We start from the raw sequence: 72,089 nt of genomic DNA on the forward strand, positions 1-72,089 counted from the left end.
GGTGCTATTATAGATAGCTAGATAATGACCAAGCATGATTTTTGAAAACATAATCATTTTTCACTTATCTACAAAACAGAAATAGTCACAGATGTAGAAGACAAACTTATGGTTACTACAGGGTAAGTTGCGGAAGGGATAAATTGGGAGGTTGGGAATGATAAACATATTCTACTATATGTAAAACAGATAACTAATAAAGACCTACTGTATAGCACAGGGAACTCTATTCAATACTCTGCAAAGACCTATATAGGGGAAAAAAACCTTTTAAAAAAGTTGATATGTGTAAATGGTAACACGTATACTTAATTCACCGCTGTACAACAGAAATTAATAGAACATTGCAAATCAACTATATGCCAATAATTATTTTAAAAAAGAAAAACAAGAAAAGTTAATCATTTTTCATGTGTGAAGTCCATAAACACAAGGCTTGGCTTCTTGGCTCTCTGTTCTATTTCACAGGCCTATTTGCTTCCCTCTGTATCAAAACCATGTGCTTTTAATTACTCTAAGTTTATAATTTGTCTTTTTATCTGTAGAGAAAATCTACTCTTGTTCAAACATGACATTGCCATTCTTAGCTTTTTGCTATACCATGTAAATTATGGAATCAATTTGCTAAATTCATAAAAAAAACTATTGGGATTTTTATCAGTTGAATTCAGTTCATTTCAGTCACTCAGTCGTGTCCGACTCTTTGTGACCCCATGGAAGGCAGCATGCAGGGCTCCCTCTCCATTACCAACTACTGCAGCCTACTCAAACTCATGTTCATTGAGTTGGTGATGTGATCCAACCATCTCATCCTCTGTTGTCCCCTCCTCTTCCTGCCTTCAATCTTTCCCAGCATCAGGGTCTGTTCAAATGAGTCAGCTCTTCACATTAGGTTGCCAAAGTATTGGAGTTTCAGCTTTAACCTCACTCCTTTCAATAAACATTCTGGACTGATTTCCTTTAGGATGGATTGGTTGGATCTCCTTGCAGTCCCAGGGACTCTCAAGAGTCTTCTCTCACACCACAATTCAAAAGCATCAATTCTTTGGCACTCAGCTTTCTTCATAGTCCAACTCTCACATCCATACATGACTACTGGAAAAACCATACCATTGACCAGATGGACCTTTGTTGGCAAAGTAATGTCTCTGCTTTTTAATATGCTATCTAGGCTGGTCATAACTTTTCTTCCAAGGAATAAGCGTCTTTTAATTATATGGCTGCAGTCACCATCTGCAGTGATTTTGCAGCCCCCCAAAATTAAGTCTGCCTCTGTTTCCACTGTTTCTCCATCTATTTGCCATGAAGTGATGGGGCCGGGTGCCATTATCTTTGTTTTCTGAATGTTAAGCTTTAAGCCAACTTTTCCACTCTCCTCTTTCACTTTCATCAAGAGGCTCTTTAGTACTTCTTCACTTTATCTGCCATAAGGGTGGTGTTCTCTGCATATCTGAGGTTATTGATATTTCTCTTGGCAATCTTGATTCCAGCTTTTTTTTTTTTTCTGTATACAGAGATTTTATTCAATTTTAGAAGAAAACGAGAACTTTAGACAATGCTTTGACCCTATTACAAAGCAAATCTGTCCAGCTTTGAACCAAATTCCGAGTAGCCAGCTATTTTTCAGCAGCTGGCAAGAGCACCCTTAATGAGCTCTACTGACATTTCTATCTTCTTCATCCATATGGTAAAAAACCAATCTAGACTCCTTGATAAGCTTTATGTGGCCATTTGAGTTTTACAAATGGTTTCTCTAATGGTATGCCAAAATCATTTTTGTGTTCTCTCGAGACAGCTTTACTATACAATGGCACCCCACTCCAGCACTCTTGCCTGGAAAATCCCATGTATGGAGGAGCCTGGTGGGCCGCAGTCCATGGGGTCGCTAAGAGTCGGACAAGACTCAGCGACTTCACTTTGACTTTTCACTTTCATGCATTGGAGAAGGAAATGGCAACCCACTCCAGTGTTCTTGCCTGGAGAATCCCAGGGATGGGGGAGCCTCATGGGCTGCCGTCTATGGGGTCGCACAGAGTCCGACATGACTGAAGTGACTTAGCAGCAGCAGCAGCAACAGCAATGTTTATCTCGGTAGTGAGTCTTCTGTAAACAGTCAACCAACACTCTATGTTATGGAAACCAATCTATATGCAATTGAAACAATCCACAGGTTCTAACCTGGAAACACTAGAAAAAGAATCTGAATGCATTAATCACAGCACTACGAAGACTATATCTACCCTATGAAGAATGATGTGAACAGCTACCCTAATACAACCTTTACTTTCCTAGAGCCAATAGGTCTGTCATTTAAGTCAATGACAGCAGCTGTGGCTTCATCCCGAGATCCAAAAGCCACCATAGCTTCACTGGTGGGCATATCTTTTTCATTGTACTTTAAACAAACTGAGCCTGGGATCACTTGATAACTGTAAAAGAAATCTAAAATCTCATCAATAGACACAGTGAAGGGCATGTTCTGTACTTTAATTATTGTTGGTCCTGGTTTTCCAGAACTAGATCCAAAGCCAGGAGGACCACCAATGTGGATTGGGCCAGAGCCAGGGCCAGAGCCAGGGCCAGGGCCAAAGCCTGGAGGCCCAAATGCCCGGGGGCATTTCCAAGGCCAGGGGGCCCACTTCCAAAGCCAGAGGGGCCACCTAAGCTACCAGGGCTATTTCCAAAATTCTAAGGGCCCCCTCCAAATCCTGGTCCACTTAAATTATTTGGTCCACTTCCAAAACCTGGAACATCCAGTCCTAGACCAGGCAAACCACTATTTCCAACTGAAGGCATTCCAGGCCTAGCATCACCAAAGGCCTTTCCTAACCCTGGAGGAGGGAGTGGTGTTCCAAAGGCATTTGACCCACCAAAATTACCAGGAAAGTTAAATGGAGGCCCACTGTTGGCCTCCTTAGATCCTACAGCCAAGAAGGCATGCTTTTCACCTCCTGCACTAGGCATTCCCGCACCGGGCATTCCCACACCAGGCATTCCTGCACTGGGAATTCCTGCATTGGGCATTCCTGCAGCAGGCATTCCTGCCTTGGGCATTCCCGCAGCAGGCAGTTCCGCACTGGGCATTCCTGAACTGGGCAATCCCGCATTGGGCATTCCCACATTGGGAATTCCTGGAACTGCAGGATTACCTGACACAGACCTCTTTAACCCCTTTTTCCCTTGGGCAGGAGGATTTTTCTCAGTCTCTCTCATATCTTCTAAAGTAACTACATGAACAAAAGCTTCTCTCCCATTAAGTTTTTTACAGTCTAAGTGTTCAGATTTACATGCATCATCTTCATTTTTAAACTGAACCAATGCCTGTCCTAGACCTTGCCCATTGTTATCAACAAGAACATGTACAGCATTTTCATCCACTGGATTCCTTCTAGGAACTGAAGAACATCCATCTTGGTAATGCTGAAGGGAATATTTGTTATATGGGCACAGACTTTGGCAGAGGTGACATCCCCCTCCGGATTTAAGATCATTTCCCTCTGGTCATAGCTGAAGTTCTGCAGTCTTTTTCGAATCATATCTATCTTTTCTAGCATACCTTTCTTGGTAATTGGATGAACTTGAATAAAGCAATTACCCATGTATTGTTTATGATGACACAGAGCAGCCTTATAGTCAGCCTCATTCCTGAACTCTACGAAGCCTTCACCCGTTGCTTTCCCATTGGGTCCATAAGCAATATAAATACTATCTTCCACAATATCCAACTTTTTAAAAAAATCAGTGACATGTTTGTTTTCTGCTTCAAATGGCAGCCCTTTCAAGTAAACACAAAAACCAGCCTCATGTGGTGATCTTGACCTTGACCTTTTCTGCCCACTGGGCGATTCTGACCCGGGAAGTGGCTGAGGAGGGGGACGGGTTTGTCCAGAAGGTCCTAAACTTTGCTTAAAAGTGATATGGCCTCCAGCAGCTACCCACTGTCTCTCTGTGGCAGGACTAACTTCCACATAGCACTAAATCATCAGCATTCTGTTTCGTTTCAAAGCTTCAAATGTATCTTGAGGGGAGAGAAACTTAACCAATCCATTCCTGTTATTTCGACCTATATGATCTTTCAACAAATGCACCGCATCAACACGGAGCCCATGGAAAAAATCTCGGACATCACTTTCCATTGCAGAAAAGGGCATTCCATGCACACTGACATACAGATCATCAGGGTTGATGGGAAGTGGTTCCACATTGCTTTGCGAGTTCATCTGGACAGGGTTAATAGGATTCAACGGACCCAGAAACACAGGGTTCAGGTTATTGTTCAGATTCACAGGTGCTCCAGAGCCATTCATTCCAGGAGGTAGAGGTGCCACAGGTGGCGGGTTCAAAGGTGGCATGCCTGACATGGGTGGCAGTGGGGTCATGGGTGACCCAGAAGGGACTGGGGGAATTGAGGGCACAGGAGGCATTGTAGGTACCAGAGGAGGAACTGGGATTGGGAGAATAGATGGAATTGGTGGCAAAGATGGCATCGCTGGGATTGGAGGAATTGGTGGAGGTGGGACCGTGTGCATCAGAGAGGCTGTGCTCGGAATAGTTGAGCTAAACGTTGGGCTCCCAAAGGAAGCCCCCATATTTGGAGGAGCTGTTCCTATGCTGGCTGTGGAAAATGTCTGTACATTTTTGCTGCTTTCATGAACAGAAGTGGTGGCAGTAACTACACTGGATGAAGGATTATTAAAGTTGGGGACTGTTGTAGGCAAGTTCACCCTGCCACTCATTCCTGAGCTAGGTGGTGGTCCTGATCTACTAGCATTTGCCGGTGGTATATCTAGGTTGGCAGTTTCAAAACGCCTACGACTCAGTTCAATCATATTCTGCATTTCCGTTTTACTACTCAACAACAGTGTTACTTTTGATCCTTTAATTGTACCACCTGTGCGCATCACACCAAGCCTTGCATCTTCATCAGTGGCAAAAACGATGAAATCCTCACCCAGTTCACCCCCTACAATATGCACACCCCCATCAGGAATGGTCAATCCAGAGAAGAAGCAGCGAATGTCCATAGTCCCCGCCACAATTGGGAGACCTTGCAAACGGATGACCACAGCTATGCTGTGCTGAAACCACACATACCTCCTTCTTCTCTGCTTCACCCAGCTTGTGCTTCTTCCAGGCCAGTGTTTCTCATGATGTATTCTGCATATAAATTAAATAAGCAGGGTGACAATATACAGCCTTGACATACTCCTTTTCCTATTTGGAACCAGTCTGTTGTTCCATGTCCAGTTCTAACTGTTGCTTCCCGACCTGCATACAGATTTCTCAAGAGGCAGATCAGGTGGTCTGGTATTCCCATCTCTTTCAGAATTTTCCACAGTTTACTGTGATCCACATGGTCAAAGGCTTTGGCATAGTCAATAAAGCAGAAATAGATATTTTTCTGGAACTCTCATGCTTTTTCAGATCCAGCAAATGTTGGTGTTTTGATCTCTGTTTCTTCTGCCTTTTCTCAAACCAGCTTGAACATATGGAATTTCACAGTTCACATATTATTGAAGCCTGCTGCTGCTGCTGCTGCTGCTGCTGCTGCTGCGTTGCTTCAGTCATGTCCAACTCTGTGAGACCTCAGAGACGGCAGCCCACCAGGTTTCCCTGTCCCAGGGATTGTCCAGGCAAGAACACTGGAGTGAGTTGTCATTTCCTTCTCCAATGCATGAAGGTGAAAAGTGAAAGCGAAGCTGCTCAGTCATGTCCAACTCTGAGCGACCCCATGGACTGCAGCCTACCAGGCTCCTCTGTCCATGGGATTTTCCAGGTAAGAGTACTGGAGTGGGGTGCCATTGCCTTCTCAGGGCACAGAGACTGAAAACCACAATCACAGAAAACTAACCAATCTAATCACATGGACCACAGCCTTGTCTAACTCAATGCAACTATGAGCCATGCCATGTAGGGCCACCCAAGACAGATGGGTCATGGTGGAGAGTTCTGACAAAATGTGGTCCACTGGAGAAAGAAATGGAAAACCACTTCAGTATTTTTGCCTTGAGAACACCATGAACAGTATGAAAAAGCAAAAAGATAGGACACTGAAAGATGAACTCCCCAGCTTGGTTGCCCATTTTGCTACTGGCAATCAGTGGAGAAATAACTCCAGAAAGAATGAAAAGCCGGAGCCAAAGCAAAAACAACACCCAGTTGTGGATGTGACTTCTGATGGAAGCAAGGTCCAATGCTATAAAGAGCAATATTGCATAGGAACCTGGAATGTTAGGTCCATGAATCCATGCAAATTGGAAGTGATCAAACAGGAGATGGCAAGAGTGAGCTCTGACATTTTAGGAATCAGCAACTAAAATGGACTGGGATTCTGATCAAATCTTTACTAAATCTGACAAGAATTAACTTCTTTTTTTTTTCTATTTATTTTCAATTTATTTATTTTAATTGGAGGCTAATTACTTTACAATATTGTGGTGGTTTTCACCATACATTGACATGAATCAGCCACAGGTGTACATGTGTCCCCCCGTGCCAAACCCTACTCCCACCTCCCTCCCCATTCCACCCCTCTGGGTTGTCCCAGTGCATTGGCTTTGAGTGTCCTGTTTCACGAATCAAAGTTGGACTGGTCATCTATTTCACATATTATTTAGGTCTTTCCCTCCATGAATTTAGTATATTTCTCTCTCTCTCTCTCTCTCTCTGTATATTATATTTTGTTTTGCATATAAATAATTATATTACTTGCTACTCTAGCACTTTTGTGTCTTTTCCTCTACATTTCTTATGCCTTCATTTTTTTTCTTACATTTTTTTCTGTATCTATTGAACAAAAATCATATAATTTTCTTGCTTGAGAGGCATTAGTCAATACATTTTTTTTCTCCCTAATTCTGAACTAAACTGACTTCTGGAATACTCACTACTTGGTCATAGTGTATTTTTTCCCACACACTGCTAAGTTCAGTTGCTAATATTTGTTTAAGATTTTATAATACTTGTTCATGAGTGATTCTGACCTGTACTATTTCTCACTCTTTAAACTGTTCTCATCTGGTTTTGTTATTACAATTATACAAGACCATTATGGTTTCCCTCTTTCCCTCTATGATCTGAAAGACGTTTTGTAGTGTTTGCATTTTCTAATCCACGGATGTTTGGTAAAAGTTACCTACAAAATTAGGCTTGTTATTTTCATCATAGGATGTTTTTTAAAACAGTATTTAAATTCTTCAATAGTTACAGAACTATTCAGTTTTTCTGTTTCTTATTGAATACAGTTAACTTTATATTTCTTCTAGGAATTAAATATTTCATAAGCTTTCAAATGTGTTAAATAAAGTTAATCATAATTTTATTTTACCTTTTTACCCCTGTTAAAACTGAAGTTAGAGCATACCCTTTCAAAGTCTGATGTTTATGCCTTCTCTTTTTCCCCTTATTTTAACAAGATTATTTCTTTCTTTCTACTTGACAGGTATATTCTTTTTTATTTTTCTCACTTAAGTTGTATGCTGCTGCTGCTGCTGCTAAGTCTCTTCAGTCATGTCCAACTCTGTGCGACCCCATAGACAGCAGACCACCAGGCTCCCACGTCCCTGGGATTCTCCAGGCAAGAACACCGGAGTAGGCTGCCATTTCCTTCTTCAATAAGTTGTATGCATGGTACATCAATTTTCAGGCTTTATTCTCTTCCAATATAAGTAGGCAAATCTATAAATTATCTCTTAAGCACTACTGTAGCTATATCCCACACACTTTTATATATGCTGCTTTTCTTAGCATGCAGTTATACAAATTTAGTAAGGGATATAGAAGTTTTAAAATTTAAAAGTGTTTTAAAATTTAAAAGTGTTTTAAAATTTCTAATGTGAAAATAAACAAAAAGATTCTCCCACTGAAAAATTTTAAAAATAAATAAAAATAAAAATAAATTTTAAATTAAATTTAAAAACTATTTTAAAATATATAACATAATACTAACCAAAAAATCAGTTGTGTTTCTTCCTGTACGTTAACAATTGAACAATATGAAAAGGAAATTGAGAAAATTCTATTTACAACAGCATCAAAAAAGATAATACACTTTGGAATAAATTTAACTCAGGAGGTGATTTATATACTGAAAACTATAAAACACTGTGAAAATAAATTAGAGAGAATACAAATAAATGGGAAAACATCTGTGTTAATGGCATTGGAAGACTTAATATTGCTAAAATAATATTGCTAAAATGTTAATATTACCCAAAGAAATCTACAGAGTTAATACAATCACTATCAGAAATCTAGTTGCATTTTTTGCCAAAAAAAAAAGAATCCTAAAATTCACTTGGAATCTCAAGGAAACTGTACATCCAAAATATTCTTGAAAAAGAACAGAGTTAGAAGTCTCACACTTCCTACTTTTAAGGCTTCTCTGGTGGCTCAGAGGGTAAAGAATCTGCCTGCAGTATGGGAGATGCAGGGTTTGATCCCTAGGTTGGGAAGATCTCCTGGAGAAGGTAGTGACTACCTGCTCCAGTATTCTTGCCTGGAGAATTCCATGGACAGAAGAGCCTGGTGGCTACAGTCCACGGGGTCGCAGAGTCAGACACGACTGAGCAACTAATGAGCATCACAAAACTATAATAATCAAAACAATGTAATACTGGCATAAAGACAAACATACACCAATAGAATAGATTAGAGAACCCAGGAATAAATTCTTGTATATATGGTCAAATGATTCTTGACAAGGGTGTCAGGACCACTCAGCAAGGAAAGGACAATCTCTTCAAAAACCTACATTGGGAAAATTAGATATCCACATGGAAAATTATGAAGCTGGCCCTTATCTTATAACATATACAAAAATGGATCAAAGACTCAAGAGCTAAAACTGTAAAAAACATACAAAAACACAGGGTTAAAGCTGTATGACACTGAATTTAGCAGTGATTTCTTGGATATGATACCTAAAGCATGGACAATAAAAGTAAAAATAGTTAATGAGACTCCATTGAAATGAAAAACTCATGTGCAGCCATGTACAACTGTGTAATTACAATCAACAGCATGAAAATGCAATTAATAGAATGCAAAAGAGTATTTGAAAACTACACACACAAACATATATACGTGAATGTATGTGTATATATATATATATATAAAACACTAGAATATATTTTTAAAAAACCCTACACCTCAACAAGGGTGTCCCAGTAGTAAAGAAACCATTTCCCAATGCAGGAGATTCAGGGGACATGGGTTCCATCCATGGGTCAGGACAATACCCTAGAGTAAGAAATGCCAACCTGTTCCAGTATTCTTGCCTGGAAAATTCCATGCACAGAGGAGCCTGGCGGGCTACAGTCCACGGGGTCGCAAAGAGTCAGATACAACTGAGTGACTGAACACGCATGCACAGCTCAACAACAACCAAAATATACCCCATTTAAAACATGTGTAAAGGACTTAAATAGACATTTTACCAAAGAAGATATACAAATGGCCAATGGGCATATGAAAAGATGTTCAACATCAGTAACCATTCAGTTCAGTTCAGTTCAGTCGCTCAGTTGTGTCCGACTCTCTGCGACCCCATGAATCGCAACATGCCAGGCCTCCCTGTCCATCACCAACTCCTGGAGTTCATCCAAACCCATGTCCATCGATTCGATGATGCCATCCAACCATCTAATCCTCTGTCGTCCCCTTCTCCTCCAGATCCCAATCCTTCCCAGCATCAGGGTCTTTTCCAATGAGTCAACTCTTTGCATGAGGTGGCCAAAGTATTGGAGTTTCAGCTTCAACATCAGTCCTTCCAATGAACACCCAGGACTGATCTCCTTTAGGATGGACTGGCTGGATCTCCTTGCAGTCCAAGGGACTCTTAAGAGTCTTCTCCAACACCACAGTTTAAAAGCATCAATTCTTCGGCGCTCAGCTTTCTTCACCGTCCAACTCTCATATCCATACATGACTACTGGAAAAACCATAGCCTTGACTAGACGGACCTTTGTTGGCAAAGAAATGTCTCTGCTTTTAAATATGATATCTATCTATCTAGGTTGGTCATAACTTTCCTTCCAAGGAGTAAGCGTCTTTTAATTTCATGTTGGCAATCACCATCTGCACTGATTTTGGAGCCCCAAAAAATAAAGTCTGACACTGTTTCCAATGTTTCCCCATCTATTTCCCATGAAGTGGTGGGACCGGATGCCATGATCTTCATTTTCTGAATGTTGAGCTTTAAGCCAACTTTTTCACTCTCCTCTTTCACTTTCATCAAGAGGCTTTTGAGTTCCTCTTCACTTTCTGCCAGAAGGGTGGTGTCATCTGCATATCTGAGGTTATTGATATTTCTCCCGGCAATCTTGATTCCAGCTTGTGCTTCTTCCAGCCCAGCGTTTCCCATGATGTACTCTGCATATAAGTTAAATAAGCAGGATGACAATATACAGCGTTGACGTACTCCTTTTCCTATTTGGAACCAGTCTGTTGTTCCATGCCCAGTTCTAACATTAGAGAGATGCAAATCAAAACTACAATGCAGTATCAGTTTACATCCATCAGAATAGCTACTATCAAAAACAAACAGAATATAGCCAGGAAGAATGTGGAGAAACTGGAATCTTTGCACCCTGTTGGTGGAATGTAAAATGCTGTAGCTGCTATGGAAAAATATATGGCAATTCCTCAAAAAAACACAAACCAAAAAAAGAAAAACATCACTATGTGATACAGCAATTTCATTTCTCAGTATACATCCAAAATAACTGAAACTAGTATCCCGAAGAAATATTTGTACACCTCTGTTTATAGCAGTATTATTCATAAAACCAAGAAGTGGAAGAAACCCAAGTATTCACGGGCAGATAAATGAATATACAAAATGTGGTACATAGAAGGAAGGAAATTCTAACATGTGCTGCAACATGTATATACACTGAGGATATTATATTTAGTGAAAAAAGCCAGTCACAAAATAACCAACACCGATTTCATCTGTACAAAGTATCTAAAGTAGTCAAATTTACAAAACAGAAAAGTAAAATTGTGATTTCCAGGGGCCCTAGGGAAGGAGAAATAGGTAGTTGTTTAATTGGTATAGAGTCTCAGCTTTGCACTATGAAAAACTTCTGGAGACTGGCTGCACCAGCAATGTGAATACTTAACAAAGAACTGTACACTTAAAGGTGGTAAGATGTTTTATGTATTTGCAATTTTTAAAAAACCTAAAGTTGCTCTCTAACTTAAAAATTTTATGACTATGGTTAAGCCAATAAAAATGTGTGATGGACCCAAATGCAAAACAAAACAAAAACTACAACTGAGATATCATTTCAAAAATGAGAAAAACCTGAGAAAACATTCTGGCTGCAGGGCTTTGGGGAAACAAGCATAGTCATACATTGCTGATAGGGATCCAAATTAGCATAAACCTTTTTGGTGAGAAATGGAGAAATATCTGGGACTTCCCTGGTGGTTCAGATCATAAAGAATCTGCCTGCAACGCAGGATATCCAGATTCAATCCCTGGGTCGGGAAGATCCCCTGGAGAAAGGAATGGCTACACATGCCAGTGTTTTTGCCTGGAAAATTCCATGGACAGAGGAGTCTGGTGAGCTACAGTCCATGGGGTCATTAAAAAGTCAGACACAACTGCGCACTGGTACCCAGGTAGAACTATCTAACACAATTAGGAATGTGCTTACCTTTTGACTAAGTTTCACCTCTAGAAATTTACCTTAAAATACTCCTCCAAAAAAAAAAAAATGCTCCTCCAACAATATGAAAGTAAAGCTGCACATTACAGCTTTGTTTTGTAACTGCAAAATGTTGGAAATACTCTAAATTCCCAAATATAGGTAAGTAGAATAAACTATGGCATATCTGTATATTTTATACAGAAATTTATACAAGCAATGTTTTACATATATATTCATGTGTGTGTGTGTGTGTATATTCTCCAAGGTGTATAAGATTTAAGATTCCTGGGCCTAATATGTGGACATTTCACTAGTTTTTTTTTTCTATTTGTTTTCATGTTGGTGTCCAAAGTTTCACTGCTATCAGCACTATACAGATGTGCTAGTCTTACTTGTGCTAAGTATTATAACAATAATTTGAAAATCTGATTTCATATATGTAAGATGACACCATTAGGTTGCTTTAATTTACACTTCTCTAATACAAAGGATAAGTAATTTTTTATATTTGTATATTATTTGTTGGGTTTCCCTGGTGGCTCAGTGGTAAAGAATCTGCCTGAGAAGCTGGAGATGTGGGTTTGACCCCTGGGTTGGGAAGATCCCCTGGAGAAGGAAAAGGCAATCCACTTCAGTATTCTTGCCTGGCAAATCCCATGGACAGAGGAGCCTGGTGGGCTACAGTACATGGGGTCACAGAGAGTTGTATATAATTTAGTGACTAAACAGGAACAACATACTAATTGTTGCTCATCTGTGGATTTTTTGAAATCTAAGAGAGTCATCAAAAGTATGACTTCAACAAGTCACTCATCAGTTCAGTTCAGTTCAGTCCAGTCGCTCAGTCGTGTCCGACTCTTTGCGACCCCATGAATCGCAGCACACCAGGCCTCCCTGTCCATCACCAACTCCCAGAGTTCACTCAGACTCATGTCCATCGAGTCAGTGATGCCATCCAGCCATCTCATCCTCTGTTGTCCCCTTCTCCTCCTGCCCCCAGTCCCTCCCAGCATCAGAGTCTTTTCCAAGGAGTCAACTCTTCACATGAGGTAGCCAAAGTATTGGAGTTTCAGCTTTAGCATCATTCCTTCCAAAGAAATCCCAGGGCTGATCTCCACTCATATCTATCATCAAAATGATTGCTTTAGAAGAATTATTGATATTATTAATGAACAATGACATAGTCATCAATTTGATACCTTTAGTGAATCCTTTTTTTGATATCCCCTCTTTGACATGACAAACTTTTCAGTAATAGTCATTAAATAAAATTAATAATGGTTAAAAACAGCAGGAGAGGTATTGTTCAGATATCTCCCAGATCTCAGATTTTAATTTCTACCAGGTTTAAAGTCAGTTACAAGATTGGATGTTCATTTTTTTGTCCCAACATCCAAAGTCTACAGACAAAAACAATTATTTCAATTGGAGAACACTGGCATCTTTTTTTTTTTTTTTTCAGTGTTTGGTAAGGATTTATAAAATCATGAAGTTGTCAAGTATTGACTGCTTCCTTTGCTCTTTTCTCCTCTTCTTTGAACTGTAGAGAAAGGTTCATATTTATTCTAAAAAGATTCACTTCCTTTCTTAACTGGATTAACTCTCTTCATCTGGAAATAGTATTGACCAAGCAGAAATATCAAAATAGATTAAAATATCATTCACTGTCTCTTCTTCATCAAAGTCTTGGCTTTACTAGTATAATTTTCTTCTCCATTAAAAAAAAAAAAATGCTGTCAGTGTTGACGCTTACTAACATTTCCTTTCTCTTCCGCATTGTCAGTGCTTATAGTAAATGATTCATTATTGTCTTTCATCCCTTTGTCATCTGAATCTTGTGTTGTTTCTCGTATGCATGCTTTGGATGTGCCAACTTGCACTCCTCACAATTTTTATAAAGTCTGGGCAATGTTGAAGGCATTACACATTTCAAAACAGATCCAGACACTGCTGAAATTGCCTCTTTTGCTTCTTGAGCTCCACTGAGTTGTTACCCTTTCATGTTGACATTGGTTTTGACTTCAAATTACTTTATGAAATTCACAAAAAATTATTAAGCAGTTTCTAATTTTAGAACAATTTTCCAAATGACTGAAAGGTACTTCAAATTCCTGTAGGACAAAGGTGTAGAATTCAGTATCTTTTATATCAACCTAGTAGTTTTAATTTTGATGTCTTTTATCAGAATCTTATGCAAAATACTTTATGGAAATAACTGTCTAATAATTAGTTAGTGAAATTTAATATGACCAAAATATCAGAGGAAGGGTCAATTTATACAATGACTAAATTGTACCACTAGAACAATATTTTCTTGATTTGTTCTTTAGCTTAAAAACAAAAAGTTAAAGTGGAATATATTTCAATTTTTAAAATATTTTCCAGGATCATTAAAAATTTAACATATTAACTAAAATTTGTACTTTGGAAAGAAAAATATCTCACCTCAGTTTTCACTCTGTTCCACTGTTTAAATTTTAAACAAATAACAACTCCATGTAGTATTACAGAATAACAAAATTGAAGTAACTATACTGTTTCTTCATTTTTACAATTACAATGCTATTATTGCTTATTTCAAATACAGTTTAAATGCAGGAATGTATTGTTCTACAAGGATTGCAGGTGAAATAGTACACAGAGTATACACTCAAATTATTCCAATTTTATTAAGTTATGCTTGGAATGAATACATATACCTGAGTCTGACTGTGTTCAAGCTTAAGCATACAACTGGAAGTACTCAATATTAACTTCTTTATGGAATATAGTATTTATTAAAAATTAAGTTTAAAATGTGCTAATTAAAAGCTAAAATATAAATTATTGAAAAATCAACATTAACCATAGCAGTTATCTAGCTGGACAAACAAGGAATTCTGGGAGAAATATTTACCATGGATGTTCTTTAAAATTGCTAGCACATGGTGATAATATAAAGCAGATAAACTTTGAATGAGTTTATTTCAGTTACAAATTGTCTTTAGAACAATGTACCCAGGGTGGACTGTTCTCCATGCCCCATCCCAAGAATGCCACTAATAACAAGTAACACATGAATCACTAATTGAACTCATGTTTCTATTTCTTCAACTATGGCTTTCTGCACCCCTCTCTGCTATCCACCTAGATTCCAGGTACATGTATGTTTTACTTCCAAATATTATTCCACAGGCCCCCGCAGGTCTCTTCATCCCTCTCCCTTCCAAAAAAACTTCTCTATGTTCTTCAACTGGATACTTCATCTTCAAGTTCACTGACTCTTGTATCATCTCCATTAAAACCCATCTAGAGAATTTTTAATATTTCAAGTACTGCCTTTTTCAGTTCTATTTAGTTCCCCTTTTGTTCCTCTGCTAAGGATTTTCTATCATTGCATTCACTATGAGAAGATTTTCATTTACTTTTTAAAGTAGAGTTATAATCATTGCTATAAAACTGTCTATTAATTCTGACATCTGGGTCCTATCAGAATTGGTCTCCCCTAATTGCTTTTCTCCTCGAGAATTGGTCAGGTTTTCTTGTTTCTTCTTTGTTTATCAATTTTACCTTATATCATGGACACTGAAAATATGTTGTAGACATTAGATTCTTTCATATTCCTCTGAAGACCCTGACTTTGGATTTGTGTGTTTTAGCAGACATTTCTTGACTGGACTTGTACTGGAAACTCTGTGGTAAATGGTACCTCAAATAATCTCAACTCAGCTCTTTTTCCTTTCACTGGCTGCTTCAAATCTACCCTCAAATGTGTATCTCAAGGAGGAGCCACCAGAGATTAAGCTAGAAATTATCCATAGCTTTAGCAATACTCTATTTTTGGATTTCTCTTTTTCAGAATGTCTGCCCTCACTTTCCAATTACTGTGATTATTTCAAATTCTGTACTCTGGTTAGTTATTCAAGCCAATAAAATTGTAGATTTTTTCCATCAGAGTTCTAGATGTCCTGCACAGTGCTGCTTGGGGCCTGTCTTTGTAAAAGTCATAAAAATATGAAACTCACTTAGCACCATCTCTTTCTTCCAAGCATCGTATCCTCTGTAGAGTCTGTCTGTTTTTGGTCCATCTTTAGAGCGTTTAGATAGATTTTACAATTATTTTTTTTCCAGAGCTTATATGTACTATCTCTGAGAGAATTTTTCCAGTAGGAGCTACCTGGCCACAAAAACTCATATTTTTCATTGAGGATTTCTATTTTCTTCTTTCCTTACTCTCCTCTTACAGCATCATTTTACTTTTTTGCTATCCTGTGCCAGAAAATGCTTTGGCTTAAGTTATGCACTTGAATTAGAGATAGCTTCATCATTGGTGCTAGGGTACCAAGGCTGGTGTATTAGTTTGTTAGGGCTGCTATAACAAAATATCACAGACTTATTTTTGCACAGTTCTCAAGTCTAAAATCAGGTGTCAGCAGGTTTAGTTTCTTCTGAGGACTGTCTCCTCAACTTGCAGATGGTCACCTTCTCACTTCACTTGCAGACAGCCCCTCACATGGCCTTTCTTCTGTGTATATGCATCCTTGACATTTACGTGTTCTAATCTCTTTTCATAAGGACACCAGTATACCTGGAGTAGAGCCCACCCCAATGGCCTCATTTTTAACTTAATTATTACCTCTTTAAAGACCTTAATTCTGTATCTGGTTACATTCTGAGGTGCTGGGGTTAGCGTTTCAACATATGAATTGGGTAAAATGGGGAGGGACACAAATTCAGCTCATAATAGCCTGCCATCTCTTCTTCATATAATTTTTATTTTGGGTGTGCTTTCCAAAAAATACTTTCACATAGTATGTTTAACCACATAGTGTACATTTTACCTAGAAGAGCTCCACAGCCAGTTGGTTTCCTTACTGCAGGAGGACCTCCAAGTAGTTCTTGACACGTCTCCATTGTACCTTTGCCTACCTTTTCTTTTCTCATCTTCCTTTCAAACCTATTCCATTACTATTGTAAGTTTTACTAAAGGCAAAAGCCTCAAACTAGATATTTTCAATCTAAGGGGCTTGGCTCAATGCATCATTAATTCTCTGATAATAGCTTGAACACGGTTTCCAAATCATGAAACAGATACCATGAGACATTAAACCCTGATAGTCAAAATTTGACCAAGAGTTAAGAACCTTTGTTCTGGTCAATTGGGCCAGAAGTTAACCTCCTTGCTCTATGGAATTAAGCTAGAAATGGTAATAAAGAAGAGGAAGAACAACAACATAATATTTCAGGTTATTCCAATTTTAAATTATTGAGATTCAATGTCACTCTGCTTCCTATAAGACAAACTCTAAACCCCTTGAGCTTGGTATTTAAGTCTTACTACAAATTAAACTATATTTATTTTTCATATGTTATCTTTAAACAGAAAAACTCAACTCAAGCTAGTCTAGATTATTGCTTCCTCAGATTTACTTCATCCTTGCTTATACTGTGTCTTCAGTCTCTAATATTCCTCTTTATTCTCTCCATATACTGGAAATCCTCCTTCATGCTTCATTAGATCAGATCAGATCACTCACTCAGTCATGTCTGACTCTTTGCAACCCCATGAATCACAGTATGCCAGGCTTCCCTGTCCATCACCAACTCCCGGAGTTCACCCAGACTCACGTCCATCGAGTCAATGATGCCATCCAGCTATCTCATCCTCTGTCGTCCCCTTCTCCTCCTGCCCCCAATCCCTCCCAGCATCAGACTCTTTTCCAATGAGTCAACTTTTCGAATCAGGTGGCCAAAGTACTGGAGTTTCAGCCCCAGCATCATTCCTTCCAAAGAAATCCCAGGGCCGATCTCCTTCAGAATGGACTGGTTGGATCTCTTTGCAGTCCAAGGGACTCTCAGGAGTCTTCTCCAACACCACGGTTCAAAAGCATCAATTCTTCGGCACTCTTCACAGTCCAACTCTCACATCCATACATGACCACAGGAAAAACCATAGCCTTGACTAGATGAAACTTTGTTGGCAAAGTAATGTCTTTGCTTTTGAATATACTACCTAGGTTGGTCATAACTTATAGTACCCATAAAATCCTATATCATCCACTGTGATTTTTCTGATTATTTTGGTCCACAGTAGAATGTACCTCACTCCATCACTTACTACACCTCTATGAAGCTGAGGTCTTCATTTACATAAGAGGGATTACTGAATGAAGTTCACAGCACAGTGGACATGGCCCTGGAGTCCTGAGCTCATCCTGTTCCAGCCTCCAGGGGCAACCAGCAGGGATGGCAGCAGCAGGAGGCAGAGGGGAAGCAGGAGCCACTGAGACGAGGAGGTGCACATATGCCTGTAGACTGTGGACCTAACAGGAGAGTTCCCAGACAAGATGGTAGAGTACAAGGACCTGAGCTAACTTCTTTTCACAAAAACACCAAACTCACAACTAACCACTGAACAACCATTGACATAAAAAAAAAAAAAAAAAAGATATTCTACTTTCAAAAACAAAGAAGCCACGAGATGTTAGGAAGTGTACATTCATGATATCAAATTCCAGACCCACAAACTGAAAAATAATTGTATCTCAGAGGTTCTCCCACAGGAGAATTCTGAACCCCAGGTCAAGCTCCCTAGTTTGTGGGTATGACATCAGGAGGAATCCCCAGAGCACTTAGCTTTGAAGGGGTTTGATCACAGGAACTTCACAGGACTGAGGGAAACAGAAACACCACTACTGGAGGGCACACAGAGGTTTCAAGCACACTGGGAGGGACCCGGGGGTAAAAGCAGTGACTTCATAAGAGCCAAACCTGGCCAAACCTACCTGCAGGTCTTAGAGGGTCTTCTGGAGATGTAGGGAGTGGCTGTGGATCACTTCAGGGACAAAAACACTTGTGGTGGATGTACTGGGGAGCACTCATTGGCAAAAGCAATCCTGGAGGCTGACATTTTGAAGCCAAGACCTGGTCCCAACCAATAGCCCAGAGGCTCCAGTGCTGTGATGTCTCAGGCCAAACAACCAATAAGGCAGGAACACAGATCCACCCATCTGGAGACAGGCTACCTGAAGTATTCCTGAGCCCACAGCTGCCTCTAAACACACACCTTGACACAGTCCTGTCCACCAAAGGGACAAAACCCAGTTCCATCCACCAGTGGCAAGTATCAGGCCCTCCCAACAGGAAGCCTGCACTAGCCTTTTAGACCAGCCTCACCCACCAGGGGGCAGACACTAGAAGCAAGAGGAACTTGCTATCTGCTACCATAATTCCGCTACCTGTGTGACCTCAAACACAGAAAATTAACAAAAACAAGACAGCAGAGGAATATGTTCTAGATAAAGAAACAGGATAAAATCCCAGAAGAAGAACTAAGTGAAGTGGAGATAGGCAATATAGCTAAAAAAGAATCCAGAGTAATGACAATAAAGATGATCCAAGATCTCAGAAAAAGAATGGAGGTACAGACCAAGGAGATACAAGAAATGTTTAACAAACAGCTAGAAAATTCAAAGAACAGAGATGAAAAAGGCAATAACTGAAATGAAAAATACACTGGAAGCAATCAGCATGACAATAAACGAGGCAGAAGAACAGATAAGTGAGTAGTCTCAGAATGGTGGACACAGAATGGTAGAAATCACTGCAAAAGAACAGAATAAAGGAAACAAAAGAAATGAGGACAATGTAACAGACCTCTGGGACAACATTAAAAGGATCTACATTTGCATTATAGGAGTCCCAGAAGGAAAAAAGAGAGAGAAAGGACCTGAGAAAATATTTGAAGAGGTAATAGCTGAAAACTTCCTTACAGTCCCATACAGGATAAACCCAAGGAGGAACATGCTGAGACACATATTAATAAAATTTACAAAAGTTAAAGACAAAGAAAAAATATTAAGAGCAACAAGGGAACAGCAACAAGTAATACACAAGGGAATCCTTACAGGTTATCAGCTGATTTTTCAGCAGAAACTCTGCAGGCCAGAGGGAGTGGCATTAGATATTTAAAGTGATGAAAGGGAAAAACTTACAACCAAGAACATTCTATCCAACAAGACTCAGGCTCAGAAGCAACAGAGAAATCGAAAGCTTTATAGACAAGCAAAAACTGATACAATTCAGCACCACTAAACCATCTTTACAACAAATGCTTACAGGAATTTCTCAAGAAGGAAGAGAAAAGGCCACAACTAGAAATAAAAAAATTACAAATGAGAAAGCTCACCAGTAAAGGCAAACATACAGTAAAGGTGGGAAATCATCCATATACAAATTAGACATGGAAACCAACAACTGTAAAAACAGAAGACTACAAATTGAGGATATTGGAAATGCATCTGAAATTAAGAGACCAGCAACTTAAAACAACCTTGACTGCTAAATCAAAATCTCATGGTAACTGCAAACCAACAATCTACAATTGATACACACACAAAAAAAGAATAAAAATCCAAACACAATACTAAAGATAGTCATCAAATCACAAAAGAAAAGAACAAAAAGGAAAGGAATGAAAAGTATCTACAAAAACAATCCCCATGCATATTGGTAATTACCTTAATTTTAAATGGATTAAATGCTCCAACCAAAAGACACAGACTGGATGAATGGATACAAAAACAAGACCCATAAATATGCTGTCTACAAGAAACCCACTTCAGACATAGGGACACATACAGAGTAAAATTGCAGGGATGGGAAAAGACATACCATGCAAATGGGAATCAAAAGAAAAAGAAAGCTGGAACAGCACTACTTGTATCAGACAAAACAGACGTTAAAATAAAGACTGTTAAAAGAGACAAAGAAGGACACTACGTAATGATCAATGGATGAATTCAAGATGATATAACAATTATAAAATAATTGAACATCATTAAATATAACATGTAAATATTGTAGGACCAAAATAGGAGTACCGTAATATATAAGGCAAATGCTAATAGCCATAAAAATAGAAATAAATGATAACACAGTAATAGTGGGGGATTTTAACACCTCACACAGGTCAATAGATAGATCATCCAGACAGAAAATCAATAAGGAAACAAAGATTTTAAATGATACATTAGACTAGATGGACTAATTGATATTTATAGGTCATTCCATCAACAAACAGAAAAACATACATTCTTCTCAACAGCATATATAGAACATTCTCCAGGATAGATCAGATGCTGGGTCATAAAGCAAGCCTAGAAAAACTTAAGGAATCTGAAACCACATCAAGTTTCTATTCTGACCACAGCATTCCTGGAAAGTCCCATGGATGGTGGGCTGCAGTCCATGGGGTCTCTGAGGGTTGGACACGACTGAGCGACTTCACTTTCACTTTTCACTTTCATGCATTGGAGAAGGAAATGGCAACCCACTCCAGTATTCTTGCCTGGAGAATCCCAGGGATGGGGAGCCTGGTGGGCTGCCTTCTATGGGGTCACACAGAGTCGGACATGACTGAAGTGACTTAGCAGTAGCAGCACAAGAAAAAAACTGTAAAAATTATAAACATGTGGAGCCTAAAGAATATGCTACTAAACAACCAATAGATCACTGAAGAAATCAAAGAAAATCAAAAGATACCTAGGGAAAAATGAAAACACAACAAACCAAAACCTTTGGGATATCGTAAAGCCAGTTCTAAGAGGGAAGTTTACAACAATAAAATCTTACCTCAGGAAACAAGAAAAATCCCAAATAAACAACTTAATCTTACACCTAAAGCAACTAGAGAAAGAACAAACAAGACCAAAACTTAGCAGAAGAAAATAAAGATCAGAGCAGATATAAATGAAATAAAGATGAAGAAAACAACAACAAAAAAATCAGTGAAACTAAAAGTGGGTTCTTTGACAAGATAAACAAAATGGATAAACCTTTAGACAGACTCATCAAGAAAAAAAGGGAGAGGACTCAAATTAATGAAATCAGAAATGAAAAAGGAAGTTACAACTGAGACCACATAATACAAAGGCTCACAGGAGACTACTAAAAGCAACTATATGGAAATAAAACAAACAACCCAGAAGAAATGGACAAATTCTAGAAAGCTACCATCTCCCAAACTGAACCAGGAAGAAATAGAAAATACGAACAGACCAATCACAAGTATTGAAATTGAAACTGTGATTTTAAAATGTGCAATAAGCAAAAGTTCAGGACCAGATGGTTTCACAGGAGAATTGTATCCAGCATTTAGAGAAGAGTTAACAGCTATCCTTCTGAAACTACTCCAAGAAATTGCAGAGGAAGGAATACTCTCAAACTCATCCTATAAGGCCACTATCAACCTAATACCAAAACCAGACTGAGATACCACCAAAAAAAAAAAAAAAAAGAAAGAAAATTACAGACTTTTTTATCACTGATGAACAGTCACAAAAATTCTGAACAAAATACTAACCTGAATACAACAATACATTAAAAGGATCATACACCATGATTAAGTGGGATTTATCCCAGGGATGCAAGGATTCTTTAACATTCACAAGTCAGTTTACCATACCACATTAACAAACTAAATAATAAAAACCATATGATCATCTCAATAGATTCAAGAAAAGCTTTTGACAAAATTCAATACCTATTTATGATTTTTAAAAAATCTTCAGAAATTGGGCAAAAACAGAACCTACCTCAACATAATAAAGGCTATATTTGAGAAACCTGGGCTTCCCGGGTAGCTCAGCTGGTAAAGAATCTGCCTGCAATGCAGGAGGACTCAGTTCAATTCCTGGGTTGGGAAGATCCCCTGGAGAAGGGATAGGCTACTCATTCCAATATTCTCAGGCTTCCCTGGTAGCTCAGACGGTAAAGAATTCACCTGCAATGCAGGAGACCTGGTTTGAGAAGATCCCCTGGAGGAGGGCATGGCAACCGACTCCAGTATTCTTGCCTGGAGAATCCCCATGGACAGAGGAGCCTGGATGGCTATAGTCCATGGGGTTGCAAAGACTTGGACATGACTGAGCAACTAAACAGACTTGAGAAATCCACAGCTAACACAGCACTCAATGGTGAAAAGTTCAAAGCATTTCATCTAAGAAACAAGACAAAGATGCCCACTCTTGCCACTTTAATTAAACATAAAAGCAGTTTTTTGATCCATGATCAACAGGCACATGAAAATATATTCCAACATTGCTAATTATTAGAGAAATGCAAATACCTACAATGAGATAGCACCTCACATCAGTCAAAAAGTCTATGCACAAGAAATGCTGGAGAGGGTGTGGGGAAAATGGAACCCTCCTACACTGTGGGTGGGAATTTAAATTGGGACAGCCACTATGGAGAACGGTACAGAAGTTTTTTTAAAAACATTAAAAATAGAGCTACCATAAGACCCAGCAATCCCACTCCTGGCCAAATATTCAGAGAAAAGCACATTTCAAAAAATACAGGCACCCAAATGTTCATTGCTACACTATTACAATAGTCAATATACGGAAGCAACATAAATGTCCATTGATAGGTGAATGGATAAAGAAGATAGGGTACATATACACAATAGAATATTATTCAGTCATAAAAAAAATGAATGAAATAATGCCATGCACAGCAATATGAAATGATCTAGAGATCATTATGGGAGAAGGCAATGGCACCCAACTCCAGTACTCTTGCCTGGAAAATCCCATGGACGGAGGAGCCTGGTAGGCTCCAGTCCATGGGGTTGCTAAGAGTCGGACACGACTGAGCGACTTCACTTTCACTTTTCACTTTCATGCATTGGAGGAGGAAATGGCAACCCACTCCAGTGTTCTTGCCTGGAGAATCCCAGGGACGGCAGGGCCTGGTGGGCTGCCGTCTATGGGGTCGCACAGAGTCAGACACGACTGAAGCAACTTAGCAGCAGCAGCAGCAGAGATTATCATACTCAGTAAAATCAGAGAAAGATAAATATCTTATTAAATCATTCATATGCATAATCTAAAAAATGATACAAATTAATTTACAAAACAAAAACAGACTTACAAACTTAGAAAACAAATTTAGGCTTACCAAAGGGGAAGGTGGGGAGTGGGACAAAATAAGAGGTGGGGATTAACATGTACTCACCAATACATATAAAATAAACAATCAGCAAGGATCTATAGCACAGAGAACTATACTCAATATGCTAATAACCTATATGAGAAACAAATCTGAAAAAGAATAGAAATTTGTATCAGTTCGGTTCAGTTGCTCAATCCTGTCTGACTCTTTGCGACCCCATGAATTGCAGCATGCCAGGCCTCCTTGTCCATCACCAACTCCCGGAGTTCACTCAGACTCATGTCCATCGAGTCGGTGATGCCATCCAGCCATCTCATCCTCTGTCATCCCCTTCTCCTCCTACCCCCAATCCCTGCCAGCATCAGAGTCTTTTCCAATGAGACAACTCTTCGCATGAGGTGGCCAAAGTATTGGAGTTTCAGCCTCAGCATCAGTCCTTCCAATGAACACCCAGGACTGATCTCGTTTAGGATGAACTGGTTGGACCGCCTTGTAGTCCAAGGGACTCTCAAGAGTCTTCTCCAACACCACAGTTCAAAAGCATCAATTCTTCTGTGCTCAGCTTTCTTCACAGTCCAACTCTCATATCCACACATGACTACTGGAAAAACCATAGCCTTGACTAGACGGACCTTTGTTGGCAAAGTATTGTCTCTGCTTTTTAATATGCTATTTAGGTTGGTCATAACTTTCCTTCCAAGGAGTAAGCATCTTTTAATTTCATGGCTGAAATCACCATCTGCAGTGATTTTGGAGTCCCAAAAAATAAAGTCTGACACTGTTTCCAATGTTTCCCCATCTATTTCCCATGAAGTGATGGGACCAGATGCCATGATCTTTGTTTTCTGAATATTGAGCTTTAAGTCAACTCTCCTCTTTCACTTTCATCAAGAGGCTTTTTAGTTCTTCTTCCACTTTCTGCCATAAGGGTGGTGTCATCTGCATATCTGAGGTTATTGATATTTCTCCCGGCAATCTTGATTCCAGCTTGTGCTTCTTCCAGCCCAGTGTTTCTCATGATGTACTCTGCATAGAAGTTAAATAAGCAGGGTGACAATACACAGCATTGATGTACTCCTTTTCCTATTTGGAACCAGTCTGTTGTTCCATGTCCAATTCTAACTTGCTTCCTGACCTGCATATAGGTTTCTCAAGAGGCAGGTCAGGTGGTCTGGTATTCCCATCTCTTTCAGAATTTTCCACAGTTAATTGTGATCCACACAGTCAAAGGCTTTGGCATAATCAATAAAGCAGAAATAGAAATAGATGTTTTTCTGGAACTCTCCTGCTTTTTCGATGATCCAGCAGATGTTGGCAATTTGATCTCTGATTCCTCTGCCTTTTCTAAAACCAGCTTGAACATCTGGAAGTTCACAGTGCACATATTGCTGAAGCCTGGCTTGGAGAATTTTGAGCATTACTTTACTAGTGTGTGAGATGAGTGCAATTGTGCGGTAGTTTGAGCATTCTTTGGCATTGCCTTTCTTTGGGATTGGAATGAAAACTGACCTTTTCTAGTCCTGTGGCCACTGCTGAGTTTTCCAAATTTGCTGGCATAGCTAAATCACTTTGCTGTACACCTGAAACTAACACAATATTGTAAATCAAATATATTATAAATTTAAAAAATAGGGATTTTTATCCCTGTTTTATAGGATTTCTTAGAGGATCTCAGATAATATTTTTAAAAGAAAACATAATGATAACAAATACTTAAGCACAACTTCTAGGATTTAAACCCAAGAGGCTCCTGAGACTATATATCCTTATACGAAATATACTATTGATATATTAGTAAGCAAAAGATGGCACTTGAGGGCTGCTATTATTAACTTTTACCATGTCTATCTACTGAATTTATCATGAATGCATTTTTTATTTTAATAAAGATTTTTATCTGAGAACAGGGACACTTTTTCTTTTCCTTCTATAGTATGTGTCTGCATGCTGCTACTGCTAAGTCGCTTCAGTTGTGTCCGACTCTGTGTGACCCCATAGACAGCCGCCCATTAGGCTCCTCTGTCCCTGGGATTCTCAAGGCAAGAACACTGGAGTGGGTTGCCATTTCCTTCTCCAATGCATGAAAGTGAAAAGTGAAAGTGAAGTCTTTCAGTCACGCCCAACTCTTAGCAACCCCATGGACTGCAGCCTACCAGGCTCCTCCGTCCATGGGATTTTCCAGGCAAGAGTACGGGAGTGGGGTGCCATTGCCTTCTCCAATGTGTCTGCATAGGAGGCACTTAACTAATATTTGCTGCATAAGTGAATAAATGATTAAACCTATTTCAGAGACATTATTTACCTGGTTAAAATTACTGTTTTATCTCTCACTGCATCCTTCTTGGAAAAAATCATAGAGTGCCTGATTCTTGTTCAAATATAAATTCCCCCAAGAAAGGGAACTTCCTGTGGCTGCTGAGGAGAAGCCGAAACCCCAATCCTGATTGCAGCAAGCAGAGATTCAGAGAGAAAATAAGGTTCTGATGACCACAAAAAGTTCAAGACTCTGGATGTGTCTGAAGCATAAACTGCTAAGCCAACAAGCAATAAATGCAGCAAAAACTTGTTGCAAGTTGACTGAAGTTTTTTTTTTCCTCTGTAACATTTTCATTCTGTAACATTTTCATTCTGTAACATCTAGAGCTGGCTGGCTATGACCTAACTGGACTAGCAGTGTCAAAGGACTTCTGTGCAATATTTAGCATTTCCAGTGACTTAGGCATTGAGGCTGGATATTTTGTTTCCTAAAAAACAGTTTCCTTTACCTTAACATACTTATCCCAATAATTGTGTCATCTCTGCTTCTCAACCAGAAACTCTCTCAGTTCTGGACATTGTCAGGTTATGTCTCTTACTCACTAAAGACAGACTTCCTTCTGTCTTTATTTGGGGACTTCCTCCTGATTCATACTGGGGCCAAACTATAAAGTCAGGAAGACAGACCCAATCCTTTATGTGGGAAGTTAGAATAATAAGAATCCTGTCTCCTCTCTTAGTCTTGGACTGGTCTCAAACCCCACCATTACTTTGTCAACCTTTGCTCCAAGAGCCAAGGCAGTTTTCCACATGGCATTATGTAAATATATCACACATATTTTCTAAAACTGTGGTGTATTAATCCAGAGAGTTACCTGTATTTTCATGAAAATACCTACATCAATATATATTTTGCCTTTCAAGTTTTAAATGCCATTTTCATATAATTAAGTACAAAGATCTTGAATGTTAAGGTTATAAGAAAGTTTTTCCTTTTATATACTTTTAATCAACTTTATTGAGTTATACTTAATACAAAATATGATTCAACAATTTAAAATGTACATTTCAATGATTTTAGACAAGTGCATATAATCATGAAACCATCACAACAATCACGAAACAGAATATTCCCGTTACTTAAGAGCTCTGTCATACTCTTTTGCACTCAAAACCATTGCTGTCAATTCTGGCATCTAAAAACCACTAACATATTTTGAGACATTATATTTTTGCCTTTTGCAGAAACACGAATAAATGGAATCATATAGCAGTCTTTTGTATCTAATTTATTTCACTTAGTATGATGATTTTGCGCTGAAGAATTGATGCTTTTGAATTGTGGTGTTGGAGAAGACTCTTGAGAGTCCTTTGGACTGCAAGGAGATCCAACCAGTCCATTCTGAAGGAGATCAGCCCTGGGTGTTCTTTGGAAGGACACTGAAACTCCAGTACATTGGCCACCTCATGCGAAGAGTTGACTCATTGGAAAAGACTCTGATGCTGGGAGGGATTGGGGGCAGGGGGAGAAGGGGACGACAGAGGATGAGATGGCTGGATGACATCACCAACTCGATGGACGTGAGTTTGAGTGAACTCTGGGAGTTGGTGATGGACAGGGAGGCCTGGCGTGCTGTGATTCATGGGGTTGCAAAGAGTCGGACACGACTGACCGACTGAACTGAACTGATGATGATTTTTGTATTTATCCACAATTTTTTATATCAATAGTGCACTCTTTGGGACTCTCAGGAGAGAGAGAAAGTATAAATGACAATTTGTTTATCCATTAACTAGGTAACAGACATTTGAGTTGTTTCTGTTTTGACTATTATGAATAATGCTACAATGGCTACATAAATATAAGTCTTTGTGTGATCATACATGTTTAATCTCTCTTGGGCAAACAGCTAACGGTAAAACTGAAGGTTCAATACAGTAGGTGAATGTTTAACTTTTGAAGAAACCATCCAATTGTTTTCCAAAGTAACTGTACCATTCCGTAATCCCTCCAAAAACATAAAAGAGTTCAGGCTGCTCTACCACATCCTCATAACATTCCAAGATTTGGTACTGCCTATCTTGTTAAACCTAATTCATTACAATGGATGTGTAGTATGTCACAGTGATTTCAATTTGTATTTTTTTTTTATTTTATTTTTAAACTTTACATAATTGTATTAGTTTTGCCAAATATCAAAATGAATCCGCCACAGGTATATATGTGTTCCCCATCCCGAACCCTCCTCCCTCCTCCCTCCCCATACCATCCCTCTGGGCGGTCCTAGTGCACCAGCCCCAAGCATCCAGCATCGTGCATCGAACCTGGACTGGCAACTCGTTTCCTACATGATATTTTACATGTTTCATTGCCATTCTCCCAAATCTTCCCACCCTCTCCCTCTCCCACAGAGTCCATAAGACTGTTCTATACATCAGTGTCTCTTTTGCTGTCTCGTACACCGGGTTATTGTTACCCTTTTCTAAATTCCATATATATGCGTTAGTATACTGTATTTATGTTTTTCCTTCTGGCTTACTTCACTCTGTATAATAGGCTCCAGTTTCATCCACCTCATTAGAACTGATTCAAATGTATTCTTTTTAATGGCTGAGTAATACTCCATTGTGATATGTACCACCGCTTTCTTATCCATTCATCTGCTGATGGACATCTAGGTTGCTTCCATGTCCTGGCTATTATAAACAGTGCTGCGATGAACATTGGGGTACACGTGTCTCTTTCCCTTCTGGTTTCCTCAGTGTGTATGCCCAGCAGTGGGGTTGCTGGATCATAAGGCAGTTCTATTTCCAGTTTTTTAAGGAATCTCCACACTGTTCTCCATAGTGGCTGTACTAGTTTGCATTCCCACCAACAGTGTAAGAGGGTTCCCTTTTCTCCACACCCTCTCCAGCATTTATTATTTGTAGACTTTTGGATCGCAGCCATTCTGACTGGTGTGAAATGGTACCTCATAGTGGTTTTGATTTGCATTTCTCTGATAATGAGTGATGTTGAGCATCTTTTCATGTGTTTGTTAGCCATCTGTATGTCTTCTTTGGAGAAATGTCTATTTAGTTCTTTGGCCCATTTTTTGATTGGGTCATTTATTTTTCTGGAATTGAGCTGCAGGAGTTGCTTGTATATTTTTGAGATTAGTTGTTTGTCGGTTGCTTCATTTGCTATTATTTTCTCCCATTCTGAAGGCTGTCTTTTCACCTTGCTAATAGTTTCCTTTGATGTGCAGAAGCTTTTAAGGTTAATGAAATAAATACCTTTACATGTGCTTATATGTCATTTATATATCTTCTCTGCAAGTGTCTAGTCAAATCTCTCTTGCCTGTTTTTTAATTGGTTTGTCTCATTAAGTGTAAGAGTTCTTTATATATTCCAGATACAAGCTATAGTTTTTTGTTTTGCAAATATTTTCTTCCTCTCTGTGGCTTACCTTTTGATTTTTTCATAGTATCTTTGGAGAGCAAAGCTTTTGAATTTTGAAGAAATCAAATTCACCCATTTTTTTTTCTTTTTGATTAGTGCTTTTATATCCTATTTAAGAAATCTTTCCCTTACCAAAGGTCACATAGGTTTTCCTCTTATGTTCTCTTCTACTAGTGTTACAGTTTTAGCTATTACATTTAGATAATTGGTTCACTTTTGGGCTAATTATTTCATATATGGTACAAAGTGATGGTCTAGGTTTATGTTTATACGTCTGGCTATCCAAATATTCCAACAATAATCTGGGCAGCATAGGTAATTTCTCTGCCATTCCCTGAGCTGGAACAATACCTTCTCCAATGAGATCTGAACTCCAGGCTTGAGGAGTGATTCCCCCCTCAAAGTTTATCTTTAATTAGAAAGTTTTCCTTAGCTCTTAGGGTGCTATCCAGCACTCCCTGTACATCATATATTTGCTATTTTCTTGTGGCCTAATAGTTCTTTATACTAAACCAAAGCAATAGACTGAAATCAACCAAGAATTATACCTAATTTTGTTGGACTGTTTTTTTCCTGATGGAACTGACCCTTTTACCATTATGAAATATTCCTGAAATATTCCTCTAATAATACTATCTAAGTCCATTTTGTGTAACACAAACACAGCCATGCCACACCATATTTCTTATGTGTAATGATTGCATGCTACATCTTCTTCAACTGCATTACTTTTAATTGTCATCCTTAAGTGTCTCACTTATAAAAAGTACGTATTTGGTTTACTTTCAAATACAGTTACCAATATGGTTAGTTTTAGTTTTATTTTCTATTTATGACATTTATTAGTTATTACAGTCATTCCTTTTTAATCTTTTCTCTCCTTTTCAATATTCTATGGATTGTATATTTTTTGGTATTTATTACCTTCTCTACAGTCCTGTTAACTATAGCTTTGTGTGTTTTTTTAAGTGATTTCTCAGGGTTTTCAATCTTTCATAATCTCCTAGTAGTTAATATCAAATCACTTCGGGTACAATGTAAGGTCCTTAACAACAGTATGCAATAATTATCCTTCTCTCATTACTTTTGCTATTCTTATATATTTTACTTCTAAACATGTTGTATATCCCACAATACATTGTTATTATTTTTGCTTTCATTAGACAACACTCTTGAGAAATTAGGAAATGAAAAAAATATATCTTCTCTATTTACCCACATACTTGTCATTCTCAGTACTCTCTGTAGATGTGAATTTCCATGTTGTATCATTTTTCTTCACTCTGAGGAGCTTCCATTAATGATTTGAATACTGCAGGTCTCCTGAAAAGTAAATCCCTCCACTGTTTAACCAAAACTGTTTTTATTTCACTCTAATTTTGAGAAATATTTTCATTGGAACTGAAATTCTAGGTTGGCTCTTTTCCTAGCAATTTAAAGATCTCATTCCATTATCTTCTGGCTTCCATAATTTCTGATGAGAAGTTATTAGTAAGCCTTTTGGTTCTTCTGCTATATTTGTCTTTTTCTCTGCTCTTAAGATCTTCCCTTTATCGTTGGTTTTCAGCAATTTTGTTGTGCATGTCTATCTGTATGTCTGTTTACAGTGCTTGGGGTCCACAGAGCATCTTTGATCTGTCAGCTTATATTTTTGACAAATGTGGAAAAAATTCTACTATTAACTTTTTTAATATTCTTTTCCATGTCAGTCTCTTTTCCTTCTAGCTCTCTAATTACAGGTATGTTTAAGATACTTTAATATTTCCCACAAGTCACTAATGGCTCTGTTCTCTGTTTCTGCTTCAAATCCACTAATATGTTCTTCTATAGTGTCTAATGTGATAACAAGCCCATTAAGCAAATTTTCACTGTAGATATTGCTTCTACAGTTCTAAAATTTCCATTTGGTTCCTTTGGTTAATTGTCATTTCTCTATTGAGATTTTTATTTCATTCCTATTTATGACCAAAATTTTCTTTTAAATCCCTGTATTTATTTATAATAGATATTTAGTCTTTGTATATTAATTCCATCAATTCTTTTCTCTTTTCTTATACAGAGTACTTCCCTTGTGGCTCAGCTGGTAAAGAATCTGCCTGCAATGCAGGAGACCTGGGTTTGATCCCTGGGTCAGGAAGATCCCCTGGGGAAGGGAAAGGCTACCCACTCCCGTATTCTGGTCTGGAGAATTCCATGGACTGTATAGTCCATGGGGTCACAAAGAGTCAGATACAACTGAGCAACTTTCACTTTCACTTTCTAGAGAATGCTAGTTTCAACTCTATTTGTGGATGTCTAAGGAATGACTACATCAGAAAGGGATAGCTAATGTCCATAAACAAATTCCCTACCAACCGTCTTGGGGCAGATGGCACTTATGTCTCCTATTTTTCTGCAGAAAGGAATGAAAGCTGAGATTACCACACAGGCCCTGATGCTCCCTCAGAAACCTCCTTAGACCTAAACTTTGCTCCATTATAATGAGCTACAGAACAATCATTAGTATTATTTTCCATCATTATACTTGACATAAATAGGAATAAGCTTTTTCTTGTAAAGCACTTAATTAGATCTGAAATCCTCCCAATGGCCTGGAAAGAAGGGTATCATTACCCTTACTTCTTAAAAAACTATCTCCTATCTCAGGTTCACAGAAGTTCCAAACATGCATATTTGTCTGTAAATATTATGCATTTGGCATTAAGTAAACTGCATCTTGTCTCTGGGTGGTGTGTCTATGAATGTTCACCTAAGACCCACTATATGCACTGAAACATGTATATTATCATATGTGAAATAGATGGCTAGTCCAGGTTCGATGCATGAGACAGGGTGCTCAGGGCTGGTGCACTGGGATGACCCTGAGGGACGGGATGGGGAGGGAGGTGGGAGGGAAGTTCAGGACGGGGAACACAGGTACACCCGTGGCTGATTCATATCAATGTATAGCAAAAACCACTACAATATTGTAAACTAATTAGCCTCCAATTAAAATAAATAAATTTTTTAAAGGAAATAAAAGACCCACTATGTAACATGAGTGAAAGTCTCTCAGTCATATCTGACTCTTTGCAACCCCATGGGCTATATATAGCTCACCAGGCTTCTCTGTCCATGGAATTCTTCAGGCAAGAATACGGGAGTAGGTTGCCATTTCCTTCTCCAAGACCCACTATGTGGTCCTGATGTAATGCATGATCAATGTCTTTTATAAACTTAGGTATCCCTGGATCAGATGAGTAACACTGATTTCTGTTGGACTCATCAGGCATCTTGTATAAGCCACTTAATTGTTACATATATTCTGATTCTATTTATGATAATCATCTCTCCCCTCAATTACTCTTTCTTATTTATTCAGAAAGTATACTGAAAGAAGGCCTGGACTCACAAGGCTCTCTACTTCTACATGGCACCCTTACAATCAAGAAGAAGAAAAACTCCCTGAAGGTTTTATAATTCTAGGCATAATTTATGCAGATATAAATGCAGAGATCCACCTCTAATTTAGAAGAATAAAAGCTACCCAAAATGCATTTGGTCTCTGATGTCAACAATTCTTTCTACACATTTCTATACAGCCATGTAGCAACTTTAATGTAGGTCAGTTATCATATAGTCTTTCTTAATGGAGAAAGAAAATAAGTCCAGTTTCCCAGGCCATGAAATACATGTTTCTCTGGAAGTATTTCTTCAGAAAAGGGTCCTTCTCACCCAAGACCTCCCATGGGATTCAGTTCTTAAACTGTCTTACACACACGTGTACCTGATTCAGTCTGACTAGATAAAGCTCAAGGGCCCACTACCCAGAGTTCCAACTCCCCTAGAAAGGCTGTAAAACACATACACTTTAAACCATGCTCTTCCCGGCTGTGAAATCTTCCCCACACATATTAGAAAGGTTTTTTAAGAAATCCTTACACACATAAATCAGTTGACGCCTCAACCTTAGCAAGACCTGGAAGGTTGTAGGTTAGAGTCCATTCTGTAAGACTGGCTCTTGCTTTGCAGTGAGGTTAGGCCATTAGATATTCTAATGAGTGCCCAACTTGTACATTCCCATTAAAGATTAATTTGGCTGCCTTGCAACGTCTGTGTTCTGCTGACGCCTATCTGTTCCCCAGACTGCAGGGCCAAACTCATCCATCATCACAGACAGACACTTGGAAGCCACCCCTTGCTGTTGCTTCAAAATATCAAAGAATGAGTCATCTCAGGCAAGGGAGATTCCTAGAGTGGCCTGCCCCAGGGGCTTCTTCTCAAAAGCCTTTCTCAGGTCCCCCACTTGCCTTTTGGGGTTGAATCTTATGAAGACACCATCACAGCTGAGTCCTTGAAAGCACAGCAAATGGAGCATGCTGAAAGGTGGCTTTAAGGAGGCATTACAGCCACCTGGAATCTGGAGACATTTCTGCCATAGTTCCCTACCCAAAATAGCAATTGGTGAAATTTAACCTGAGAACTGTTGTCAAAAACAAGTGTGAGTATTTTAGTTAATGGAAGCCATCCCAACTGTGGGTGTGGGTTCACCCCAAGGCCCAAGGGATTTGAAGAACTTAACTTCTCTCTGTTTGCTGAAAGAGTACTGCAGGTGAGCAGGAAGCTACTCTGAGTGTGCAGTTAAGAAAGTCTCCCAGGAAGCTGAGAGAAACCCATAAGGACTAGCAGTCTTCAGCATCAGAGACTCACACACTAGGTATACAGACCCCAAGAGGGCTCTTTGCATAGGGAGAGAGGATTGGTCTGGGTACAACTTGCTTGTGATGCCCAGATTCTCATAGAAAGAACACTGACTGCTATCATTTACACATGCCATAGACAGGACCCCACCTCTGATATAGGCAGCTATGAAATATATCCACATGTGTAACACACAGATCAAGAGAAGAAATACAACTGAAGATGAGATAGGCAATTTGGAAAGTTGGGAAGCTTCCTGACAACTGAGGTATTCAAGTCAAGGCTGGTAAACACTAGGATAAGAAAGTCATACAGAGGGTTCAAGCATCAAATGAGTCATTTTTTAAAAAGATTGTCTTTGTGGACCCTTCCAACTCAGATTCCACAGTCTACAAATTCTCCAATTAACAGGACATACCAAGCGACATACGCTACCTGCAAATGTGTACATCAAACCATTTACAAATATATACCACACATATGCTGTCTGCTTGCCTAAATATAAATGGGGCAATCTGCAATATAAACAAGCCTCAGAGTCATTTATACACTTTTACATAAGCGAACTTGCTTGTGTACAAAGGTGTGCGCATAGACAGGCTAGGATGACAAACGAGGCTGTAGAGACAATGTAACAGCTTGATCTGATAACTCCTAAAACTAAAATACAAAAAATTAAGTTTACAGCTCTTTTCCTTCTTCATTTTGTCAATGTTGAACTAAAATGAAGAACATCTCCCAAATAAAACCCTTGGGAAAAAATGAGAAAAAATGTAGATGAAGACTATGAAAGGTTGGGTAAGTACAGAGCATGGAAGAGCATGCTTCACTTCTCAGAAACATCACTGTATTTGTGAAAACACAGCAGGAGGCAGAGAAGGGGGCAAGAGCAGGAAATTGTGTTCAGTCGCTCAGTCATGGCTGACTCTTTGCGACCCCATGGACTGCAGCATTCCAGGCTTCCCTGTCCTTCCCCATCTCCTGGAGCTTGCTTGGAGGAAAGCCCTTCTCCAATTGCAACTGTCTTTTACACAAGGTAAAGGTGTTGAGTAGCCTTATGGATACAAGCATACAAGCTTATCCAGTCTTCCAGTACATCTGCTTCTGCTAGGCACCAAGTGATTTAATGTCCAGTCCACTCATTTTATTTACTGCCTCTTAATCTCTTTAAGTGGACCTCAGGGCTTTTGCACAAGCATGGATCAATGAAGGAGCATTCACTCCTCTCCTGCATCAGATGGAGAAGAAAGTTATGGGAAAGTAAAAAACAAAACAAAGAGATAACACAGTGAACAAAGCTTCAGTTTTCCCAGTATGACCTTGTTGAGAGAGCTAAGGAAAGCACCAGGATGTCCTTCTTACCTTTGAAAACTTTGGGGGAAATTAAATAAGGCAGAACTAATGGGGCAGACACCCTTGTGGACTATGCTATGCCTCCAAATCTGATTAGGAAGCGTTATGGACGGAGGAGCCTGGTAGGCTGTAGCCCACGGGTTGCAAAGAGTTGGACACGACTGAGCGACTTCACTTTCACTTTTCACTTTCATTCATTGGAGAAGGAAATGGCAACCCACTCCAGTGTTCTTGCCTGGAGAATCCCAGGGACGGGGGAGCCTGGTGGGCTGCCATCTATGGGGTCGCACAGAGTTGGACATGACTGAAGCAACTTAGCAGCAGCAGCAGCAGCAGCAGCATGCCAGCTGCCATGAGTTCTGTTTATTTCCTATGCTTGGAAAGCAAGGAGATCAAACCAGTAAATTCTATAGGAAATCAACCCTGAATGTTCATCAGAACTGTTGCTGAAGCTCCAATACTTCGGCCACCTGATACAAGGAGCTACCTCACTGGAAAAGACCCTGATGCTGGGAAAGATTGAAGGCAAAAGGAGAAGGGGGTTACAGGGGATGAGATTGTTAGATAGCATCACTGATTCAATAGACAGAATTTGAGAAACTCTGAGAGATACTGGAGGACAGAGGAGGCTGGTGTGCTGCATAACCATGGGGTTCTAAAGAGTCAGACATGACTTAGCAACTGAACAACAACTTTAAAATGTGTTTTGAGAAGGGGCTAAAACGCCCATCAAATAACCTTTACCTACTTTCATCTGGTAAGAGTGTTAGAAGCATATTTTAGAAACACATTCACCAATTACAAAACACAATTATATGAACTACTTTTATTGGTTATCATTCAACTTTAATGTGGCTTTTTAAAGCCCTGGTCAATATCGATATATTATACTGAATGATCTTAAATGCAATTATAATGAGAGCACTGACACAATAAACTATTTAAGTTTCAATACCAGAATTCACTATCTTTATTCTAGCCAGATCTATACAGTGAATTAGATCTGAATAACAAACAGGTTCACTACTGTCCCCAGTTATCTTGGACAATTGTATCAGGTATGCTGAATGACAAATATAACTAATGTCAATAGTAATACCTACCATTCATTCTAGCAGGCACTCTAAAGTTATCTCTAATTCTTATAACAACCCTGCAAATTTCTAGTACCCATTTTACAGAGAAGGGTACTGAAACACAGACATGTGGGGCTCCTTGACCAAAGCTTGTAAACTTTCTATATTACTCTCATCATCTCCTACTAAAATGTCCTGATTAAAATCAAAACCTAAACAGGATTTGTGTACACGCACCATTAGGTAGAGCTGGTGATCTAATATACAGCATAAGCTCTGACTTCATCACCCTTGGATAAGTTGAGGATCCATCAGCTACACCATTATGGCTCAGCAGAAATATAGATAAGGAGGTGGCAAAACTTTGGCAGCTGAGACCTTTTCTAAAGCACTAAACATATTTAAAGCAAAGTCCAAAGAGAAATATACTTAAGTTCTAAGATTATGGTTTTATAGGCTCTGATGATCTTACAGATTCCTTAAAAAATTCTCCCAAAGCAAGGAAGACCATAGGCTACTACCTCTCCAATCTATAAAGAGATATTAAGGTCCATATTGTCATGAAAGCTCACAGGAACACTTATCATAAAGTGTGTGATTTGAGATTCAAGTTGATCCAAATGCTTAGTTATCTAAGACTTAGCTATTACACTTAAAGTATGGTCAGTAGACCAGCAGCCTCAGCATCACCTAAGAACTTACTAGAAATGCAGAAATCTTAAGGCCTATCCTGGACCCACTGAATCAGAACCTATATTTTAAAAAGATCTTCAGTTTATTTACAGGTACATTAAAGTTTGAGAAGCATTACTCTTAGAGGCACTACTTACATGAAGAGTCTAAAATGCTGAATTCTGAACTAGACAGTTTATCTGGCAGGAAAGTGCAGTTGAAATGTTTTTTATCATATAGGTACAGGAACTGCTAAAAGGGAAAAAAGACATTTTTATTAAATTTAATCCCTAAAGAGTGTCCTGATTCACATTTTGTAAGGATCAAAACATCTTTAAATAATCCAGGCATTAGAAGGTCTAAATTTTACAGCCTAAATATAGTCTCAAAATGATTTGTAGAGTATTCATGGAAGGGCAATAAGTCTTGCTTCATTGGTCTCATGTCTGACCCTCAGTTTTCTGATTTTCTTGGGATTTAAATTTCATTATCAGTGTTACAGTTAAAAATATATTCAGGTCTTTGCATGACCTTTTCTCAAAGAATATAAATTTACCCTAAGAAGTACAGAATCTAACCAGCACTAAGAAATCATGTTTTATGGATTAAAGTGATGTGATAGCTTCAAAACACCAAGAATCCATGTTGTATGGATTAAGTAAAGTGATGCGATAACTATAAGTTGAACAAGGCAGTAAAAAAGATGAGCTCTTTCACAGAATCTACCTGTCTATAAGTATGAACAGCTGTCAAAATCATTAAGGCCAGCCCAGTCATAGCACTAACCTAGGAATGACCATCCTCGGGACCCTTGATGAGGCAATGCAGAGATGATCAAACAGAAGTAATTGTTCAATCCTCTAACAGCTCACCAACTACAGGAGATGAAATCACACATATGAATCTTTTGGAAAAAAATGGTATAAGACAGTAAAAATCTTCACCACATTATAAAAAGATAAAAGTATGATGGGAAGACCAGAAGTAGGGAAAAAAGGGAAAGAAGTGAAGAGAAAAAAAAAGAGAGAGAAAGATAGGAAGAGGAAGGAAGGAGAAAACAAAGGAATAAAGATACATGTGATTACTTTGAGCCAGATACTGTGGTGGGCCCTTCATTACATCTCAGATAACTACAGATGATACAATTGAGACCTAGAGTTTTAATTATTTTCCCAAGGTCAAACAGCTAATGTGTCCTAGTAGAGAATAGCTACTGAGTTCTAGTATTTTAACCTAAATTTGAAATCGTACCTTGACAGCATGGTTCTAAATGTGTACTGATTATAGAGCTACAGAAACCCTGCATTTTCAAACTGAAAAGAACCTTAGAGCAGAGCATTAAAAATACGAGGCTTCTACAGTTCAAGTGACTAGTGGAATTAAAATGACCAACTGGTAGGGATGTGACTGAGACTGAGCAGTAGGCAGGCAGAAAAGAAAGCAAGCAAGAAAGAATCAGAGCTTTTCTAGAATATATCATTATGCACAGCAGGAGGTTATTTGCAAAGAGCTTAACTGTTGAGCAACATGGTCACCACTCCGAGGGTCTGAGAGTTTGCTCTGAAGTTCAAAACCCGGTTTCTGCATGACTGAAACCAACTTAGGATTTGCAAGTGTCCAAAACTTAGCCATTCCTAAAACTTGTCCAGAGGAAATGGCTTAGCCAAAGTCAAATATGACTTCCTGTTTTAAAGAAATAAGGCTTAAACCGCTTGTTTAAAAGACTCATTGAATTTCTTGGCCAAGATACCACTTAAAAAAAAAAAAAAGAATCTATTTTGATGATATAAGTCTAATTGAATCAGAACCATATGGACTGCATTCCCCCTTTTAAACTACACATGAACTAGAAATTAAGTGTTCATGCTTCTCAAAGTAATTAATGATTCAATTGATTAAATATGATACTGGCCTTAAGTACCATGCTGAGCTCACACTGGCTCCATTTTGCAGGAATCAAGATACTTGCTGAATCCCAGACTCAGCTCACACACATTCCTATTTTGTCTCATGCAAGTTTTCTTTTGTTTGCTCTAAATAAAACCTACTCTTTACTAAGAAGCATGGGCAGCTTATTCACAATGCAACTGTTGTTTAGTTGCTAAGTCATGTCAGACTCTTTTGCGACCCCATGGACTGTAGCTTGCCAGGCTCCTCTGTCCATGGGGTTTTCCAGGAGAGAAAACAAGAAAAAAGCCCTGGAGTGGGCTGCCATTTCCTTTTCCATTACAATGCAAAGCTTCTGCTCAAATCCCTTTTCTTTTAGGTGTGCCCTAAAAGTGGGGGAGGAAGCACAGACTTTCCGCTCCAACTCCTGACTGGGTTGAGTTCTGGCAATAAAGGCAGAAGGCTGGATCCTGGGAAGCTTCAGGGAGGTGGGCACAGTATAACTAAAGTACCTCTCCACTCTCTACCATGCACAGGGCTATGGTCCCTGGAAAATAATATTCTCAGCCAACCTGGCTTAATGTATTTTTTAATCACCTCCCAGCCAACCCAGCTCAGAATCTTCACACCTGGCTTCATACCTAGCTGATCTCAGAGGAATGAAAAGTGAGCACTTCTCTTTCAGGGCCATTACTTGATATTTTGATCACTTCTTTTGATAAGGGCAACACTATTTCCTGAACTCTGACCTCTTTGCCAGACACCATACAGAGCATTTTACTAACAACCACCCTGAAAGGTGAAGTAGGTGTTATTAACCTCATTGAATAGATGAGGAAACTAAGACTTGAAGAAGTGGAGTCAGGTACTCATAGCCACACAGCTGAGAAGCAGCAGAGCTGTGATTTAGACCCAGATTCAAAACGACTTGAAAGCCTGCTTCCCTCTCTTTTAGGCATTGTTAAAGACTCACCTCAGCCTTCAGTCCTAACGGTCACTAGTTGAAGTGCTTTCTCACTGTCATTAACTCATTTTAGAAGTACAAGGAGGAACAAAGAGATGGGCTCGGTCACTGTCGCACATGTAGGACAAGAGTTATCAATTCTTACAGAACACCCTGCCCAAATTCTACCCAAAGAATCAAGATGCTATGGAAGTCATTCTTTTGGCACCTTCTCTAGCTTCTATAATTTCTGTGTATGATACTTTCTGCAAAATTCACAATTTTGAAAGAAAAGAAAGCAAAGATTTATGCATACATTATTGTATAGGTATAATATCTATTACTTCTAAAAGTTGTTCATTCATAAATCCTTGAGATAATTAATACATGTTGAAATTTAATATAATTATAGACTGATCTGTTTATAAATATGCTTTCAAAATTTACAATATCTCACAGTTCAGTCACTCAGTCATGTTCAACTCTTTGGGACTCCATGGACTGCAGCATGTCAGGACTCCCTGTCCATCATCAACTCCTGAAGCTTGCTCAAACTCATGTCTATCAAATCGGTGATGCCATCCAATCATCTCATCCTCTGTCATCCCTTTCTCCTCCTGCCTTCAATCTTTCCCAGCATCAGGGTCTTTTCAAGGAGTCAGTTCTTCGCATCACGTAGCCAAAGTATTGGAGTTTCAGCTTCAACATCAGTCCTTCCAATGAATATTCAGGACTGATTTCTTTTAGTATTGACTGGTTGGATCTCTTTGCAGTCCAAGGGACTCTCAAGAATCTTCTCCAGCACCACAGTTCAAAAGCAGCAATTCTTTGGTGCTCAGCTTTCTTTATAGTTCAACTCTCACATCCATACATGACTACTGGAAAAACCATAGCTTTGACTCAGTTCAGTTCAGTCGCTCAGTCGTGTCTGACTCCTTGCAACCCCATGAACTGCAGCAATACCAGGCCTCCCTGTCTATCACCAACTCCCGGCGTTCACTCAAACTCACATCCATCAGGTTGGTGATGCCATCCAGCCATCTCATCCTCTATCATCCCCCTTTCCTCCTGCCCCCAATCCCTCCCAGCATCAGAGTCTTTTCGAATGAGTCAACTCTTCGCATGAGGTGGCCAAAGTACTGGAGTTTCAGCTTTAGCATCATTCCTTCCAAAGAACACACAGGGCTGATCTCCCTCAGAATGGACTGGTTGTATCTCCTTGCAGTCCATGGGACTCTCAAGAGTCTTCTCCAACACCACAGTTCAAAAGCATCAATTCTTCGGTGCTCAGCCTTCTTCACAGTCCAACTCTCACATCCATACATGATGACCAGCTTTGATTAGACAGACCTTTGTTGGTAAAGTAATGTCTCTGCTTTTTAATATGCTGTCTAGGTTGGTCATAGCTTTTCTTCCAAGTAGCAAATGTCTTTTAATTTCAAGGCTGCAGTTACTATCTGCAGTGATTTTAGAGTCTAATTGGTCTACTACCTACATGCACATATACACATTACTCTATTGAATTATTTCTCACAGGAAAACCAAACATTTTTATATAGTTCACTCCCACATAAAATAAACGCACCCACATAAACACAAGGAAACAATATGCAAAATCATAATACAGAAGAGATTTGCAAATATACTCACAAATCTGTTAAAAGTGGAAAAATCACATGCTCATTCATACTTTACTTTCTCCCTCTCTCTTTCCCTCCCCTCCCCACTGTCTCTGAAAAACACACATGCACATCAAAATCTTCAAACAAATAACTTTTTCAAATTGAAATACTGAGCAGGGGAAACTCTTTTGACTGAAAATACCTCCTCTTACAGTTCTGAGAAATAAGAAGTCTCTATACAAACCAACAGGCACGCCATAGTGCGGCCACGAGGAGCCACCCCACGTCCGAGATCAGGGGCAGAAGCCGGAAGGACCCCATGCCCGAAGGGCGATGGCCAAGAGGAGTTACCCCACGTCCAAGGTCAGAGGCAGCGGCCGAGAGTACTAGACTGCGACGGCACAGGAACAGCCGAGAGGAGCTACCCAGCGTTCGAGGCCGGCGGGGGGCGGCCGGGAGGAGCAACCCATGCCCGAGGCCAGGGGCAGCGACGAGAGGAGTTACCCGGAACCGTGGCTGTGCGGGCGCAGGAAGGCCTAGAGGAGCTATCCCACATTGAAGGTCAGGAAGGGCGGCGGTGAGGAGATACCCCTCGTCCAAGGTAAGGAGCAATGGCTGCGCTTTGCTGGAGCAGCCGTGAAGAGATACCCCAGGCCCAAGGTAAGAGAAACCCAAGTAAGACGGTAGGTATTGCAAGAGGGCATCAGAGGGCAAACACACTGAAACCATACTCACAGAAAACTAGTCAATCTAATCACACTAGGACCACAGCCTTGTCTAACTCAGTGAAACTAAGCCATGCCCGTGGGGCAACCCAAGACGGGCGGGTCATGGTGGAGAGATTTGACAGAATGTGGTCCACTGGAGAAGGGAATGGCAAACCACTTCAGTATTCTTGGCTTGAGAACCCCATAAACAGTATGAAAAGGCAAAATGATAGGATACTGAAAGAGGAACTCCCCAGGTCAGTAGGTGCCCAATATGCTACTGAAGATCAGTGGAGAAATAACTCCAGAAAGAATGAAGGGATGGAGCCAAAGCAAAAACAATACCCAGCTGTGGATGTGACTGGTGATAGAAGCAAGGTCCGATGCTGTAAACAGCAATATTGCATAGGAACCTGGAATGTCAGGTCGATGAAAAAAGGTAAATTGGAAGCGGTCAAACAAGACATGGCAAGAGTGAACACCGATATTCTAGGACTCAGTGAACTGAAATGGACTGGAATGGGTGAATTTAACACAGATGACCATTATATCTACTACTGCGGGCAGGAATCCCTCAGAAGAAATGGAGTGGCCATCATGGTCAACAAAAGAGTCCGAAATGCAGTACTTGGATGCAATCTCAAAAACGACAAAATGATCTCTGTTCGTTTCCAAGGCAAACCATTCAATATCACAGTAATCCAAGTCAAGGCGATGGTACCCCACTCCAGTACTCTTGCCTGGAAAATCCCGTGGATGGAGGAGCCTGGTAAGGTGCAGTCCATGGGGTTGCTAGGAGTTGGACACTACTGAGCGACTTCACTTTCACTTTTCACTTTCATTCATTGGAGAAGGAAATGGCAACCCACTCCAGTGTTCTTGCCTGGAGAATCCCAAGGACAGGGGAGCCTGGTGGGCTGCCATCTATGGGGTCCCACAGAGTCGGACACGTCTGAAGCGACTTAGCAGCAGCAGCATGCCCCAACCAGTAATGCTGAAGAAGCTGAAGTTGAATGGTTCTATGAAGACCTACAAGACCTTTTAGAACTAACACCCAAAAAAGATGCCCTTTTCATTATAGGGGACTAGAATGCAAAAGTAGGAAGTCAAGAAACACCTGGAGTAACAGGCAAATTTGGCCTTGGAATACGGAATGAAGCAGGGCAAAGACTAATAGACTTTTGCCAAGACAATGCACTGGTCATAACAAACACCCTCTTCCAACAACACAAGAGAAGACTCTATACATGGACATCACCAGATGGTCAACACCGAAATCACATTGATTATATTCTTTGCAGCCAAAGATGGAGAAGCTCTATACAGTCAGTAAAAACAAGACCAGGAGCTGACTGTGGCTCAGACCATGAACTCCTTATTGCCAAATTCAGACTTAAATTGAAGAGTAGGGAAAACCACTAGACCATTCAGGTATGACCTAAATCAAATCCCTTATGATTATACAGTGGAAGTGAGAAGTAGATTTAAGGGCCTAGACCTGATAGATAGAGTGCCTGATGAACTATGGAATGAGGTTCGTGACATTGTACAGGAGACAGGGATCAAGACCATTCCCATAGAAAAGAAATGCAAAAAAGCAAAATGGCTGTCTGGGGAGGCCTTACAAATAGCTGTGAAAAGAAGAGAAGCGAAAAGCAAAGGAGAAAAGGACAGATATAAACATCTGAATGCAGAGTTCCAAAGAATAGCAAGAAGAGATAAGAAAGCCTTCTTCAGCGATCAATGCAAAGAAATAGAAGAAAACAACAGAATGGGAAAGACTAGGGATCTCTTCAAGAAAATCAGAGATACCAAAGGAACATTTCATGCAAAGATGAGCTCAATAAAGGACAGAAATGGTATGGACCTAACAGAAGCAGAAGATATTAAGAAGAGATGGCAAGAATACACAGAAGAACTGTACAAAAAAGATCTTCACGACCCAGATAATCACGATGGTGTGATCACTGACCTAGAGCCAGACATCTTGGAATGTGAAGTCAAGTGGGCCTTACTACGAACAAAGCTAGTGGAGGTGATGGAATTCTAGTTGAGCTATTCCAAATCCTGAAAGATGATGCTGTGAAAGTGCTGCACTCAATATGCCAGAAAATTTGGAAAACTCAGCAGTGGCCACAGGACTGGAAAAGGTCAGTTTTCATTCCAATCTCAAAGAAAGGCAATGCCAAAGAATGCTCAAACTACCGCACAATTGCACTCATCTCACACGCTAGTAAAGTAATGCTCAAAATTCTCCAAGCCAGGCTTTAGCAATACGTGAACCATGAACTTCCTCATTTTCAAGCTGGTTTTAGAAAAGGCAGAGGAACCAGAGATCAAATTGCCAACATCTGCTGGATCATGGAAAAAGCAAGAGAGTTCCAGAAAAAAACATCTATTTCTGCTTTATTGACTATGCCAAAACCTTTGACTGTGTGGATCACAATAAACTGTGGAAAATTCTGAGAGAGATGGGAATACCAGACCACCTGACCTGCCTCTTGAGAAATTTGTATGCAGGTCAGGAAGCAACAGTTAGAACTGGACATGGAACAACAGACTGGTTCCAAATAGGAAAACGAGTTCATCAAGGCTGTATATTGTCACCCTGTTTATTTAACTTATATGCAGAGTACATCATGAGAAACGCTGGACTGGAAGAAACACAAGCTGGAGTCAAGATTGCCAGGAGAAATATCAATAACCTCAGATATGCAGATGACACCACCCTTATGGCAGAAAGTGAAGAGGAACTCAAAAGCCTCTTGATGAAAGTGAAAGTGGAGAGTGAAAAAGTTGGCTTAAAGCTCAACATTCAGAAAATGAAGATCATGGCATCCGGTCCCACCACTTCATGGCAAATAGATGGGGAAACAGTGGAAGCAGTGTCAGACTTTATTTTTCTGGGCTCCAAAATCACTACAGACGGTGACTGCAGCCATGAAATTAAAAGACGCTTACTCCTTGGAAGGAAAGTTATGACCAACCTAGATATCATATTCAAAAGCAGAGACATTACTTTGCCAACAAAGGTTCTAGTCAAGGCTATGGTTTTTCCGGTGGTCATGTATGGATGTGAGAGTTGGACTGTGAAGAAGGCTGAGTGCCGAAGAATTGATGCTTTTGAACTGTGGTGTTGGAGAGGACTCTTGAGAGTCCCTTGGACTGCAAGGAGATCCAACCAGTCCATTCTGAAAATCAGCCCTGGGATTTCTTTGGAAGGAATGATGCTAAAACTGAAACTCCAATACTTTGGCCACCTCATTCGAAGAGTTGATTAATTGGAAAAGACCCTGATGCTGGGAGGGATTGGGGGCAGGTGGAGAAGGGGACGACAGGATGAGATGGCTGGATGGCATCACTGACTCGATGGACGTGAGTCTGAGTGAACTCCGGGAGTTGGTGATGGACAGGGAGGCCTGGCCTGCTGCAGTTCATGGGGTCGTAAAGAGTCGACACGACTGAGCGACTGATCTGATCTCATCTGATACAAACCAACTCTCTAATCACTCCAGACATGCTACAGTGGTCCCCATTTGTAATATTCAGGCTTTCATAAGGAAACGTTGTTCAATCTAGACCTTAAAAAAATCTTTACCCAGTTTTTGAGCCTCCTACCTGTTCTCCAATGTGATGTTTAGCCAAAGGGAAATCCTGCTTTTCTGCTGCTTCTCTTCTCCCTCTTTTTTTAGTGGTGATAGTGGGTAACCACAGAAAAGAAAATTCTGAGGGTACAACTCTTAAATTAACTACAAAAAACTTTATGAAGTACCTTCTATAAAGCATGATAAGGATATATAACTGAACACCTTGGTGCTCAAAAAATTTAAGTAATGAATAAAGTAAAGAGGAAGATTTCAGAGACATTTATGAGGTACACTTCATAGGTCTTATTGCCTAAACAGATGGGCTGGAGTGGGCGGAGGAGGAAGATATTTCTACCTCTAAAGACTAATGTTTGATCTCTAAAGGAGAGTGAGACACGGTCTGCATTGGGAAAAAGCGGATATTAAATTTCTGTGCATTTGAATTTGCATACTTGTGGGACATCCAGATGAAGATTTCTATTGGTTGTCAAAGGTTCAGAACTTGGTAACAGTCAAAATGTACATATGTTCTCCCAGAAAAACCATGTAGAACAAGAAAATGAGGCCAAACTTGAATCCAGAGAGTAAACATTTCCTTTAGAAGGTTCAGGACTGAACTGTTAACCCTTGCTAGGCCCCAGGTGCAGCAATGTTTTTAAACACGCAGGCTAATTGTGTTCAATTAACAGGATACCACAAAAGGCAGAACCAAAAATCCAGACTAAACATGCTATGATTTGACCACAGGAACCACATATGAAACCTGTTGGCATCTAAAGGTACCTCTAATTCCCACCATGCTAAGACCTCTGCCAAAAAGGGGGGACTTGTACTCTGCTAGGCATAATCTGTGCCTGGTGCAAAGGAGCCTGAGGCACCGCTCTTGGCCAGCTGCTCCTGGCCCTCTCGGCCCTCTTTCCCACTTTCTGGTGACGCACACTTTTCTCCCTTCCAGAAGGTGCCTTTAGAGTATAAACTCCCCTTCTCCATTCTCTGACCATTGAATAAAAGCCTGTCCCACTGACACCAAACTCAATTTTCCTTACTGGCATCACAAACCTGGGCCCTAAGTCCCTTGGAAACCCTTCCTGGGGCACATCAATTCAGTATGGACCCCAAGAAGAAGACCCTGAAGTCTAGTGTCTAATTTGGAAACAAACTTACCAGCTGGTATTCAGCATGCAGCCTGCAGTTGTGGCTCGGGAGGCTCCCTGCTCTGAGAGTTAGAGGTCCACGCTTAAACTCCATGAGGTTCTGATGGCTCCATAAATGAATTATTCATATGCTACGTCTGATAAAGTTCCAATTCATACCTCCCCAAACCTTTAAAACGCTGGAGTGCACACACCGGGGCTGTAGCAGACACAGCTTCTGATGGGAGACTGCCCTCAGGCACCTTGCTTGGAGCATCCGCGGGCCAAAGTATTGAAGGCCGCAGCCCTACCGGAAATACCTGACTTCCCATGAGTCATAGTATTCTAAGTTCCCGGATGCAGAAAGGCTGAACCTGGAGGTTCCTAAATGCACACGTTTGTGTTTCCAAAATTTCTCAGTGCCTTATCCAGAGCAGGTGATGCAAGGAATTTTGAAACTTAAGAGGAGTTAAAGATCTATCTAAGGTAAGGCATATCTCAATGTATCTTTATAACATTAAAAACTGTTAAGTGCGTAAAATTGAGGTCAGGATTGAATACACCTGGACCACAAGGCTGGTTGTTTGGAGGAAGGGATTTGACGTTTTCAGCACCCCCTCCCCTCCCCCGTATCTTTTCTGGCATGATGTCTGAAATCTCATTACAAATTTTTTGTTCATGTATTTTTTTTCTTATTAAAATCTGAATATCCCAAGGATGTGCTAACGTAGTGGTAACAAACAGAGCCAGAAGATGTTAGAGGCCAGCTATTCCAATAGTTTTTTTTTTTTTTTTTTCAGATTCATAATTAGATTTTAATTTGTGTGATTTTTTTTTTTTTTCTTTCCTCTTTTAACTTTGGAATCCTTGTTCAAATTATAGCTTACTCCTGAAGTTCAAAGTGAATAAAGGAAAACAGCAAAGCTGTTCTAGTATGTAGCAAAAGCAAAACAAAATACCACTGGTTTACTTGGAGTCCATTTTTAATAACCATTATTCTACTCCAACACTTCATATTTAAAGAAGCTCTTTTGTATAACTCTCTTTACTCTAGACTTGGATGGTATTAATGCTGCTTGTGGGGCTTCCCTGGTGGCTCTGCTGGTAAAGAATCCACCTGCAATGCAGGAGACCCTGGTTCCATTCCTGGGTGGGGAAGATCCCCTGGAGAAGGGATAGGCTGCTGCTGCTGCTGCTAAGCTGCTCCAGTCGTGTCCAACTCTGTGAGACCCCAGAGATGGAAGCCCACCAGGCTCCCCCATCCCTGGGACTCTCCAGGCAAGAACACTGGAGTGGGTTGCCATCTCCTTCTCCAATGCATGAAAGTGAAAAATGAAAGCGAAGTCAATCAGTCGTGCCTGACTCCTCGCGACCCCATGGACTGCAGCCCACCAAGCTCCCCCGACCATGGGGTTCTCCAGGCAAGAGTACTGGAGTAGGGTGCCACCGCCCTCTCTGAAGGGATAGGCTACCCACCTCAGTATTCTTAGGCTTCCCTGGTGGCTCAGACTTTAAAAATCTGCTTGCAATTCGGGAGGCCAGGGCTCGATTCCTGGGTCGGGAAGATCCCCTGGAGGAGGGCATGGCAACCCACTCCAGTATTCTTGCCTGGAGAATCCCCATAGACAGAGAGTCCATGGGTTCGCAAAGAGTTGAACACGACTGTGCAACTAAGCATAGCACAATGCTGCTTGTGTTTCCTAGTCAGAATTGAAAATTGGTACCACTGCACCTCAACTTCAAGCTTTGTTTCAGTTTGACACCTAGGAGCTTGGATTCCTTATTTAATTCCCTTCCTTCTCCCCACCCCATTGCATTTCTTTGTTTTGTTTGTATAACATCCACTTCCTTCACTAGATCATGTCTTTATTGTCTTTACCCCAATTTATTGATTTTTATATTTTTCACATGTATTAACTACTCTTTATACCAGATGTAATGCTTTGCACAGTGTAGTTGTTTCAAAAGTGTTAAATAAATAGATTTTACAGAATTAAATACAGGCCTGCAGAAATTAAGCAGTATTTTCTATTTGGTAAAATATAGGGGCAAGATTCAACTCTTGGCACACATTTGGTGTCTGGTAAATATATGAGGTAGGAATGCATGAATGGATGAATGAACAAATGAACTAGGTGATAATGTATGTGAATGTACCTTGTAAACCGTAAACTACTTCACAAATATGAGTTCTTGTCCAGGTTATTTGATTATTTTCTAGCTCTCCCAATCTGTTGCACATTTACGAAATTTTGGCCAATTCAAGTAAAGCCCAGGAGGAAATCTGTGGCATGTGCCTCAGGGGGAGCTGTGAAGCAAAGCATAGAGAGATAAACCTAAGGGGGTGTACAGAGCCCATGGGCCTGGAACAGAGGGCTCCCTGACTACTAACAATCCGGTTCTCACCCTTGAATTTCCAATGATCAGCAGTAAGTAAACATGAATGTCTTAAGCAGCTCATAAATCTTCCCAGAGCCTGGGTGCTGAATAAGTCCTAGGAAAGTGGTAATGGTGGAAATAGGATCTCCTCCCTGGAAGTAGTTCCTTTCAGTGCCAGTTTTTGCCCCTGTTAGCTGCTAACACACATACCCCAGCTGCCTCAGTGAGTCTCCTATTCCCATAAAACAGGGCAAATGGAGGAATAGAAACCAGGAAAGGATTCTGTCGTCCCTGAGTTTCCCAACTGAGGACCCCTCAGTGAGTGATGCCACCCCCTTCAAGAGTTTCCATGTTGGATATCTGTCCCTTAGGTCTGGCAACCCTGAAGGACTGGGTTTTCAGGCTGAAAGAACAGACTGGAGCTAGTCAGCTTCTGCTCAATAACCCAAAATAAAGAAGAGAGGGGGGAAAAAAAACAACACACACAGAAAGGTTACAGTATATCTGACTGTGGAATCTAATGTGCACTGACATTAAGGAGATTTCTTTTATCATACTTTGATGAGAGGGGAAAACACCAAAATCTTGTTTAAAACATTTTCCTGGTTTGTAATTGTGCCTAGGAGATGACAAATCTCAGAGTGGCATAGAGCCAGAGGGTCACATCCTAAGCAGAGCTAGACCACTCTGCCGCTGCTGCTGCCTGCTAGCTTTCCATGTATTGTAATTATTTCTCTATATGAATGTCTAGGATGGAAGGGACTACATCTCATTTATCCTTTATTGACTCAATGATAGCCACTGATAAACAAGTTTTCAATAAGGACTTTCCCCAGTAATGTTTCTTGGGTTTTTTGGTTTGTTTTTTTCACTCTTTTTTAAAAATTGAAGTATAGTTGATATACTGTATTATGTAAGTTGGGCTTCCCTGGTGGCTCACATGGTAAAGAATCTGCCTACAGTGCAGGAGACCTGGGTTCGATCCTTGGGTTAGGAAGATCCCCTGGAGAAGGGAATGGCTACCTACTCCAATATTCTTGCCTAGAGAATTCCACGGACAGAGAAGTCTGGCAGGCTATAGTAAGTTATGTAAGTTACAGTTGTACAATATGGTGATTCACAATTACTAAAGGTTATACTCCTATTATAGTTATAAAATAAAATATTGGCTATATATGATAGTAATAATATAAAATATTGATTATATAAAATATTGGCTATATTCCCCATGTGATACAATATATCCTAGTAGCTTATTTTATCCATAATAGTTTATACCTCTTAACCTCCTATCCCTTTATTGTCCCTCCCCCTCCCGTTTCCCCACTGCTAACCACTGTTCTGTGCTCAGTCGCTCCGTTGTGTCCAACTCTTTACAACTCCATAGACTGTAGCCCACCAGGCTCCTCTGTCCATGGGGATTCTCCAGGCAAGAATACTGGAGTGGGTTGCCATGCCCTCCTCCAGGGGATATTCCCAACCCAGGGATCAACCCAGGTCTCCTGCATTGCAGGCGGCTTCTTTACCAACTGAGCCACCCGGGAAGCCCTAGTGCTAACGACTAGTTTGTTCTTTATATCTGTGGGTCTGTTTCTATTTTGTAAATTCATTCATTTGTTTGATTTTTTAGATCCCACAGATAAGTGAAACCAAACAGTACTTGTCTTTGTCTGACTTATTCCACTTACCATAATAGCCTCCCAATCCATGCATATTGCTGCAAGTGGCAAAATTTCATTCTTCTTTATGACTCAATAGTATTCCATTATATGTGTGTATATACAATATAATATTGATGTGTATATATATAAATACACACACAAACACATATATAATATATATATATATACCACATTTTATTTATCCATTCATCTGTTGATGAACACTTAACTTACTTCCATATCTTGGCAGTTATAAAGAATGCCACTAGAAACGTTGGGGTGTGTGTATCTTTTCTAATTAGTATTTTTGGCTTTTTTAGATATATACTCAGGAGTGGAATTGCTGGGTTGTATGGTAGTACTATTTTTAGTTTTTTTAGAAATCCCCATACTATTTTCTACAGTGGCTGCACCAACCCCTTTTTTCCACATCCTTGTCAGTATTTGTCATTTGTGTTCTTTGTGATGAAAGCCATTCTGAAGAGTTTTGATTTATATTTGATTTGATTTGTATTTCCTTGATGACTAGCAGTGTTGAACATCTTTTCATGTGCCTGTTGGTCATCTGCATATCCTCTTTGAAAAATTTCTATTCAGGTCTTCTGCCCATTTTTTGATGTTGAGCTATATGAACTGTTTATATATTTTGGATATTAATCCATTACTTGTCATATTATTTGCAAGTATTTTTTCCCATTCAGTAAGTTGTCAATTTGTCAATGGGTTCCTTTGCTATGCAAAAGCTTTTAAGTTTAATTAGGCCCCATTTATTTATTTTTGCTTTTAATTCCTTTTCTCTGCTTTATTGACTATGCCAAAAACTTTGACCATGTGGATCACAATAAACTGTGGAAAATCCTGAAAGAGATGGGAACACCAGACCACCTGACCTGCCTCTTGAGAGATCTGTATGCAGGTCAGGAAGCAACAGTTAGAACTGGACATGGAACAACAGACTGGTTCCAAATTGGGAAAGGAATACATCAAGGCTGTATATTGTCACCCTGCTTATTTAACTTCTATGCAGAGTACATCATGAGAAATGCTAGGCTGGATAAAACACGAGCTGAAATCAGGATTTCCGGGAGAAATATCAATAACTTCAGATATGCAGATGATACCACCGTTACAGCAGAAAGTGAAGAAGAACTAAAGAGCCTCTTGATGAAAGTGAAAGAGGAGAGTGAAAAAGTTCGCTTAAAGCTCAACATTCAGAAAACTAAAATCACGGCATCCGGTCCCATCACTTCATGGCAAACAGATGGGGAAACAGTGGAAACAGTGGCTGACTTTATTTTGGGGGGCTCCAAAATCACTGCAGATGGTGACTGCAGCAATGAAATAAGAAGACACTTACTCTCTGGAAGAAAAGTTATGAACAAGCTAGACAGCATATTAAAAAGCAGAGACATTACTTTGCCAACAAAGGTCCGTCTAGTCAAGGCTATGGTTTTTCCAGTGGTCATGTATGGATGTGAGAGTTGGACTATAAAGAAAGCTGAGCTCTGAAGAATTGATGCTTTCGAACTGTGGTGTTGGAGAAGGCTCTTGAGAGTCCCTTGGACTGCAAGGAGATCCAACCAGTCCATTCTAAAGGAGATCAGTCCTGAGTGTTCATTGGAAGGACTGATGTTGAAGCTGAAACTCCAATACTTTGGCCACCTAATGTGAAGAACTGACTCATTTGAAAAGACCCTGATGCTGGGAAAGATTGAAGGCAGGAGGAGAAGGGGACGACAGAGGATGAGATGATTGGATGGTATCACCAACTCAATGGACGTGAGTTTGGGTGAACTCCAGGAGTTGGTGATGGACGGGGAGGCCTGGTGTTCTACAGTCCATGGGGTCTCAAAGAGTCAGACATCACTGCGTGACCAAACTGAACTGAACTTTAGGAGACAGAGCCAAAAAAACTATTGTTGCAATGTATGCGAAAGAGTGTTCTGCCTCGTTTTCCTTTACGAGTTTTATGGTTTCTGTTCTCACGTTTAGGTCTTTAATCCATTTTGAGTTTATTTTTGTATGTGGTGTTAGAGAATGTTCTAATTTCATTCTTTTAATTGTAGCTGTCCAGTTTTCCCAGCAGCACTTGTTGAAGAGACCATCTTTTCTCCATTGCATATTCTTGCTTCCTTTGTCATAAATTAATTGACCATAAGTATATTGACACAGTAAGTTTTGATATTGGTCTTATTGACTTATTTAACAAAGTTCATTTCCAGGGTGTGATTTTTTATTCAGTACAGGTTTAATGCTATGCATACAGTGGTTGTACCTAGAGTAGCATAAGATGAGAAGTATTGGTAGGTATGACGGATCCAGTGCAACACAACATTTGCAACTCCCTGTTGGATTAGTCCACCTTGAGGTAGATCCTTCTCCTGGGTTAGTCACCTACTGCTAAATGATGGGGTCAGAAGTAACAAATATGGTCTGAAGTGGGAGTCAAGTAGAACTTTCTAGAAAAGGATAGTAGAGGGCTCTTCAGACAACTTAAAAATATGTCAAATGTAGACCTCAAGTTTCTATGTATAAATAGGTGCATTTTAGGATTGGAAGTTCGTGCATTTGATTAGCTAAGATAGTGTGTATGTATAAAACTGTGATGCTTTATTAAATCTTGAAACAAAATAAGTTTCTTCCCTCCTCTTTGTTTCCATAATGCCTTGTACACACTTTTAACATAACCATTAGCAAGCTGTATTTCAAACATTTATTTAGGGAATACTGTCCTCCATTACAGTATGATCTTAAGAATGAATGCATCTTTATTTTATCTTATATCCTTTGTTCCTAGCACAGTGCCTTGGAGATACACTAGCAAATGATACAGAATCCTTTCCTCAAATTGCTTAGAATCTAGTGGAGAGGTCAGATTTGTTAAAAAGTCAAATATAAGTATAATCTCTGTGAACTAAAATAAAGGAAGCAAATACAATGGGATTTCAGAAAAGGGCAGTCAATTCAGACTTGTTCAATCGAGGAAAGAGGTAGCCTTTAATCTGGGTTTGTAAGGAAGAATAGGATTTCAACAGACTTAGAGCCCTTTAAGTCTTTAAAAGATCCATTCATTTTAGCCAAGGAAACGTGCTCTCCTGAGGAGTGTCCTGGCCTGCCCTGATGGCTCCTGTACTGAGGCAGTGTTACCAGTAGGAGAAACTGTTCATTAAGGGTGAATTAAACCCAGCTACCTTTCCCTAAGCTCCCTGTTGGGAATTACCTTTATATGCTATTGCCTTTAAAGGGATCTTGTCAGATTGTTTAGGCCTTTCGCATGACTGATCTTTATAGTTGTGTTTTTAAGCAGGAAATGACCAGACCCCACCCTGAGCACTCTGTCTTTTTTAACAAAAAGTAAAATCCATCATTTCAACAATGAATCTCTTTTCTTGGTTTAAAGAAACATTTGAAAACAGAAAATCCATATAAGAAGCTTTTTAAAAAGTTACTTGCAAAAATTTGGCTTTACTGAAAGTTAGTCATAAGGAAAACAGCCCAATTTAAACTTGAATTCTAAAAATTAATGGAAAGCATTATACTTATGGCTAAAAAAGTTGGGACTAGCTTGGTCTATGAAACTGAATTTAATTCTAGAAGCAAAAAGGAATTTTATGCTTTAGGACATGGACCTTCTTGATTGAGAAGGGATAAGGCCAGGAGTGCTAGGATTCTGAAAAAAACTAAATAGAAACATTTTTTCCATAATGTGATTATATTTTCTCTATTGCAGCATTCTGGCTGAATGTAGCCTGGAAAGTAAGATTTCACATTCATTAAAATAGATTTCTTGAAGGAACTGAGGATATAATAAGTTTTCTGAGAATTTATCTCCAGCATAACCTGCCACTTATCTTTCATAGGCTCTTAAACAAATAGATTATTCCCCTTTCCCCTGTGCCACCCTTAAGGGAGTCAAGGAAAGAAGAAATAATCAAGCTGCAAAAGAAGTATAATATCCTTCTATGAAAGTACCACAATTTAGAAAAGTAGAAAATGTCACATTTTGAGAAACTGAATAATGATATCAGTATACATATTATGGTGACATTTTGAATGAAACTGGACTTCAAAAATTGTTTAATCTCTTTTTTTTTTCTTCCCAGTAGTATATCCTCTAAGAAGATTTACTTGCCTAAATAATTTGACTGTTTTATTTCCACTGCCTTGGAAACAAAATGTGAATTTCACCTCAATTAAAAAAAAAAAAAAGTACCAGTAGTAGTAGATTTTCTGTGCTACTATAAAAGTTTGCCCAGTATATCCCTGTCTTATTGGTTATATAATTCTATAATGTAATGAAAGAGTATTAAAATCAATGGAATATAAATGCAAAGAAACAGTTGTTTGGGTTTTTCTGCAAGAAATTATATTGAATGCTTTGGAAAGATTCAGTAAAATCATTTTAAAAGTTGCTGTAGGCAAGACAGTGTGGAAGGTGAAGGAAATTTTTTTAGAAACACAGGCTTCTGCACTCGGATTGCTTTAAAAATGTACTTAAATTCTCATTACATTTTATAGAAACTATAAATGGAAATGAGAGATGTTGCTTTTTGGTGACACAGAACTCATACTCAAGGATTCATACTCAAAGAAAAAGTGTTGGCCTTGCATCAAAAGATTGGCACATAAATAGTCATTCACATGTTTTAAATTATAATAAAATGCATAAGCTATGTGTATATCATTTTTTATGATTTCTCACTTTAACTGGCTTTTTTGACCAACACATTAACTACTGGTCCCGACCACATTGGATAAAGATGACTTTCAGTGAACTACTTTATATAGCAGTTAATAAAGTTGGGGGTGCTCTTCCTTTCTTAAGGTGGTACAAACCAGACTTTGAAAGTATATATATATATGTTTTAAAAAAGGCCACTCAGAAGCAATCAGTGTTTATGCTTTAAGTTAAGTATGGTACATGAAATTTCTGACAACTTTTTCTGGCACATAAAACACTGAAATAGATGGATAAGGCAATGCACATCAACGTCTACCAGTATCTCAACTGCCTTCTACTTAAGATAAAGATCCTTACCACCATTCTTCTGTCTTTCCTTGTTCTCCTCTCTCTCCATCTTCTGTCTTGCATGCCTGCCTTCATTTAAAAAAAAAAATTCCTTCACCCATTTTCTCACCCTCCACTCCATATGCCTTTTTTTTAACAATGAAAAATTGTTAAAATTTACATTCTGATCTATAAATATTAAATATTTGATATATCACCTATAGAGCAATTCTAAAAGTTGAGAACCAACAAATAATAGTATTACAAATGATGTGACTGATGCTCCCTATAGCAAATAAAATTAGAGGATGCCCAATTTGAATCTCAGGTAACAAATTTTTTTTAGTATAAATATGTTCTCTGTAATATTTGGGACATACTTATACTAAAAGAGTGTTGTTTATCTGAAATTTGAATTTAGCTTGATACCTTGTGATTTATTTGGTGAACTACCTACAAGGTATTGCCCTGAGCAAGGATTATATTTTCTCCATGGATCTAATGCCATGACTCCTGGGCCATTCCAAGGAGAATATTCCTGGATTAAAAGTCAAATAGATAATCTTTTCTTAAATAATATCAATTATTTAAACCCCAGTAGATTCCTTATTTAATATCAATCCAAATAAAAACTTGTTTCAAGAAATCTTAGTTGCTCAGTCGTGTCTGACTCTCTGCGACCCCATGAACTATAGCCCACCAGGCTTCTCTGTCCATGGGATTTTCCAGGCAAGAATACTGGAGTGGGTTGCCATTCCCTTCTCCAGAGGATCTTCCTGACCCAGGGATCGAACCCAGGTCTCCTGATTGCAGGCAGATTCTTTACCAGCTGCGCCACCAAGGAAGCCCATTTCACAACTCAGCATGATCGTACTCTTATTCTCTTCAGTCATTCTGAAATCATGTGATAGGTTTAATGACTTCTCATCATAAAAATGAAGAAATGAGACTATTTGTGTGTTTTTTTTTTTCACAAACACACTTTCTGTGCATTTTTCCACAGAAACATCTTATGAAATACCCGTCAAAATGATGTTTTACACACATATTTAATAGGCATTCCTCTGCTGAAAGCCCTTCTCTGGCTGCCCTGTTCACTTCAGATAATGTTCAAAATACATTAAATGGTCTGCTACCCATCCTTTCTTCCTTTTAGCTCTACCTGGCTGTGCTATTTTCATTTTGTTCATGTTCTTTGTGTTGTTTTTGTTGTTTATGAAAACTTACTCATTCCTCTGGAGAAGGCAATAGCAACCCACTCCAGTACTCTTGCCTAGAAAATCCCATGGATGGAGGAGCCTGGTAGGCTGTAGTCCATGGGGTCGTGAAGAGTTGGACACAACTGAGCAACTTCACTTTCACTTTTCACTTTCATGCATTAGAGAAGGAAATGGCAACCCACTCCAGTTCTTGCCTGGAAAATCCCAGGGACGGGGGAGCCTGGTGGGCTGCCGTCTATGGGGTCGCACAAAGTCGGACACGACTGAAGTGAACTAGCAACAGCAGCAGAAGTCATCCCTCAGCACCGTCAAACAGATTGTTCCCTCTACCCAAAGTAGACAAATCTAGCACTTTGTCCCATTGCTACTGTACTTCACTACTGTACTTCACTACACTAATTCCTACTCATCCTTCATATCTCAGCCCTAATACTACTACCCCAGAGATCCTTTTGACTTCACATCACATTTATTAATTTATTCATGCGATTCATCATTGATATCTGCCTTCTCCAGCAGAGACACTGTAAGCTTCATGAAGCTAAGAACCATGTGAAGCCAAGAACTATACCTTGGGTCTCTACTGTATGTACTGGACATGTCATATGTTGATGTCCGGTTCATCGTAAGCACTATATAGATATATGTTAAATGAACAGATAGATGGATGAATGTATAAAGAATAAGGGTTATATTGTTTTCATCACCATTTTACAAATTAGGAAAACTGAGTCTTGGAGAAATTAACTAACTTGTTTATTTAGCTCATGAGTGGGAGTCAGAATTGAAATTCACATCTGACCATTATCCCTTTTTTCTATGACACTCCTCTCTCAAGTTCCTTCATGGTCCAACAGCTCATGATTATGTAATCTAAAATCCTCTTCATGAGACAATAGGTAGGGAAAATAATATTAGTTGGTTTTGCTAGAAAACGTCTTTCGGACTTTAAGTTATGTGTCTTGGAGGAGTTGCAGAGGAGTAGGAATGGCTTGTGGTTTGGGTAAAGGGAGGGGCAGACTGAGCCGCACAGCCACCAGAGACGGCACCTGGAACCGAAGAGGGTTTTTGCCCACACACTGAGTATCTGGCTTCCAGATGGATCCCGGGCACACATTTGTTTTTTTAATCTTCCCCCTCCTCCTCATCTCTTCATGCGCCACCCTCCTTTCAGAGGAATTTAAGGATGGGCTTTGTGCTGCATTGCCTCTTTTTTTCCTTCTTCAACCCCACCCTCTCTTTCTTTTGCACAAACAGCAGTGACAGACCTTTCCTGTGCTTGGAATCAAAGGGGAAACGAAATCCAACTGATTCACTCAGCACCCTTCATCTAGACACCTGGCTGTTTGTGCAGCTTTGAGGTAGTGCCTGATCTGTTTAATCAGGACAGTGGCAGCTCAATTCATCTACTCCAGCTAACTAGAAATTCTCTCTGTTGAACAGTGCTTACCTGTCGGGTGATCTGCATTCTGTAGGGACTACCTAGAGGATGCAGTACTGACCAGTTCTGTTATGACAGAGCAGAGGGCAGCTGTCTTGTTAGCAGAGCCACTTCCATGACTTAGGAAGCACGTCTCTAGGCATTTTACAGTCTCCTGTTCTGACTTTTCAAGAATAAGGAAGATTTCCATAATGTTTTAATACACTTTATTTTTTAGAGCAGTTTTAGGTTCACAGAAAAATTGAATAGACGGTAGAAAGATTTCCCATTTGCCCTCTGTCCCCAACACATGTATAGCCTCTTCCATTGTCAGCAGCCCCCCACCACCAGAGTGGGATACATTATTGGTATGTCTGATGAACCAACATTGAAACATCATTATCAAACAGAGTCCATAGTGTGCCTTAGGGTTCACCCTTGGTGTTGTAATTTCTATGAATTTGGACAAATTTATGATAACCTATATCCACCATTATATTAATAATATCATACAAAGTATTTTTATTGCCCTAAAAATGCTTTGTGTTCTTTCTATTTGTCCTTCCCTCCTCAGGTTTTTTTTTTTCCCTCAAAGGCGATCTTTAGACATTTTTAGAAAATAGTAAATGGCTCATTCATTCTGTAAGTGGAGGGCAGAGTCTAGGATGGTCTGTCTTCTATTATCTTTATTATTCTTCATACAACATACCTGTGCTCAATGAGGATAGTTCTATAAATGGATCCAGGTACATCAGTGAACGCATGCCCATTTCCATTAACCAGATGCTTTGAGAAAGACACCTGCCTCCATCTTTCCACGTTATGTGGGGGTGTGGGAGAGAAGACTCTGGAAAGGTCAAAGGAAGGTTGTAACAAAGATAGTTTCTGTTCAACTAATGTCTAGTTCGTGTTCTCACCCTAATTGTTCAGGCTAAAAATATAAGAATTTAAATCAAAAGTAGAAAAATATGGAATGTGATTATTATCCTCATTTGTTTATAAATTAATAGAGGGAGGGATCGTGTCCTTTTCCTTTCAGTGTTACTGCTATGGTAAGTTATTGCTACAAATACTCTTTTCCCACATGTAGGGATTATGTATCCTTTCCCTGTTGATGTTGGGCTTGGTTATGTTGCTTGCTCTGGCCACTTAAATATGAACAGACGTGATATGTGCCATTTCTGAGAAGAAAGCCATAACACAATATTCTCTCTTCTTTCTACCACAAGACTAGGAATGTCCCTGAAAAATATCATTCCTTCAGCTAGGGTCCTAGATAGAAGATGAGGTTCAGCAGAGCCATAGATGATGTATAATGAATATAGTTTGAACAAAAACAAATGCTGGAGTGGGTTGCCATTTCCTTCTCCAGGGGATCCTCCCAACCCAGGAATCAAACCCAGGTTTCCTGCATTGTAGGCACACGCTGTACTGTTTGAGCCACCAAGGAAGTCCGCTTATTACAAAAGTCAGTGAGATTTGGAGGTTATTTGTCATCACAACATAATTCATTCTTTATTACCTGACCAAACTGACTTCTCTGAGCGTGGCCTAAAGTTAGGTATAGTTGTATCAGCCTCCAAGGTAACACATAACACTCATAAACATTGAAGCCCCAGTTCAAAAGCTACTGAAAGTGGCCCGGCTACACATATAAATGGCAATATCTATAGCATTTCAGTCAGTTCAGTTGCTTAGTTGTGCCCGACTCTTTGCGACCCCATTGACTGCAGCACACCAGGCTTCCTTGTGCATCACCAACTCCCTGAGCTTGTTAAAACTCATGTCCATAGAGTTGGTGATGTCATCCAACCAACACATCCATCCTCTGTCATCCCCTTCTCCTCCTGCCTCCAATCATTCCCAGCTTCAGGGCTTTTCCAGTAAGTAAGTCAGCTTTTCGCATCAGATAGCCAAAGTATTGGAACTTCAGCTTCAGCATCAGTCCTTCCAATGAATATTCAGGACTGATTTCCTTTAGGATTGACTGGTTTGATCTCCTTGTAGCATTTAAGTGTACTTAAACATTTTTCTGTTTGGGGGCTGAACAGCATGTGACTAGTATGATTTCTAGATACACTACAAGCTTCTGTGCCAATAAATTTTCTTCTTTCACATTTTCCCAATTAATTTGTCCAACCTAGGTTATTAGGGAATAGTCCTAATCCTACAATTTGTCAAAGTCTAACACCAAAAGGAGAAAGTTGAAGTATCAAAAATAGCAACCAGAATGTGAGTAGGGACACCATGGAGTTAGTCTGGCTTGGAATAAGTTACAAAATTTTCCAAGGATATTGTACTGAGTGGATAAAGGATAAATGACAGAATCAAATACATGCCAGATTCCAAAAAGTGGGATTTCAGTAGGGACTGGAATACTTGAAATGTAGAGGAGGAATAGCAAATAAGTAAAGCAAACATATTTCTGTTGTGTTTCCATCACTGGCCTAATTCTAAAGGACATTCAATGAAATAGAAACATGGTTCCAAAAACTGGAGTTCACTATCTGCTTAAGGAGATGAGTAAACCAAACTGGTAAAAAAAAAAAAAAAAAGTGATGCTGAAATATAATGCAGAGAAATACTTACATCATAAGACTACCAGATGAAGATTTTTACAAACTCAGTACAGTCTGGGTGACACTGAGCCTCTTATCAAAAAACAGATATTATCCATCCCCCAGAAACCACCCTCATGATTCTAATTTCCTCCCAAGGGTAACAACTATCCTGGTTTCTAGTAACACAGATTCATTTTGCATGGTTTTAATCTATATATAAATAGAATCCTACAATATATATTATTTCATGTTTGGCTTCTTTGGTTCAGCGTTATGTTAGTAAGGATCATTTATGTTATCCACCATACTTGTAGAACTTTCATTTTCATTGCTGTATGGTAGTCACCCATTTTGTAAAGATACCATGCTGATTTATTCAAAATACTGTTGATAAGTATTTGGTAGTTTTTTCTCTGTGAAGCTGTTACAAAGTGTTGATGTAATAAGTCTAGTATATGTCTTTGGTTAACATATATATGCATTTGTATTGTATACATGATGGGGTTACAACCCCTGCACCATAGGTGTTGGTAGTGGTTATGTGGAGTCTCCCTATGTTGAGAGCTGTAAGGTCACATGAGCCTAGAAAAAATTATAAGATAATCAGTGTCTTCCATGGGCAAGGGACAGAGATGATATGCATACCAGTTTTTTTGGCATTCCTGGTATTGGATCTTAGCTGAGTCAGTTTGTAAAACAGGTGGTTCCAAGTATAAAGTTAAGGAACCAAACAGGAATTCTGAAAGTCTTGGAGAAAAAGCCACCAAAAAAATGGTGATTTTGTTCTCCCTCATTCTCCCTTAGTTCTTTCGTTTATTTAGGGCAAATGGCTATATGACTGTTTTGAGAAACTGATGACTGCTAGTGTAAGCCACATTTCTCCAAGTGACATCAGCCTGGATGACTTGCAGTACAGGGTATCGATGAAGAGGATAGCTGGCATAATACTAAAAGTAGACAATATTAATATAAACTATTAATACTAATATTAAAAGTAGACAATAATACATAGAATATAAACAATAGAGGAAATCAACTAATCATGTTTTTCTTTAAGAAAATAAACAAAATTGACAGATACTTAGCTAGATTGACCCAGGAAAAAAAAAAATTACTAAAAATCAAGAATGAAAGAAGGGACATCACAAACAACCTTAAAGAAATGAAAAATATTGTTAAGAGTATACTCTGAATAAATGTATGCCGATGAATTAGATAACTTAGAAGAAATGGACAGTTCTTAGAAGAACACAAATTAAGAAAACTGACTCAAGAAGAAAGAGAAAGTGTGAACAGATCTATAAAAATGAAGATATTTAGCCAGGAATTTTAAAACTTCCCACAAAGGAAAGCCCAGGCTTTATTCACTTCACTGGTGAATTTTATCAAATATTCAAAGAAGAATTAATACACCTGCTAATAAACTCTTAGAAAAACAGAAGAGAAGGAAACTTCCTAACTCATCTTATGAGGTCACTATTGCACTGATAATAGAAATACCAAAGATATCACAAGACAATAAAACTATACACAAATATCACTTATGTATATGGGCTCAAGTATCTCCAACAAAGTACCAGCAAACCAAATCTAGCGTGATTCAGAAAGGACTATACACCATGATTTATTCCATGAATGCAGAAATCAGTGTCACATCATATTGATAGGAAAAGGATGAAACCACATGGTAAAGACAAAGCCTTGGACAAAGACAATGCTTTCCTTATAAAATCACTCAAGAAAAAACTTAGGATAGAAGGGAACTTCTTCCAAATGATGACATGCCTCTGTGAAAAATACGCAACAAAGATCAGGAACAAGATAAGACGTCTGCTCTTACCACTTCTGTTCATCATTGTACTGAAGATTCTACTCAGGGTAAACAGGTAAGAAAAAGAAATGAAAAAACAGTAATGACAGTCACCCAACTGTAGGAATGGCCAAAATGCTTTCACTCCTTAGTTTTTCCAGCTCATTGCCGAACAGCATCCCAGGACCCTTAACATTCCAGCCACCAGATCTGTACTCCAGAGCTGCCTCTTGCTTCAGAATCCATGACAGAGATGTGTGCACAGCTGGCAATGCCTTGAGCACCTCTCTCCGCCCCTTGCCTGGTCTTCCTCAAGGGCTAGAGGCAGACTGGGGTTAGATGCCATGACTAAGCTACTTTTTCCCCCAGAGAAAATATGGACCAGATATGTTCTCACCCCGTCCCAGACAACCTTTTATGGAAAGTATCTTCTCTGTTGCCTGGCTAGAGCTGCAAAGAAAGACCCTACTTTGGTAAAAGACTACAAGGAAAAGCCATAAACAAAGACAGACTTGTAGTTTATTTTGCTTTTTTTAAAAAAAATAAATACACTTTACATTAAAGAAAGAAAAAAGAAAGAAAGATGTCCAGATTGGAAAGAAAAAAGTAAAACTACCTCTGATAGATGATGAAGCATATGGAAAAAATCTTAAGGAATTCACTAAAAAAAATGTATTTTCACTAAGAAACATGTCCAACAAAACTCCAAGATATTGGATTATTATACAGAATCTATTGTATTTCCATGCAGAAACAATACACAAGTCAAAATGAAATTAAGAAAGCAATTGCATTTATAATAAAGCATCAAAAGGAAGAAAATACTTAGTAAATTTATGGAAAGAAGTTCAAAACTTGTACTAAAAACTATAAAACTTTCATCATCAAAGAAAGTTAAAAGACATAAAACTGAAATATATCCTATGTTCATGGATTGGAAGAACTAATAATCTTGAAATGGCAGTGCCTCTAAAATTCATCTGCATATTTTGAATGATGTCTATAACTATCTCAGCTTCCCTATTTACAGAAACTGGTAAACTTATCCCAGAATTCACATGGAAATTCTAGGCACCCAGAATGGCCAAATAGAAAAGGGAGGACTAAGTTAAAGAACTCACAGTTTATGTTTTCCAAATTTCCTGTAGCTATGATTTCCTGTAGCTATAGGACCCAGAAATGTGGTACTGGCCTAACAATAGATATACAGGTCAATGGAATGGATTTAGAGTACAGAAATAAACGTTTATCTTTTTTCAATAGTCAGTTAATTTTCAATAAGGGTACAAAAAAAATCCAAGGAGGAAAAAATAATCTTTTCAACAAATAGTGGTAGGAGAGCTAGCTTCCTACATGCAAAAGAATGAAGTTGGACCCCTTCTAAGCAAATACAAAATTAACTCAACATGGATCGTAGACATAAACATTACCATTAAAACCATAAAACTCTTGGAGGAAAATATAAGAATAAATCTCTATGACCTTGAATCTTAAATGATACCCAAAGCGTGAGTGATAAAAGAAAAAAATAGGTAAATGGAATTTCATCAAAATTGGAAACGTATGTACTGCAAATGATACCATCAAGAATGTGAAAAGACAGCTCACAGAATGGGAGAAAATATTTGGAACTTATGATAAAGGAGTGACATCTAGAATATGTAAAGAATTCTTGCAGTCAGCAATAAAAAGACAAGGAAACCTGATTTCAAAATGGGCAATGGATTTGAATAAGCATCTATACGAAGAAGGAATTCAAATGACTGATGAGCAAGTGAAAAACTGCTCATTAGTTGTTAAGGAAAGACAAAGTCACAGTGAGACTACTCACATCTGCTGGGATAACTGTTATCACAAAGACAGATGATAACAATGTCTTGAGGACACATAAAGAAATTTGAACCCTCATACACTGATGGTGTGAATGTAAAGTGAGAGAAGCACCTCCTCAAAATACTAAACATGGAGTTACCAAATGATCCAGCAATTTGACTACTCCCAAAATTGAAAACATATATCCACACAGAAACTTGAATGTCACAGCAGCATTATTTGTAATAGCCAAAAAGTAGAAAAAACCCAAGTGTCCTACAATTGATGAACGGATAAATGTAGTATATCCATACAATGAAGTATTATTTGACTATAAAAAATGAATGAAATACTGATCTATGCAACAGCACGGGTGACCCTTGAAAACATTATGCTAATTTAAAGAAACCTGTGACAGAAAGCCATATGTCATATGGTGCAGTTTATATGAAATGTCCAGAATAAGCAAATCTATTGAGATGGGAGATGAGTGTTTGCCTTGGGTTGAGAATGGGTGGGAGGTGGGGTGGTAGAGGAGGAATGGGGAGTGACTGCTAATGTATTAAGGTTTTTTGTGGGGTTTTGTTTTAGGATTAAGACAATGTTCTAAACTTAGATTCTGATGATGTTTGCACAACTTTCCAATTATCCTGAAACTATGGATTGCACACTTTCCATGGGTGAATTTTACAGTACATTAATTATATCTCAGTATAATTTTGAGTTTTTAAAAAGTGAAGCTTAATTATGATGATGATTTTTAAAGTTGTTTACATGGAGGAGAAACAAAAGTACGATCACAGATAAAAGTGGAAGCAAGTACATTTTGTGTTAGAAACAGCTAATCTGATTTAATAGGGTCACATGGTTTCCAACTCACAGTACATAAATGGGGCCTTTGGTAAGGAGGGGTAAAGCATATATAGAACAAGGTATATAGTTTTTTGCTGAGTGCAGATCTAATCTTTGAACTCATTTCCAGGACTTCTGAAAGTCTTAAAGAGCTATTAACGTTATTTTAAAAAACTTTTCGTGAATAAGCAGTTTGCTGCCCAAATCTGTCAAAGCCACTTCTCTCCAGAGAAGGCTGGGCTAGGAAGGAAGCCTGGACAGGAATCTATGCAGGCAGCAGGCTGGGCTGAGTTGATTCTACAGCCTTTAGAAACGCCTTTCTCTCTGCCCTTTACCACCTACACATCTTCCCAGAGCTGTGCACTACTCCTAGCCCCACAGCAAGGTCTCTATTTATGTCAGCCAGGCCCCAACCAGCTTCCCTGTTTATGGACAGACTAGGTTACGCTTGAACCTTAATTGGAGAGAGGTTGCAGGAAACCAGGAAAAAGTCTTCATTGTGGGCCTGTGTTTCCTGAAGATGCTGAAGTTCAAGGCAGTAGGGTGAAAATATCAATGTTTCCATGCTACCCTAAGCAGAAACCTTCTTTCCCTTCCCCAGCCTCCTTCTCTCACTTTTTTCCCCTTTTCTCTTTCATATTTTGGCCTGAGATACCTTGTTAATTTTTCAAGATTAACAGGCCGTTTAGCACAAGATGAATGTGATCCAGGTCGCAGATGAATAAATTAATACCAAAACTCCACATTAAGATGAAAATCAAAGCTGTCTGTTTTATTGCTTAAAGTATCTGTGAGTGCTGGACAGGAGGAAATTGGTATCTCATTAAAAAAATGAGGGGGTGTGGTAGAGAGGAAACTGAAAGCTCGTTAAAAGTGGTGGAAAAGCTGTCTTAATTATACCTTTCCATTTGCTAACAAGAGGACATTTGTTATGAGTTCAGGACACTTTATCCCAAGCAAAATAAACACAGTTAACTACATTATTTTTGTCTTTTTAGCCAGTGGTGGCTCTGGACTCCTGTTTCAAAATAAAGGTTTCACTGCGGGAAGTCAATTAGACCAGAGAGTGCTGGCAAAGGGTCAACTGCTTTCACTTTCAAAGATTGATTTGAGAGCTGCTACCCAACCTTTCACCTTGCCCCCATGTAAGGGGGAAGGTGGGCAAGGGTTCCTTATTAGTGCAAGAATCTGTGGGCCTGGAGAAGTATTTGAAGGCTGTGCTGATGGTCATTCAAAAACAGTTACTGAAAATATACTGCTCTTGTAAAGCATCAGTTTTCTCTTCTGGAAAATGGAGATACAAATGACTTTGTAGCGGTAGTGGTGATTAAATAAGATGTTATGTAAGAAAATGCCTCCAAAGAACTTTAATGACACTGGCTACAACTTACTGATGATTACTGAGAGTCAGGTACATCGTCTTAATTTTTACTATAAACATATGTAGTACTGTGGTCTCCACTCGATGAGTGGAAAATTTTGGAAAGGTTATATGGTTTTGTACAAGATCATCCAGGAAGTGAGAGAGTGGGATTTAGACCCAAGTCTCTTTTACAGTTTCTCATGAAAGGTCATGAAAAAAAAAAAAAAAAGATATGGCCCCTGACTTCAAGACCCGTAGAGGAATAGAAACACACTTTGATAATGAAGCCGAGTATGATTAATGGCCAAAAGGATTTAATGTGCTAAGGGAATTCACAGAAAAAAGAAATTTTGGTTGGAGAGTTATGCCAAGAGGCTGTAACATAATGTGCAAGAGCATACATAGAATATTCTTGGTTCAAATCCCAGATTTCTTAGTTTCTAAACTGTGTAGTATTGGACATATTAGTTTTTCTCTCTAAGCCGACTTCAGCTATGACATGAACATTGAAATACTACCTCCCTTTCAGGTTGTTGTGAGGGTTGGAAAAAAAAAATGATGTCTGTTAAACACATATCAGTGCCTGGTGAATGGATTTTTAAAAAATCAAGGTTTATTTCATATAAGAAGTGGTAGATTAAAAGCTTTGAAGGACAGCAATAAAGTTTCGGCATAGACATGTAAGTTTTGGGAGAATAAAGTATCCTCAAGATTAAATATGCTGCAGTAGAATTGTTATTTTATGTACTGAATTTATTTAAGAATCCATCGGAAGCATACCATTTTCTAAGTATGTCAAGCTTAAGAACTGATTTTGGGTTTGAGTAATGGTGGAGTAGTTTGCATCAGACTAACCTTCCTGCCAGTAACAAGTATAAACTCTGCACAAAATATAAAAATCAACTGTTAAAAAGCACTGGAGGGGGACCAAAGTAATCAAAAACGGAAAGGGCTTTGACACTTGATTGGAGGGGATCACACTAGATGAGATTCATATTTATAAGACTTTTCTTCTGAGGATAGTCCCAAATCTATATGGTGCTGAGGAGCTCGAACACAAGACTGCAGTCTAAGTGTCCTGAGGAGACAGAGAGTAGAAATCTAAAAACTAATGTGCCACAGTGGAAGGATCCTTCACATCTACAGATCAGCTCTCCTGGAACTCTTGACTGACTGCTGAATTGTCTTTGCATAAGGAAAGACTACAAAGGAAAAAAACAACAGCTGTAAGGCTGATGGTGCTGAGCAGATGTTTTAATGCCTTTCCATTGCAGGGGAGTCAAAGGCTTAGTGTTTGAATCCAGTTAGAGAGGCTTGGACTTTGCATTGAAACCACAGAATGATCATTCGTTAAGCATGATGATTATGTCTCATGACTAAAATAGTGACCTTAAGACTAAGAGGGGCTTCCCTTGTGGCTCAGCTGGTAAAGAATCTGCCTGCAATGCGGTAGACCTAGATTCTATCCCTAGGTTGGGAAAATCGCATGGAGAAGGGAAAAGCTACCCACTCCAGTATTCTGGCCTGGAGAATTCCATGGACTGTATAGTCCATTGGGTAGCAAAGAGTCAGACACGACTGAGCGACTTTCACTTTCACTTCACTTTAAGACTAAGGGGAAAACCTTATAAAGGCCAACCTTTATGGAGTCTAAAATCAAGTGATCACACAGTAAAAGTAATCCACCCGTAGTTTAACTGACTTCTAGGACAAAGTAGATTTAATCAGGAAAAGTAACTGAATCCAAATTGGGCAATGTGGAGGTCTTTCTTTATGGTTTCTTTGCTTTCTATTTCATTGATGTATGTTTCTTTATTAAACTTTCTTCTGTCTTTGGTTTTATTCTGTCATTCCTTTTTTGACTTCTTAAATTGTATGTTGCTACTGCTGCTAAGTCACTTCAGTCGTGTCCTACTCTGTGCGACCCCATAGACGGCAGCTCACCAGGCTCCTCTGTCCCTGGGATTCTCCAGGCAAGAACACTGGAGCGGGTTGCCATTTCCTTCTCCAATGCATGAAAGTGAAAAGTGAAAGTGAAGGCGCTCAGTCGTGTCCAACCCTCAGCGACCCCATGGACTGCAGCCTTCCAGGCTCCTCCGTCCATGGGATTTTCCAGGCAGGAGTACTGGAGTGGGATGCCATTGCCTTCTCTGAATTGTATGCTAGCCCTTTGCTTTTCAGTGTTTTTTACTTTCTAATATAAGCATTAACATTAAAGCTTATAAATTTGCCTATAAATCACTACTTTAGCTGTATTCCAAAATTTTTTCACAGGTAGTATTGTAATTCCCCTTTACTTCTACTTATTTCCAAGATTCTGTTATATCTTTTTTAATTTATTTGATTGGTGGTTAGAATGTGCGGTCTATAGTACACTCATTCTTGGAAATTGTTGAGACTTGCTTTATGGACTAAACTACGGTCAGTTCTTTTAAAAAATCCTCTATGTATGCTTTTAAAAATGGAAAATATACTTAGATTTGATAGAAAATCCAAGAGTATTTCATCTGTTATTCTGGGGTGGGTGGATAACTGAGAGCCTGTGATTTTAAAACTTGACAGTTTATAATTTTACAAAATTACATAGTGTTGAGTTTTAAATCATGGTTGCTGTCACATTATACCAATAAATGTAATCCTTAGTTAGCAAGTTAGACAGGCAGAATGGTGGTGAACAGGCAGACACCCTGGCCTGGTGCTTCCTTAAGTAGGATAATGAAAAATCCAGAAATTTGTGATATGGATAACAGGGATAAAGGTGTAATTGACAACTCTCTGTAGCCCTGTCCTCAGGCCTGACTTTCACGCACCTTTATAATCAGTGCTTAACTCCTTTTCTTCTGAGGGTGTTCCTAATAATTCTACGTGTGAGGACTTTCAGCAACTCTCCATTGCATCTAAAATCCTGATGACAGCAATTAACGTATTCCATTACACCGATGTTTTGGGTGAAAAACATATAGCAGCTTTTGTCTGAAATCTGCCAAGTTCAAAAGTCAAAACACTACTGCTTTTCCACAGGCCCCCTGCCTCATCTTTCCTCTCAACCCCCTTCCTCCTTTGTCTGGAGTAACTTTTACTTAATGATTAGTGACTTTGCTTAGTTCATCAATACTGGTCAGAATTACATCAGGCTCTTGGGCATTCAACAAAAATCTGACCTGGTAGAAAACAGCCCTCCAAAGGAAATTCACAGTCTGAAGACTGGAAAAAGAGACAAAAGGGACAGGAAAAAGGACAGATTGAAGGTTGAGGCTGAGCGATAGAAGAGCCTTTGGAAGAAGAAACTTCAGATCAGTTCCAGTGTATTGTCACAGTATGAAATGAAACTTTTAACACCAAAGGATATGTGATTCAGAGCTAGCTGTCAAAGAAAAAACTGTGCTTGTTTTTTTACAGAGGTCATATCTTTTTTTTTTTTTTTTTTTAACCTATCCTTTCCCTTACTTGATGCTGAAAAGGTTTTTCTTGAGCCAGGGACTCATTTGTACATTTTTCTCTTTATCATGTTTTTTTAAAAACCAGGGATTATGTTACACCTCCAGATACATGGACAGCCTAAAAGTGGATAGCAAACTCAGTGCTTTATGGGAGTAACTAGGGACCTTATTACCCTTGGAACTAAGGGCTGGAAAAGCAATAAGATGTGATATCTTTCCCAGGTTGGCAACCTTGAGATGTTAAGAAAGTTGAGGGGAATGAGAGTTCAGCATCATCAAACAGATTTGGCATTCAGCTTTTCACATAGCCTACAGTATAGGGAATTATACAGGATGTGGGCAAGAAGAAACATGATTTCCATTTCCTTGGGGCTCCAAGTTCACAGAGTATAATTAATCTATGTCTTTGACTACTATTTCTAATGGGACTTTTATCCAATGCAGTTAAACTGTGTTCGTGTTCATCTTTGGTCTTTTGACACTAAAGTGCCTATCATTGTGATTCCTGACTTGACTGAAGATGTTGTCTCCTCTGCCTTCAGAATGCCAGTGTGTTCTGGGTATATGGTGGTAATAAAAATGCCCTGGCTATCAATTTATCAAGTTGTATCCTGTCACCCAGCCAAAAACACAGCCTCCAAAGAATGAAAAGCTGAGCTGTTTAGCACTGGTGAAGACCAGAAGTATATGGTATGGATGTCAAAATGAAGAACAAGATAGAGAAGTGCTCTCAGTATGGGAGCAAGCAGCAGCTCTGAGAAGGCTGTAAAAGCCTGGCAGGTCTTGGGCTAATGAGAGATTCAAGTTAAATTTAGGAAGACACCATGGAAGGCACATTTTGATGCCTTCTTGAAAGTTCACTTAAAATGTGGTCAGTAAAAAGAGCTTTAGAGAATTTTGTTTCCTCCCCAGTTTCCTCATTGAGTGAGTTTGTGATGTTAGGCAAGGATATTAGAACTCAGTTTTCACCTGTGTGAAATAGAATAAAATCTGTCAGCCTACCTCACAGGGTTGTGTTGAGAGTTCACTACGATTGTGTAAGTCAAGGAGATTTGGAAACTGAAAATTCATGTACAGGAGGAACATATTTAGGGACTGTTTATTTCCTCAAGCTTTGTTCCTTTTTAAAGATGTCTCTTTGAATAGGGAGATTAGGATTGTAGAATAGGAAATAACTGACCAAGAACGGTGAGACTCAAAAAAACAGATGCAAGCAGGATGTGAAAAAAAAAAAAAGTGGTCAGTGCCAGGTTTATGTCCTATGTCAATAAGTGGAACAGGAACAGTCATTATCTGTTGCCTTTGTTTTGTTCAGTTCAGTTCAGTCGCTCAGTCATGTCCGACTCTTTGCGACCCCATGAATTGCAGCACGCCAGGCCTCCCTGTCCATCACCAACTCCCGGAGTTCACTCAGACTCACGTCCATCGAGTCAGTGATGCCATCCAGCCATCTCATCCTCTTCAGAAATGTAAATCAGACACAACTGAACATGAGCACTTTGTCTAAATGAAGCACATTCAGTTCAAAGAAATAGATCCTGTAATTTAAATACATATTTCTCATCACTGAAGAAAAGAGACACAACTGTTTCTCTTGGGAAGTGTGTGATG

General features: G+C 39.2%; 1 protein-coding gene and 1 long non-coding RNA gene across 3 annotated transcripts; both read right to left on the minus strand.

The window, feature by feature from the left end:
* Window positions 1–2,229: 2,229 nt before the first annotated feature.
* LOC133245169 (RNA-binding protein 12-like) lies at window positions 2,230–7,049 on the minus strand. The gene is given in 4 exon segments (XM_061413153.1): window positions 2,230–2,604; window positions 2,607–3,383; window positions 3,386–5,155; window positions 7,034–7,049. Coding segments are annotated over 4 exon segments (2,904 nt in total). The 3' UTR covers window positions 2,230–2,263.
* A 5,251-nt stretch (window positions 7,050–12,300) lies between these two features.
* LOC133245302 (uncharacterized) lies at window positions 12,301–47,330 on the minus strand. Of its 2 annotated transcripts, none has more exons than XR_009735629.1 (4): window positions 46,984–47,330; window positions 37,860–37,948; window positions 37,232–37,322; window positions 12,301–13,768 (listed from the first exon to the last, which is right to left on the minus strand). It is a non-coding gene; the product is annotated as an uncharacterized LOC133245302 (long non-coding RNA). The 2 variants fall into 2 exon arrangements; XR_009735628.1 differs by having other exon boundaries at window positions 37,232–37,325; window positions 46,984–47,328.
* Window positions 47,331–72,089: the final 24,759 nt, after the last annotated feature.

Source organism: Bos javanicus, chromosome 3, assembly GCF_032452875.1.
Source record: "Bos javanicus breed banteng chromosome 3, ARS-OSU_banteng_1.0, whole genome shotgun sequence".
NCBI classification, from domain to species: domain Eukaryota; kingdom Metazoa; phylum Chordata; class Mammalia; order Artiodactyla; family Bovidae; genus Bos; species Bos javanicus.